This window comes from Lipophrys pholis (assembly GCF_963383615.2).
Source record: "Lipophrys pholis genome assembly, chromosome: 21".
NCBI classification, from domain to species: domain Eukaryota; kingdom Metazoa; phylum Chordata; class Actinopteri; order Blenniiformes; family Blenniidae; genus Lipophrys; species Lipophrys pholis.
The window spans coordinates 1,519,279-1,590,537 of record NC_137649.1 but is presented as its reverse complement, the minus strand read 5'-3'; the positions used below and the strand labels follow the sequence as shown (position 1 = coordinate 1,590,537).

Genomic DNA, 71,259 nt, shown 5'->3' with positions numbered 1-71,259 from the left:
CATCACTACCTGCAGGTGGAGGGGATGGAGCAGAGCGTCTTCCTGGAGGCGGCGGCTTCCCTCGACTCCCTGATAGAAGAGTACCACCAGCTGGACGCCACAAAGATGGCCGACGCTGCCAGACTCCACATCGCCACGTGAAGCTCTGCAGCAGCCTTCCTGACCTCTGTGGGTAATTTATAACCCTGATATCCAATTAATGTGAAAAATAAAGCTGAAGAAGATGAACTTTCTCTTGTTTATTTATTTTAAAGCTCCCTGGCTGCAGCAATGTGTAAAAACCTCTATTCCCTGGAAATAAAGACACAAATAAGACCTGAAAGGTGGATAAGGAGAAAATTGCTCTCCATCAGAGATGGAGGGCCACAAAACATGGACGACATAATACTGAAAACTACAGCTCTCATTTCCTCCTGAAAACATTTACACTTGTTAAAGAGAAATGTAACTGATTTAAGTTTCAATGTTGTTGACGTTTTTCTTTGCATCACAATTTGTGGACAATATCTTGACGGCCACCGAGACGATGGGTCAGGGAGGCATTCCGCCCCCGAACCACCAGTTCCCCATGTCTGCTCTAGATCGAGGTAAAACCTCCAAAACACTTATAGAGGGACAGAAAAAGGGTGGAAACATTGCACTGGTAAGACCTCCTAAAGCTGGAATTAATAATAAAAAAAGTACCGTTAATTGAAGTAAAACACTGAAAAAAGCCTCTAAAACACCTCCAGGAGATCGTTTGGTTCTTGTTTTGAAGAGAGGGAGAAGCCGATGTGTTGAAGCTTCCTGCCCATATTGTCAGTTATTGCACATCTCTGTCCTGTGGATGACTTTTATGAAAGCTGCTTTTAATGATCTGGAGCCTCGGTCCCGGAGCCTCGGTCCCAGAGAGCCTCGGTCCCGGAGCCTCGGTCCCAGAGCCTCGGTCCCGGAGCCTCGGTCCCGGAGCCTCGGTCCCAGAGAGCCTCGGTCCCGGAGCCTCGGTCCCGGAGCCTCGGTCCCAGAGAGCCTCGGTCCCGGAGCCTCGGTCCCAGAGCCTTGGTCCCGGAGCCTCGGTCCCGGAGCCTCGGTCCCGGAGCCTCGGTCCTGGAGCCTCGGTCCCAGAGAGCCTCGGTCCTGGAGCCTCGGTCCCAGAGCCTCGGTCCCAGAGAGCCTCGGTCCCAGAGAGCCTCGGTCCCGGAGCCTCGGTCCCAGAGCCTCGGTCCCGGAGCCCCTCAAAGCAGACGCAGGTCGGAGAACATGTCTCCCGGCTTGCTGCACTTCCTCTGACACACACAGGAAGTGATCCACTGCATCTTCCACTGCGTGCTGGAGCCTCCCCTGCAGGTGAAGCTCACCTTGATGATGTGGGACTTGTTGGGCGTGCAGCAGCGTTTGTCCGTGCACACGCCGCAGTACGTGGGTTTGAACTTCTTGGTGCTGGTGCAGCCCGACAGCGTCAGCTTCTCAGCTTTCTTGGCCTGAAACGTGGGCCGACAGGTCTTCCCCTTCGGCAGCTGCAGGAGGAAACAGTGACGTTCCCTTCAGCTTAGCTATGGGTCATGTGACACGTCAGCACAAACAGAGTTCTAGTCTCATTTTAATCTCATTCAGAAGTTATTTTTAACTTTAAACTTAAAATTTGATCGGACTCTGTCAGTGTTCTTTGTCTGTTGATTTGAATCTACCCAACACACACCAAGCAGCTCTCTTGATTGTGTCTGGTGTTTCGATGTTCAGGTTGGTTTTTCTAAGAAAGTTATGTTGTTCCAAATTAAAATTCAGTGGTCTCCATGGTTACCTTGATGCTCCTCATCACGCTCTTGTCGCAGGGTCTCAGGAGGCACAGGCGGCGGTCCTTCCTCATCTCACACTTGCCATTGTCGTTGTTGACGCGCACGGAGATGCCGAGTCCGCAGGTCCTGGAGCACGGGCTCCACGGAGTCGTCTGCACCAGGCAGTTCTTCTTCCAGGCTAAAGGAGGATCCCTGTAAGCTTTCAGTGTTACAGTTAAAGGGCACTGTGTCAACAACACGCCGCACAAAGCAGCTGCCTGCGTTACCAGCTGCTCGCAGGACACGTCTCAAGAGTCTGCAGGTTTCCTCTCAGCTGGAAAAGGACGTTATAAAAATAGCCTTTGAATTTAGACTCTGTGTGTTGACATTAATTCTGTGGTTTTCAGTAGAAAAACAATGCGATTAATCACAATTAATCACAGAAAAAGGTGCAATTAATTAGTTGGTTTTTTTAATCAATTGACAGCACTAAAGATAACACGTGGGAACGAGATAATAAGTCGTTCCCTGAAGTTAATAATCCGAGATAATTTAATCTGTGATGGTGGAGCGTTGCTCTGGAGCTGCAGAGCTCCAGTGCTGTCCTGTCAGCTGGTCGGATAAAATCTAGAAGAAGTTTTTCATTGTTGTTCTTTTCAGGCTTTTCATGGTGACATCATTGTGACTAAGTTCACCTCCAGGTCTTGTTCCACGTTCTGAGTGCAGGCTGAGGTCTGCATGAGGCTGTGTTCTGCTCCGCTAAGCCCCAATATGATCTTCTACCCACAGAACTTCTTTCTAATGAAGCCAGACTTCTGGTTCCTCAGGAACGACTAAACAAACTACAAACTACTGGAAATGAAAGTTGGAGTTTTTAGAGCTAAAATGAGCCTTTTAATGGCTTCATGTGAAAGAGAACTTTAATCAGAGTGTTTACCTAGGTTACCATGGAAACGGCTGTAGAGCAGCGTTCTATCATTCTACACCTCCGTTCCTCCATGTTGAAGCTTTTGATTCAGACACGTCCAGAAATAAAGTGAAAGGAGCAGAAAGTCACTATGGAATGTTGGAATGGTGGAAAATCAGACCCAAACTCAATCACGCTTATTATTATTATAAGTAGTAGTAGTAGTAGTAGTAGTATTATTGTTATTATTTTTCTCTCCGGGGCTCTGGACTAAAACAAGATGGAGATCAGTGACGTATCAGCTTTTGGAGTGACGCCATGACTCACTGGCTCCGTTAACGGTGGAAAAAGAACCGGTTCTTTGGCGGTGCTCATTTAAGAACTAGAACCTGGTTCTTGTTGGTGGAAAAGCCCTATAAGAGAACTCTGATGACCACTAGGAGAACCATCATAAGAACCATGATGGAAGCCAATGTGAGAACCTCTGTGACGTGAGACAGAGTAATAAGTGAGCAGTTTGCTCTGGACTGATTGTTGACGTTCTAAATACTGAAGGGTTTCTTCTCTCTGAGATTCTGAAGCAGGAAATTGGTTCTGAAGCTTCGACTTGATTCTAATGTGAATGAACGTTCTGATTTAATTTAAACTTTAACAGTTTTTATATTCTGATACTTTCTCTTGCAAAAGTACAGTAAGTCTCTAACAGGTCGTTCAGCAAACTGAATATTGTTATAAAAACATCCATTTCATCCAGATCCTTTACAAATGATGGTTTGATGTCCAGAAGCATCAATGAGGTGTTTTTTTCATGATTAATCTTGACACTGCCACTCTTTGTCAGTCCTTTTCTGACAGTGTCACCTTAACACACCTGACATGTAGCTGGTGTCCTGGTGGTGCTTGCTGGAGGCCAGCAGGCCTGCTGGCTTGTTGCCCCTCAGGGGGGCAGGGCCCAGCAGCCCCGCTGGCTTCTGGATGAAGGCCGGCGTGCAGCCGATGGCTCCGGCGATGCACGTGCACTTATAGAGGGGGGAGGTCTGGAAGGCCTCGCCGTTCTCATAGTGGACCCCGTTCAGGTCGCAGCCCACCGCCATCATGTCTGCAGAGGGGAGACGGGGTCAGGGTCCCCAGGCAAGGAGTCGTTTGACAGTTTTAGGAGTTAAAGAAGTTGTGGTGGTGAAATGTTTTGCTGGCATGAAGGAACAGGAAGCAGCCGTGAGGCAGGCGGACTCACAAGCACACACTCCGACCTCGTACCGCGGCTGGTCGGAGGAGAAGTCACAGTACATGCCCTTGTGCGGGTCGCACACGTCCCTCTCGTTGCACGGCTGTCCGATCTGCCGGGCGCAGCTCTTGCAGCAGCCGCAGCCGTCCAGCACCGAGCTGACTCCCGGGGCGCAGTAGGGTCTCTGGGGGCATTTGCAGGGCCACTGGCAGAACTGCCGCCTCTCAGACACCGCCCTGCCACTCTGAGGGGTCAACTGCCCATTATTCTGAGCCCTGCAGAGACACTGGGGGGGGGGGGGGGGGGGGGGCTGGGCTGTAACTCACTGTAACTAACTCACTGTAACTGCAGCACACAACACTGTCCTCCTGATGTTTTGCAGCTTTTATTTATTTACATTTGTCTTAAAAGCGACACTGACACTGCAGGCATGGTGTCAGCTAGTGGAGGGTCTGTAATTTGACACCAGTCTCATCTTCTGGCTTACTGTGCCTGAAGTAAATAATGTTATTAAAAGACATTTAAAGAGGAGTTATGTTAAATAAACACAGATATCTAACATTTCTATATAATAGAATCTGTTGAAGACGATTCAAAAGGGCAAAGTCCAACAGATTTGGACATTTCTGGTGAACATTCCGTTTTTAAATTGGATGGATTCATCAATGAATTTCTGTAAAATCTCTTACACTGAATAGAGTAACACTGTATTATGGTTTGCTCCAAACTGGACCTGCTAGAATCATGAGCTGTGATTTCTTTAACTCTATAATTCACCACATTGCTCTGAAAGTTCTGATGAAGAAATTTTACTATCCAAACTAAAGGTAATTAAAAAAAATACTAAATTTGTGAGAGTGTAGCTTTCAAACACGTCTTAGCCCCACAGTAACTAAATACTCTGTAAATACAGTAAATACAGTAAATACAGTAATAATGAATGGATTCAGAGCTATAAAGTTTTACTTTGTAGAAGCGCAGAGGTTACTACATGTTGTCAGGAGGTTCAGTCGTACGGCTCAGAGGCCAAGCGGTCCAGTCCGGCTCCGGGGAGGACCTCCATTACTACATCTATTTAATATCAGTCCCTTGTTGGTCCCCAGAGGAGGACTCTCTTCACCGGACTGACCGATCAGCAGCAGCCGGCTCTGGCAGGAAGGACTGAAGATGGTTTGTTTGCTGCTCCCACCCAACATGCACTGCACACAACCTGCCTTTCACATAGACAATGAATAGGAAGCGGGGAACAGACGGAGCCTGTGGCTGCGTACGGTGTCGGCGTGGACTCCAAACAAACATGGCAGCAGCAGATGACTAACAGCCACGTCTGCCCCGGCTGAACGGGTTTGTTCAACCACAGGAGGCTTTGGGAATGTTTAGAGATCTCAGCTTCCATCTGAGGAAGGAGATGTGATGATGATCTCAAGCTGCACTGGTGGTGATGATGATGATGATGATGATGATGATGATGAATGTATTTGAAGAAAATAATTTACTTTATTTATGAAGACATTTTCAGGTCCACTGTGCAGTATTTTTGGTTTGCTATGAAACAACCTCAACATTAAGCAGAACTTTGTTTATAAGGAAAGATCATAGTGAGAAAATGTGTTTTTTTCAACTTTTCTTGAAAAATGTAAGTAAAATAATAATCATCCACTTTTTTTTTAAATTCATTTCATTCAAAATTAATAATTAAAAAAACACTCCTGGTAAGGAAACGTCTAATCCGACAGTCTGAATGAAAAGGAGCAGAAGAGAAGATGAGTCTTATCATATCTGCCCCTTTGTGACCTCACAACCACTGTTCATCCAGTTCTCTTAAAAATCAGTGTTTGTCTGGAGAACCCAAATCAGGATTGGAATCAGATTGTGGTTTGAGTGTCTGAAGTTCCATTTTCATTCTCTGGCCTCTGGAAATGCGTTTAACAGTGAGATCCTCAGCCTAAAAGCTTTATGTGACAGTTTTATGGTGAGAAGTGTCTCTGGGATCCTCCAGTGTCCCGGCCTGTCCTCACGGCCGTGCTTTCCTTTGGTTTTCTATTTGCTCTGGTGAAACCCGCTCACGGCTCCTCTGGAGCTCCAGATCTCTGCTCGGAGCCTCTGGAGGTCACACAGTGTTATTCCAAAAATCTGAAGCCTGTCTGCCAGATTGACTGAATGAGCTCAATTCACGGTGTGAAAACGGCTCGGCGGGTCTTTAAGACAGAGACGCCAGAGTCCAGTCTGCATCTACCAGCTCTAAACTCTGAGGAGGAACCCGACTCCAGAACACTCTGTATGCAAATCAGGAAAACATTAAACGTTACAGCCAGAGAAAGACAGTCATCTCCAGCTGTGTGTGTGTGTGTGTGTGTGTGTGTGTGTGTGTGTGTGTGTGTGTGTGTGTGTGTGTGTGTGTGTGTGTGTGTGTGTGTGTGTGTGTGTGTGTGTGTGTGTGTGTGTGTGTGTGTGTGTGTGTGTGTCTGACCTGTTGAGCGAGGATGAGCAGCAGTGAAGGACAGAGCAGCGAGAGCATCTTCCCAGGCTGGAGGCTTGTCTGAGCTGCAGGAGACGCTCGGGGGGACGAGGCAGCAGGAAGGTGGGGTCGACCAGGCGGGGTGTGTGTGTGTGTGTGTGTGTGTGTGTGTGTGTGTGTGTGTGTGTGTGTGTGTGTGTGTGTGTGTGTGTGTGTGTGTGTGTGTGTGTGTGTGTGTGTGTGTGTTGGGGGGGCAGGACGGGGTGGGAAAGGGGAGAGATTGGGCGAGCTGAGCGTTTGGCGAGCGGGGGACAAAGCTCCCCTCTGTCTCCTGTCCAAACACACCTTTCCACATCGCAGTAATTCAGAGGGGGAATATTTGTCTTCATAACGAGCAGCAGGAGCTCGAGGCCTCCAGGTCCTCCAGGTCCTCCAGGTCCTCCAGGTCCTCCAGGTCCTTCAGGTCCCGCCCACATGTTTATCCTGAGTCTGTGGGCTTCGCTCTCCCTGACCTGGACTCATTTCTGAGCGGTGTGCGCCGGGCGGCTGCACAGCACCCAGTAAAGTGTGTTTCCAGGAACAAGGAGGGCTTCATGCCCAGATTGTTGAGTAGAAACCAGCCTTCAGCAGTGGTGCTGAAGCTGAGCAGGCCTCAGAACGCCGCCTGACACGTCTCTGAGTTCACATTCCATCATTATTTACTCTGAGCAGAGCGAGGAGAGAGGTCCTTCTCATGGCAGAGTCTCCACCCCTCCACACAGCCAACGCCTCCCTGAGACTTCACATGAGGTCTGAGCAAACAGCTTCTATTTATACTCTCAAAGAATACTAAGAACACAGACCTCAACTTCTGATACTGGAAACTCGTGGATTAGACTTCACAGATCAAAAGTAACTTGTCACTGCGTCCATCAGGAGGAAGACATCAGGCCTGCAGAGGATTTCTCAAAGTGAGAAAATAACAGCATGTTAAAGTACATAAAGTACATGTAGATAAGTAGCTCATTTATACACATTCTACTGGTGATAATAGTAATAATAATCTATAATACCCATAATCTTCTGTAACACTGAGGGACTTGCAAAGAGGAATATTCAGATTGAACTACTGATGACATGAAGTCCAGTTTACCTGAGAATGATCTGGAAACTTTAGGATTAATTAAAGTCTTGAACCACAAGAACAAATAAAGTTTGAGGTACAACATGGGAACTATTGTACTCTAAAGAGCAGAGCCTGTATTCACGAAGCGTCAGAGTCTCTCAGGGAGCGCTTATCTTAGCCTAAACGTTCCCAGGAAGGAATTCTAGGCTTAAGATTGACTGAGGAAGTTTCTAAGAGTAACTTTTATCTTAGTGAGGAGGAGCGGTCGACCCCGTCGCTCTGTGTGAGGCAGTCTGCTGAAAGCTGATTGGTTGTTAGAGAAAGGAAGACTGAACAAAGACTCTGTGCTCCTCCTAATGAATGGAGAGTAAAATTAACCCTTCAAATATTCCCGATCCGATACTCACATTGTTATTGCAAATATACTCAATATTCTATTTTTGGATCGACTAAGACGTCTGAAGCTAAAAGCACTATTGGCAGAAGCTTTGTTTACCTAGAAATTATTGTAAATCAGTTTGACTAACATATAAAGTATAAAAAACTACAACATAAACAGTATTCAGTAAAACCAATCAGAAGAACCCAATTCCCAATGGCCTTTAGGGGGCGCTGTGACTCACCAAACAATAAAAACACAGAAGAAGACAGACCACATAGAAATATAGAAGTAGACCTCTTCACATAAAAACATAAAACAATATATATAACTCTAGTTTTATAGGTCTATGGCCCCGCTCCGCCTGCTTCTAGCTTCTGCAGCTCCACCCGAGCTTCTAGTCCCTGATTGTTCTGGTTATTAGGTGACGTAGCCGACCGCGATGGGGGGAGGAGGGGGGCCATTACGTCATCTATGGTCCACGGATGATGGTCTTTGCTGAGCGTACTCCACCGCATGTTTACTTTTTAGATGTCTTATCAGATTAGTTGTGTTAAACGAAGCTCTGGTGCTCCACCTCTCGGGACTGTGGTGAAGCTCTGGTGCTCCACCTCTCAGGACTGTGATGCTCCACCTCTCAGGACTGTGGTGAAGCTCTGGTGCTCCACCTCTCAGGACTGTGATGCTCCACCTCTCGGGACTGTGGTGAAGCTCTGGTGCTCCACCTCTCAGGGCTGTGGTGAAGCTCTGGTGCTCCACCTCTCAGGACTGTGATGCTCCACCTCTCGGGACTGTGGTGAAGCTCTGGTGCTCCACCTCTCAGGACTGTGGTGAAGCTCTGGTGCTCCACCTCTCAGGACTGTGGTGAAGCTCTGGTGCTCCACCTCTCAGGACTGGTTTGGTTATCCACCTTAAACTCCCTCCAGACTGCTGGTTGATCCTCTCAGTGGCTTCAGGCTGCTCACCTCAGTTTACGGCAGGTCGCACACGGGGCTGCTTTACGGCAGGTCGCACACGGGGCTGCTTTACGGCAGCTGATGGGAAAAAGGTCTTTTGTTTGTTGTTTTTTTTAGATTAGCTTAAAATTGATTGAACGTTCCTCCATCACATGCTGATTATTACATTGATTTGATTATTGTTCTCTTTTCTGTCCATCATGGTTATTTTATTACATTATAGACTTTTAACTTTTAAGCCTCTTAAAAGCTTCTTAAAAGTCCTCCTTGCTCCTTGAGGCGGTCTTCCACCTTCGGAGCTCTGTGAGGGCGTAAGATGCTTCGTGAATTACTTTTATCTTAGGAAGGGAAAATTCTAAGAAAAATCTTAAATTTCGAGGAATTCCCAGATTATTCTTAAGAGTGACGTCACTACCAGGAAGCTTCGTGAATACGGACAAGGAGTAAAGTCATGTGGAGCAGTGAGTAAAGAGCAGCTCCTCCTTTCAAACTAAAGCAAGCCAGGTAGGCGGAGGAGCAGGGCTGTAGATCTATAGAACTAGAGTTATAAAGACGTTTATGATCAGGCGTCTACTTCTAAATTTCTATGTGCACCGTGTCTTCTTCTGCATTTTTGGTGTATTTGGTGAATCACAGCGCCCCTAAAGGCCTGGTATATGTACTACATGCCCTGAAGCCTCGTGTTGAGCCGTGTTCATGGTGACATTTGGACAGAACTTTTTATGAGAATCCTGAGGAGAAAAAAGATGGTTTTGGCTCGTGTGGATGTGGCCTGAGGACACATTTAAACATACTCTGGTTTTAACAACAACAAATATTTCCCTCTCTATGTTTAAAAAAAATATCTTCATTTACATGGACCCTTATATACACCAGGTTCAGAGCTGCTATGAGCAGCCAAACCTGTAGGAGGCAGTGTAACGAGAAGCATGAAGCCATGATAGCCAATCAGAATCCTGGAAAAAAAGCATGACATCATTAATTGTGACATAAATCTCCGCCGACCCGCGATTTACATTCAACCGGAGACACTGAGTTTATCCAGATCTCTACTGTGTTAATAGTAGATCATAGGATCAGGTGAATCCAGAGGTAGGTCCGAATTGTCCCTTCTATCTCCTTACCTATGGACTTTACCTTAATCCCTGGATGACATCACGGGGTTAAGGAAAGGTGTTAGGAAGCTTCCTAAAGGAGTTAAGGAAAGGTGTTAGGAGGCTTCCTAAAGGAGTTAGTGAAAGGTATTAGGAGGCTTCCTAAAGGAGTTAGTGAAAGGTGTTAGGAGGCTTCCTAAAGGAGTTAGTAAAGGTGTTAGGAGGCTTCCTAAAGGAGTTAGTAAAGGTGTTAGGAGGCTTCCTAAAGGAGTTAGTGAAAGGTGTTAGGAGACTTCCTAAAGGAGTTAGTGAAAGGTGTTAGGAGGCTTCCTAAAGGAGTTAGTGAAAGGTGTTAGGAGGCTTCCTAAAGGAGTTAGTGAAAGGTGTTAGGAGGCTTCCTAAAGGAGTTAGTAAAGGTGATCACGGTGGTGTGGCAGTCGCACTTTAACTGAGTGACGTCATAATAATGTGACGGTGGCGCAAGTTAGTGACGTCTGCCATGGTGGGGAAAGAACTACAAGATTCTGAAAATGGACGACAAAAAGTTCATTTGGGTTCTAGATGATTTCAAGTTGTTCAAGGCATCAGTGGTTCCTAGGCTAAAGGAGGTTCTAAAGGAAGCATCAGTGGTTCCTAGGCTAAATGAGGCTCTAAAGGAAACAAGCAGGCTCCTTTCCTTTGCTTACTGAGACCACAGTGAGATGGTAATACTAAGACTGAGCACTTCTTACTGACTCATAAGGTTTTACATAAGTACTTTTACATAAGTAGCCGAACTATAAAGAACACAACGGTTTACCCTGTGGAGATGGATCGCAGAGTCTTACGGTGAGCGAGGTGAGGATGGAAGACTCTCAACACATTTCCGTGCCTCCTCCACTGAGCGCAAAGAAAAAGATTCAACTTAAAGTTAATGCTGACTCCAACACAGCACAAACTAGTCCAGGGTTCCCCAATACCGGGCCTGGAGGGCCAATGTTCTGCATGTTTTAGCCCTCCCAGCTCCCGCACACCTCCATCTGATGATGATGTCATCGTCAAGCTTGTAAAAAAGCCAAGTAATGAGGCCTTATTGCATTCAGGTGTCTTTCAACTGGGAGGAACATAAAACACGCCTGCACCTCCATGGAAGGCCGCGGTGCTGTGGAGCGCCGACGTTTCTATAAACCAAATCAACAAAACAGTCAGTGAGCAAAAAGCAGCCTATGTTAATAACAACAGGAGGGTTTATGGCCGATGGAATATTTAAATATTGCGGGCAAGTCGAGAGTGACGATTGTGCTCAGTGCTCGGTACCTCAATGGAGGGGTGATGGAAAATTGTAGCCGGTGGTCACGTTTCTTTCTGTATCATCCAGAACTTTTTCAGTGGGACCACAGGGAAACCCGTCCTGCCCCGCCCCACTCCAGCACAAACTCAAGGCAGGTCTTGATGCTCAATTCCAATATTTTGCTGTTATCCAATTTGTTTGTGTCATCGTTCCCATGACATTTTAAACTCCACCTCTATCAGACTGTGAACGTGATAGAACCCGACGGTTTGGGGCCCCAGAGTGCAGAAGATGCTGTGGACAAACGTGAATATGGACGCCACACAGGTCAGCACCAGGGTTGCCACATGTGACTCACTGTTTTCAGCCCAAACAAGTTAAAACCCAAACACCTCAATAAAAACCCCCAAAAATCTCAGCCTGTGTAGAAATCATGTTCAAACTGTAAAACTACCATATGTGTAATAATGAACATACCATAAACACACAAATGCATGAAATAAACCACGTTAAAAGGTAAGAGAGTTTGACTCCCCTATTGGGGGATGCCGCCATACCTGGCAACACTGGGCAGCCTGAATATTCATTTTTAATTGGACGTTAAATATAAGCCAATGAAATCTAGAGAACATGACGAGGGGAAGAAGGAGAATGAGGACAAAAAAAGAGCACAGCTTTGAACATTTTGGCAGAGCCGCTTCCTCCGGCGCTGGTCCGTGATGTCAGTCACGTCAATGACGAAGCAAAGATGTAGAAAGATTTGCGAATTGGTACCACAGAGCAACGAAGCCTGCTTTCACACGGCCGCATGACAGGTCTGATACGAGTCACTTGTGAGGAAAACATCTGAATTGGGTCACTTTTCCCTGCAGTGTGATGGAGGCCAAACTGTTTGACTCCATCCAGGATGGCTCCGCCCCTCTGATCCAAGTTCTGCCACCTGGCGAGGTCGTCCTTCCTTCCTTAAGTTGGACTGGATGATTCAGCCAATCAGGATGGCACAGCCCTATTTACAATTGATTGGAGAAGGACACAGAAAACACACACAAATACGACCGCAGTCGTAACACCCCATTACCCAAGAATTACAAACCCCTCTAAGGGTTTTTAATTTAAAGGTGTTCACCCACTAACAGGGAACGTGAGCTGGGATTAGAGCGTGGTGAGACAGGTTAGTTCTACCATACTGAAGATGTCTTGTTGCATTAGTAGTCCTGCTTTACATGTGATATAAAGTCGGCGTGTCACAGTTTGGGGCGTAACGTTCTGATTAAAAACCGAACCTGTGATCAACAAACATCTGATGTCTTTTTCCTCATGTTTTAAAACAAAAGGACATTTTTGTGTATCACCATTACTATACCTCGACTATTTTGTAAAGGAAAGAAAAAGAAAAGAGGAAACATAAACTTGACCTACCCAGTCTCTCCTGAGTTTTAAACATTCTGAATCAGATAACATAGTTTCTTGAAGTAATACCATGTCAGATGACTGTACTTTGTGTCTGAATATTTTTCCTTGTTATCGTAGGACCAATCCTGTGAATGTTCCAAGAAATTAGTAGACATGACAATTATGGAATAAATTGTAAATGAATGATCTAACTGACTGAAGGAGAGAGAGAACTAAAGAATGGAAGGAAATGTTACATGAAACAGAGCCGGAGCTCGAAACAGCTGACCCCGAGGACAGAATCCGGTATAATAAAGAAAATGTGTGGCAGCGTGAAACAACAGGAATAAAGAGCCCAAACAACGTCACCGTCTAATCTGAATGTAGATCTTAACTTTACAAAGGACCACAGTGACATTCGGACAGCAGCAGATTAAACACATCCAGTCAATGGGGAATTATTGAAACATGACAGTCCAGTACCTTTTATTTCAGACTCTTTGTAGAGAAGAAAAGCTGAACACAGAAAATGAAAATGAAAAGTGACGGAGGCTCGTGTGGCTTAATTCTCCATTTCTCCATCGAGGCTGTAAGTTATAGGAAGTTATCTTTTGACCAAACCCAAGGACATTATCACGTTCACATCCACAACAGACAAACAACCACTTCCTATCATCAAACCTCCAAACCACTCATGATGTATTTGCATCTTCCTTCCTCTGCTGCTTCACCTTCAGATCCTGAACTCCCTCCACTCACGTCCCAGAGCTTTCCTCTTTCTCTCCTCTGTCTCCGTCTGACACCAGCAAACTCCTCTCCACATTCTGCAGCTCTAAACATGTGTTCTCCCTCTCACCCCTCTCATCCCTCTCATCCCTCTCATCCCCTCATCCCTCTCATCCCCTCATCCCTCTCATCCCTCTCATCCCTCTCATCCCTCTCATCCCTCTCATCCCCTCATCCCTCTCATCCCTCTCATCCCCTCATCCCTCTCATCCCCTCATCCCTCTCATCCCCTCATCCCTCTCATCCCTCTCATCCATCTCATCCCCTCATCCCTCTCATCCCTCTCATCCCTCTCATCCCCTCATCCCTCTCTCATCACTCTCATCCCTCTCATCCCTCTCATCACTCTCACAACTCTCATCCCTCTCATCCCTCTCTCATCCCTCTCATCCCCTCATCCCTCTCATCCCTCTCATCCCCTCATCCCTCTCTCATCACTCTCATCCCTCTCATCCCTCTCATCCCTCTCATCCCTCTCATCCCTCTCACAACTCTCATCCCTCTCATCCCTCTCATCCCTCTCATCCCTCTCATCCCCTCATCCCTCTCATCCCTCTCATCCCCCTCATCATAAACACTTCTCTTACCACTGGCTCTGTCCCTTCTCAGCTCAAACTCGCCACCATCACACCCTCCCGGAAAAAACCCGGCCTCATTCCTGACAACCAGGTCCCTGTTATCGTGGGTTATCGTTTAACCAGCCGGTAAATACATTTAACCAACCATTAACTTTAACAGCACTGCTATCTTGTTGTTCAAAACTGGGTTAACTTTAACCAGGTTGAAGTTAACGCACCTCCGGACCTCCACCATGTTGTAACAGTGGTGAGCTCTCACCATGGCGTTCACTGGCTTTCATTATAGTTACTGATAACATCCAAAGCTATCTTCATGTTCTTTCACAGCAGTTTGTCTGTTGATCAATAACAAGTTGTCAGTTTACCGTGATGAGAATCTGCTCTGATTGGCCACCCTCAGCTTTTTGTGCAGTTCACGCTCCCGCTGCTCGCTGTGTGAAAGGCTCTGGCATTTCCACGTCAGGGTCCAAGTGCACTTGGTTTTTCTGTCTTTGGTGCTGAACTGGGATCTGAAAAGTTCCTTCTCTCAGTCCTGAATCGAGTCTCATGATTGTCCACAGTTCGGCATTCAGGAAAATAAGTTGTCTGGAAGCATTAAAATTCATGTTTCTGTTCAGGTGTTATGGTGTGGATGGTCACCATTATATATGGTGTTATATGATGAGCCCTTGCAGCTGTCGGTGATTCTCCCACAACTGACTGAGTGTTTAGCGCTCTGGCCCCACAGCGAGAAGCTTGTGGTTTCTGTGTGGAGTTTGTATGTGTTTTGCGTGTGTGTTTGTGTTTCCTCTGGGTACTCTGGTTTCCCCCACAGTCCATAAAAACATGCTTGGTGGGTCGCTGAGCAAAACCCTTAGCCCCCGCTGGCTGCAACCGATGGGTCCATTCAGGAAGGAATTTCTCCTCTGGGGATTAATGCAGTTGTATAAAATAAACCAAACTAAAAGAAGATATGTGAACCTCTTTTCTAACTTTATTATCTCAATCTGAGATGGCTGTTTTGGAAACGTATGTCTGTCCAGGCAGCTCAGTGGACATTTAGAGACTGGTGGCTGGCCATCTTGTTTTGTGTTTCACGTTCACTCCCGAGCTTCAGGTGACGACGTCCTAAAACTTTATTAACCGTCACCCACGACACAACAGTGAAGAGAAACATATTAGTTTTAATTGTATTAAATTGAAAACTCAACCATGGAAACCTTCTATGTCATAAACCTTTATCCCTTTATTATAGTAATTATTTGTGAAAATAGCCGACCGACCAGCTCACAATGTCTTGAACTAGTAGTTCTGCTTTTTTCACTACTTGTGATACATTGGTGTATGATGAAGTATCAATTCATGAAAAAATAAAAATATAAGTTGACATATGGAGGTAAAAGTTTTCTGCCCAACGGCACTGAAGTGTAACGTGGAAGCATTTATCTCCATCAATGGGAAAGTCTAGACTAGAGTAACTAACCTGGATAGGAATGTGGTTATTATGCTGAAGCATTCAGGTTAACCCTTTCAATACTTTATACAGCCTGTCAACCTTCATTCTAATTTCTAATCCTTTTTACCTAAATCAATTTGTCAAGCCGAATACCTCATTTATGTTTTTGCTGAAATGGACTAAAACTTGACACCAACTTTTGAGTTTTCATGAACTGAACTGAAGTAAAACTGAAACATATAGAAATGACTGAAAGCCTAAAACTAAAATGGCTGACAAAAGCGAGACTGTTCACTTAGAGACACGTCGACTGAATCCATGCGAGAGTCGACTGTTTCATCCACCGTTCTTGTGCGAGCCTCTTGATTTGACCACGGCGGGAATCAGCTCCATTATTAGCGGAGCTAGCTTGTTCCAAAGCGCGAGCTTCGCCTTCGTTTTGCCGACGATGAGCTGGAAGAGGAGAAAATGGTTCAATATTTGTCGCGCTGCTTGTCAGGCATCTTCAAAGTGTAGACGACCGAGTAGGTTCACATTTATTTGGAGAAAATTAAGAATTCGTCTCGATCCTGGAACGGAACAAAATTCTGGGCAGCCATGGTACTCTGGGTCACATGACCTGCAGACAGCACAACGTGAATCCATCAATTTAATTCAGCCTATTAGATTAATAAGATGACTGAAACAAGAGTTCCCGGGATTACTTGCACACAGGTGCAGAGGCAGCTTTGGTTTTAACGTTCTTTATTTTCACACACGCCACACGGATGTTGCCCTTCCAGGCTCCGCCTCCTCCTGGAGCTTCTCCACCTTTTAACGCCTCCCAGCCGCGACTGTCAGGGAAGAGAGACACAGTGAGACAGTGATGGGCTTCAGGTGTGTCCACTCTCCTCTCAGCGCCTCCCTCAAGCCGCCTCCCACTCTCTCTGCTGCATCACTGCTCAGCCACACCCACACACACACACACACACACACACACACACACACACACACACACACACACACACACACACACACACACACACACACACACACACACACACACACACACACACACACACACACACACACCACCACCACAGAGACATCAGGTCAAACTGAACCAAACTCCTCAAGAGGATGCATCGACATTAGTTTAAAGTTTACAGGAAATAATGAAACAGTTACACATTCTACCAAAGGTTAAAGTCCAGGGGGGGTGTTTATGGCATCAGAACCAGAATGAGTGTGACGCCACTGATCAACGCACATCATAACACAGTTCAGGTTTTGGGCTTTATTACATCACCATTGTTTGTTCCTGAACTTTCCTCTGACGAGGTGAACACAGAAGAGATGAAGCAGGAGAAACTGCTCATGACATGAGAAGGTTCAACAAATAATGACCGGCCATAAATCAGCAGAGACCACAAACCAGCTGAACCAGCTTGAAGTAATAATTATAAAAATGTCCACTGATTAAAATGAGTGACGGAACGGTCAGGGTTGTTTTGGTGAAATGAAGTGGTGAAGCATGAAGGCCTGAGGTCTCACACAGGGTGAGCTCTGCTCCACACAGATATTATTCTGCTCGCACAGTTGGGGTTTTGCAGTACTCTGATTACCTCCGGTGCCACTGTGCACACTCAGCCAGTAACATAGTGACTGTGGCGTGGAGGCCAGAACTCCACCTGACACAACAGACCAGAAGAGACCAGACGTCACCTTGTTTCTGGATTCTGATCTTGACTGTCTGAAAACCCTGTGAGAGTTCTGTCCATTCCAGTAAATGAACCAGATGTTTCCAAAACTCAATCTGGTAGATGATCAAAAGAGATTCAGAAAAGACTATGACCTGAGATGAGGTACGACACAGAGAAGATCTCATCATGAAGTCCACTAATAAAAGTGTTATAACAGCAGCACGTCTGCTGGAGGTCGATCTGATTCACACATGTTCAAGACACGTAATCATTTCTGAAAAGAAATGCAAGTCACACTGAGGTTGTTAAAATAAACTTTAGAATGAACTATTTCAATCTCAAATATTCCATATCCATGAAGGAGAGTTATTCTGTTGTTATGTCTGTCAGACGCAATACTTCCTGTGTCCTGACAGTAGATCAGTTTCCACACGTGCATGTGTGCAACGTGACCTCTGTGACTATTTCAGATTCAGTAGATCAGACCAAAATGTTCTGGTGCTTCCTGGAAGTGGCACTGTGGAGAAGCTCACTGGGAGAAATGATATGTGTGTGAAGAACAGTGTGCAAAGGACTTCCTGCTGAGTTCTGCATTACGACTGTATCGAACTCCAAACCCTGGACTAAAGATATGTTTACACTACGTTCCCGGCAGCCATGGCAGCCCCGTTTCAGGCGACCGTGGACAAAACCGGATGGACATGAGACAACGCAGGGGGACAGGATGGACAAACGTAACAGGTCGTGATTGCCGTGGGCGCCTTGCCAGATTTTTAAACTGTCAAAACATTAGTCACGGTGGCGGCCACGGCGCGGATGAGAAACTCAGTAGTACGTATCAAAATGGGATGAACATCACAAAACGTGGCAGCACGTAATTGGCTGTAATAGACCTTGGAGGCGGACCGTAGTGAAACAGGAGGCTCTCAGGAAGTGACATTTAGTGCGCGTTCTATCACAGTTGTTTCACGGTTGCTTTGCATTTTATCTCATCGCGCCGCGCTTCGTCACGGTTCTCACGGCGTCGTTACGGTGTCTAGTAGCCATTTCATCACGTTCAATCGCGGCTTGTCCCGGCGTGTGACGATTTGTGGACCGATGCGTAGCGTTCTACTCCGACCTGCCACGGCGCAGCACGGTCTGGGAGGAAGCCGGGCCGGAGGGGAGTTTCATTGGAGTCTGAGCGATCCACGACAGAACAGCTTCTACAAGCTCTGCCACCGAAAAAGAAATCCAGAGGTACGTCTGCACCCAGCAAAACTCTCAGGAGACAATGATTGCTTCACTTTTGGTGGCTCTTTGGGGCATAAACGTGCTTCACAATGGACCAACGTCCACATTTCATCTGTAGAAAGTCTTGACAGAACGTGAGAAACGTGCCACGCCTTCCTCAGAATTCCCTAAAATGCCACGGCGCACTGTGGTTCGGGCAAATGGGGCTGCTGTGGCTCCTGGGAACATAGTGTAGACCTACCCTTAGCAGGACTCTACAGACCTGAACCAAGCAGGACTCTACAGACCTGAACCAAGCAGAACTCTACAGACTCCACTTGTTCTTCTGTCGTTGTTGATTCTTTGTTAATTTATGCTCCTAAATGAAAATCATCTTACTGTCTAGATAGAGCTGCTCAGGCTGGTTCATCTAGAAAATCATGTTCCTGTCTAGATAGAGCTGCTCAGGCTGGTTAATCTAGAAAATCATCTTACTGTCTAGATAGAGCTGCTCAGGCTGGTTTAATCTAATAACAGTTGGAAAGTATTTGGATCAGTGTGATAACTGCAAATAATATATGTAGCACAACAAGTTATCCCCCTCCCGTTTCGTTTGGAATGTAGTTCCAGCAATGGATTTTAGTCAAGTCACCATTATTTATATAGCACCTTAAAACAGCTGTGGCTGAAGCCAAAGTGCTTCACATAAAAGACAAAGTAAAACAATAATAAAAAAATTACAATAGAAGAGTAAAAACAGTGAAATACAGTAAAAACAATACGATTAACAACAGTAAAACCAGGCCAGAGTCTCAAACATGGTTAAAAGCCAAGGAATAAAAATGGGTCTTAAGATTAGCTGCTGTGCCAGAATGGTCTTCACCTTTACCTTCCGAGGTGAAAGAAGCTGGACTGAACCACTGTCCTCATCTGAGTCCAGTTTAAAATCACTGTCCTCATCTGAGTCCAGTTTAAAATCACTGTCCATTCTAAAACCTAAGTTTAAAACCACTGGGTTCACATGTGGAGCCGGGGACCCAGGTCAAAAAGAGGGGCTTCACAGGAGCCACTGGGCCCCAACACCATCACCTCCGTCTTGTTTTCATTAAAACTTAGAAAGTTAAAAACCATCCAGGCTTTAATGTCCTCAAGGCAGGACAGAAGAGGAGACAGTGAGGAGGCATCTTTCTTATTAAGCGGGACATAAATCTGGCTGTCGTCCGCATAACAGTGAAAAGAGATGCCGTGTCTCCTGAGCACAGAGCCCAGTGGAACAAAGTACAGGGGGAAAAGCAGGGGCCCAGAAATGGAGCCCTGTGGAACCCCATATGTGAGAGGAGCAGAGGAGGATTCAGAACCAGCAAAGCACACATGGTTCTGTCTGCCAGATAGGACCTAAACCAGGCCAGTGCAGTATCATGCATGTCCACCAGGTGCTGCAGCCAGACATCAAGATGTCATGGTCCACGGTGTGGAATGCAGCAGTCAGGTCCAGCAGAACCAGAACCATATGATCACCACTATCATTAAAAACCCTGAGCAATGCTGACTCTGTGCTGTGCAGGAGTTTAGAACCAGAGTGAGAAACTTCTAGAACGTTGTGCTTCTCTAGGTAGGCCTTAAGCTGTGCCTGGATAACCTTCTCTAGAATCTTTGAGATAAAAGGCAGTTTGGAGAACGGCCGGAAATCAGCCAAGACAGCCTGGTCAAGGCCTGCTTCCTTAAGAAGGTTCTGCACCACTGCATGTTTAAAAAGCACAGGAACACCAGACGAAAGGCTGCAGTTAATAATATTGAGGATGAGCTGCCCTATGCTGTGGAAGGTTCCTTTAAGAAGATGAGGAGGGACAGCATCCTGGGGAACCTGAGGTCTTCATATGTGTAACCACATCCTCTAAAAGTGACAATGTCACTGAAGCCACCGGCTCCAACTCGTCAATGCAGCCAGACAAGGAGCAGAACTGGAGGGATCAGAGCCAGGAGCTGGAACCAGGGCCCGGGTGACAAGAACCTGCTCAATGAAGAATTGCAGGAAGTTCTCACATGTTTCAGGGGAGGATTCCAGGAAGACAGACTGTGGGGATCTAAAACAGAATCAATGGTTCTGAAAAGCAGGCGTGAGTCGTGGCAGTTTTCCAGAATTCGTTTTGAAAAGTGCTCCTTTTAGCATCTTTTACAGTGTTCTGATATTTGATCCAACTCTCCTTTAAGATTTACAAGGAAACATGCAGCTTGTCCTTCTTCCAGCTGCGCTCAGCTCTGTGACACTCCTGTCTGACTGCCGGGTTCTTCCATGGAACCAGGGCTCAGGTTTGGCTTGAGGCGTTCTAGTTTTTAATGGAACCACAGAGTGCAGAAAGGATGTGTAGGGGGAGTGAAACCAAGAACTGAGCTCCTCTGCATCAGTACATTCAGGAGGGACACAGAGCTGGTTGAAGGCAGCAGAGAAAAGCCCAGCAGTGGAAGGGTTAAAAGTAGGACGGAGTGGAGCAGGAGGACGGGTTCTAACTGCAGCGCGGGACAAGCTAATATCAAATAAGACAGGCAGAGGAACAGAAAGCACAATGTCACATATTACCAGGTTCCTCACAGACAGACCATGACAGAGTACCAGATCTAAAGTATGCCCACGTTCCTGTGTGGAGCCAGACTCACACTGAACAGGGTTCCTGTGTGGAGCCAGACTCACATTGAACAAGGTTCCTGTGTGGAGCCAGACTCACACTGAACAAGGTTCAGAGTGTCAGTAAGATTTAAAACAAGAGGTTTATCAGGACAACAAACATGTATGTTAAAATCTCCAACGATAAGAACACGATGGTATCTGGGCATGAGTCCAGCCAGAAAGTCAGAGGATAAAATCCTTATGGTGTTTGGGCCGTTGGTAGAATACGGCGTACAGCACCGGGTCGGAGCGGCCCACTTCAAATAAAGTCAACTTGAAGCTGGAGAAGGACGATACAGCGCACTGCTTACATTATAAACAGTCGCCGTTCCACCTCCATGACCCCATGTCCATGGGGAGCTGAAGTAGGAGCAACCAGCCGGTACCAGGTCGTTAAAGGACCTGCACTCACCGGCACCGATCCGGGTCTCCGCCAGGCAGAGGAAGTCCGGAGCCCTGGAGTTGAAGAAGTCCCTCAGGATAAAAGTTTTGTTTGCCAGCGATCTGGCATTCACCAGGCCAATCCTGGCCTGTAGACCAGCGGATTGTGGAACCCGGCGCAGCGTCCTCAGGTTGCTGGGATTCACCCCGCGCTGGCGGAGCAGCCAAGGAGAGGGGGGGCGACGGGGCGGAGGTCCCTCATCCAGGCCGGCAACAGGTACCAGTGATGTGCCGATGGGATCCAGGAAACGCCGGAGCATGAAGAAGGAGCGGGATAATCCATTACTTTTTGCGGGAGGTGGAAAAGGACTTTGTCAGGCTGCGTTTACCGCGGCGGTGGTGATGCTTTCGCTGGGGGAGTAAAGCCGAGGTCCTGCACATGTGAGCCGGGACTCCCGATAGAGGCGGAGACAGGGTTTGTGCCCACCACGGTTTGATGCAGCAAGATCACCGACATTGTTTTGGAGATCTAGAGGAAATTAGTGGTCATAGACCAGTAGAGACTCGCCCTGGAGAGTGCCAAGTATTAAAAACGCAAAAAATACAAGAAAAACTGAACGCAACAGACGGCGAGCCACATACACCGGCGCCATCTTGCCTTTCACAGTTTACTTGAAAACAACCCTATTTTATAATTTGACATTATTTCTTCATAGCATCGTGACTGTGTAGGTCACAACTTGTCCTCACCAGTGATTTGAAGTTGTTGGATTGTGTATTTGATTAGTTTTGAGGGACGGAGCAGAAAATTCCATTAAGTTCCATATTATTCACTATGCAGCTGGCATCTCGGTACCCACGTATCTCAAAACAGCAAGCACTGAAAGTGATCAGGTATGTACCTTCTCATATCACTATAGGGATTACATCAATAAGCGAATTGACCAAAAAGTTGAACTATCACTTTAAATGATCAAACCTGTGATGATCATGTGTAGTTTCAAAGTCACCATTCTCATTCCCCCAACCATATAGTCAGCAAGTGGGCAAGGATCACTCAACTGCTCAAGTGAAACCAGGACAACCTCTCTACTGGGTGATGTAGTCAGTTCAAGCGCTCTAAAAGGCTGCCCGTACCAGCCACACATTAGCCTGACTATAAAGTTCAGCCTGTCATTTGCTTGATTTCTGCAAATTCAGGGAGTCCTCCAGCTGATCCGTATGCTACCAGCAGTCCATTTCTATAGGTAATACCTTGAAATGTCACATTTTTTACTAGGACTTCAGCTATACCCTGAAAACACTGCCTGAGGGTCGACGCCACCTCCTGATTTAGAATATCCACAGGAACAGTGGACACATGTACTTCTTCCAGTGTGGATTTCTTGAGACTGGGAGAACCGATGTGATACGTTATCATCTGCTGATGTATGGATGCCAAGGTAAGTGCTATGTTTCTGAAACAGTTTGTATGGCGTACAACTTGTTTGAAAAAACTATGCTTGGTATTCCTACTAATGGGCCAAAGAACTCGGGGGTAGTGTTCGAGAAAGTGATGCTTTGGCAAAATCTTTACATCAGAAGACAGCTCTAAAAATCTCTCTATGCTCAGAACATTTGCAGTGTAGATATGCAATGGTCTAAGTCTAAGAGCACCTGCCAAGCTGGCTCGCCTTCTGGTATCACTCCTCCAACCATAAAGGGAAGCAGTCTCAGTAACGACCAGTTCTCATGGACTTTGCCTCCTATGGTGTTTTTAGATGCATCAGTTGGTGGGATAGGATGTGGTCGATTGGTTTAATCACCCCACTTGTAGGGAAAATGTTGTATCGCTGTGTTTAGACCATCAAGACTAAAAGAATTCTGTGCGATCAATAACCTCAAGCAAAGAGCAAGCTCTACTGGCACAATGCCCTCAAATAAGTCATCACGATGTCAGGGGGATAGCCTCTGGTAACTAAGAAAGGTGTTCAGTTAGAACGCAAGTTCTTTTCTACTCCAAAGCAAAGTTCCCCTCTCTTGTGCAAACTTAACATGAGCGTCATGCGTCTCTTTATTTCTAAGTTCAAAGGCACCTGACAAAACGTCTTTAGAGCTTATTTCTAACGCTCACCTGTGTAAAATCTGCAGATGTATTGTCTTGAGAAGCTTTCAATGAATCCTGCTATCCTGTGGGCACCAAGAGTGTCTGCAATGACTCATTGGACTGTTCCTTCAACAAATCTTCAGCTTTGAGATAACTACACCGTGGTGTTCTAAAGTAGCAAGATCTTGCAAAAGGGGCTCTAAAACTTTAGCAGACCCATATACCTGTAAGTAATTAGTCTTACAAAGAGTTGACAAATTGATAGAGGACTTAGAACCTGCTGGCAAATTGCTTGAATTCTAATAAACACCACACAACTTATGTCTCTTCCGTGAAGTGCCAAGGGGATTACACATTTCAAAATCATCCATGTACAAAGATAGAGATATTTTCCAGTTCTCACCAGTAAAGAGTTTCCGTTGAAGAACAGACCGTCCATTGTGGACTTGTAGAGCTTCTTTTCAGACTATATTAGTTCTGTAAAAGTTAGCAATCTCTTTTAGTACTCCACTATTATCAACTACCTGTTGCAGAGACTGCAGTAATGGGATGTATTGAAAAGTTTCATTTTTCTTGGTATCAAGTATAATTTCAACAGGCTCAATGACAAAAAAATTCTCTTTGTAATACTGTTTATGTTTAAATCCAGAAGCAAGTGGACCCTCTTGGCTTATAGCCTCCCCCAGTGGATGAGAATTACTAAGTGCAACTGCAAGTTCTTTGATGGCTGGTGTGTCCATTTGAAGGTTGTGATTTTTAAAGATATCAGAAAGAATGCTAAAAGTGACTTTAGGGACTAAAAGTGAAGTTATTACAAAGTGGATCTCTTTTCATTCATTTGCCTTTATTTATTCAGGAGAAACACATTGAGAGTAATAATCTCTTTTGCAAGTGTGTCCTGGCAGCAATGCATTAAAGAAAGTTTCAGTGTCAATAATACTAAAATGTTCTTAAAAACAAATTAATCGCAAAAAGAAAAGTACATGGAATACAATAAAAGTACAGACACAGAGCGGATATGAAAGATAAAAATTCTAAAAACCATCAAATAGTTTAAAATAAGTTAGTTAAAACAAGAACAAGGTGAATTTTTTAGTTTCCAGGAGCAGTAAAAGGCTCTAAACTCTCCAGTGAGAGCAGCTCAGTGAGTCTAGGGTCGCTCTGTAAAACATTCCATGAGTACAGACAGTCGGAACCGTGAGTAAAAACAGTCTTTAGATCGCAGTTTTTTCTGGGTTTCTGGGTCATATAACTGCGTAGGTATGGAGGCAGCAAACCAAGAACCATCCATCTTCTCCTTCTTATCCGTTCCCGGGTGGTGGTGGTGTCAGTCTGAGCACCGTCACCCAGATCACATAGCACCATTAAGAACCTTCCTGCAGGTGGTAAGAACACAATAACCGCTGACGTTACAAAAACATTACAATCCTGCTTACATGAACACTAAAATTGAACTGTACTTAGAGTTGTCATTTAGTGACAAGAACAGCTAATAATAAATGTAATTAATAAAAGATGCAGAAAATGAAACGCTTACCAAAGTCCAGTAAGATGGCAGAGCCGAGGAAGGGGGTGGTCATAGGTGCTGCCTTTGGTAAAAAAAAGAAGAAATGCTCTTCTTGTTCGGTCTTACCTGCAGACCACCATACATTACAGACGCATACTGCCACCTATTGACCGAACCAAGAGGCGAACAACGAACCACAGCAGCTCACTTTAGCTTGTTGTGAACAGACACTTTTTAGTTTTGCAGGACAATGCAAACGGCACTAACCTCCCCCTTGGACTCATCCTGAGAGCTGAGAGAAGTGGAAGAAGGATGAGTTACAGGTGTCCCTCCAGATGTGGAGGACCAGCTGGGGTTCTTATCAGAGAACGCTGAAAACTGCTAAAACCAAATATTTGTCTGATATCATCTCCAACTGTCACAATCCTCGTGTTTTAATTAAAACCATAAACTCTGTTCTCAGTGCTCCACAACCAGCCGGAGAGCTCCTCAGAGGTGAGAGAGCCTCCAGAGAACTCCTCAGAGGAGTGAAAGAGCCTCCAGAGAACTCCTCAGAGGAGTGAAAGAGCCTCCAGAGAACTCCTCAGAGGTGTGAGCGAGCTTCCAGAGAACTCCTCAGAGGTGAGAGAGCCTCCAGAGAACTCCTCAGAGGTGTGAGCGAGCTTCCAGAGAACTCCTCAGAGGTGAGAGAGCCTCCAGAGAACTCCTTAGAGGAGTGAGAGCTTCTAGAGAACTCCTCAGAGGTGTGTGAGAGCTTCCAGAGAATTCCTTAGAGGAGTGAGAGCTTCTAGAGAACTCCTCAGAGGTGTGAGAGCCTCCAGAGAACTCCTTAGAGGAGTGAGAGCTTCTAGAGAACTCCTCAGAGGAGTGAGAGCTTCCAGAGAATTCCTTAGAGGAGTGAGAGCCTCCAGAGCTGCTTCACTATAAGGTTGTGGACATTAGGACCCTCATTAGCAGTCCTGCTTATGTCCCCTCTACCTCTGTCTCCTGCTCTGCTGAGCTAGAGCAGTGTGAGCCGGTCAGCCAGCCTTATCTAACAGAGACCATTGGCCATATGAAGCCTGCTGGATCCCCAATGATCCAGTTCCACCTCGTCTTTTTAAAGAGCATCTTCCCACCTTGGCACCGTTTGTCCTCCACATGTTAAGCAGCAGTTTGGTGAATGGGAGTGTCCCTGGGACTTTTAAACATGCAGTGGTGACACCTTAGATTAAAGAGCCTGGCTCAGACCCTCTGTGCTCACAGATTCCAGGCCCGTCTCCAGGCTTCCTTTCCTTTCTAAGGTTTTGGAGAAAATAGTTTATCATCAGCTAAAGTCCTTCTTGGATGAGCAGAACATTCCGGAGGTGTTTCAGTCTGGGTTTAGAACCTTCCCAGCACTGAGTCGCCACTGTTGAAGGTTCTTAATGATCTCTTCCTGGCCACAGACTCTGGTTGCTATGTTGCTCTGGTTCTGTTGGACCTTCCTGCTGCCTTGGACACAGTGGACCATCAGACCCTCCTGTCTCGTCTGGAGACCTTGGTGGACACAAGGGGCGGTGCTTTAAAGTGGTTCAGGTGGTATTTAGAGGAGCGAAGTTTCTGTGTCCGTGTTGGAACCGTGGAGTCTCTGCAGCACCTCTTCCATGTGGAGTGCCTCAAGGCTCTATACTTGGCCCTCTTCTATTCTCCCTCTACCTACTTACCCTTGGATCGGTTCTCCAGAAACATGGCATCACTTTTCATTCTTATGCTGACGACAGCCACATTTATTTTCCTCTGAATCAAGAAAATGCTTTTTCCATGAATCCACTCCTTGACTGCACGTTGAAGTCAGGTCCTGGTCGTCTGAACTTTTTACATTTAAACAGTGAGAAGACCGAGGTCATGTTGTTTGGGCCCAGTGGTTCCACCAAGGTTCATGTTGATCTGGGTTCTAAGGAAACACTTAACGCACTCGGCTAAAACCCTCGGTGTCAGACTCACCACTAGTTTAGACTATTGCAGTGTACTTTACGTTGGGCTCAGCCAGTCTTCACTCTCACGTCTTCAGCTGATCCAAAACGTCGCTGCTCGACTTCTAACAGGATCCAGAACACACCAGCACATCACACAGTTTTAGCCTCGGTTCACTGGCTTCCTGGTCGTGTTAGGATTGATTTTAAAATCCTTTATTTGTTTTTAAATGTCTCCAGGGCCTCGCCCCACAGTATTTGTCCGACCTGCTCCGGCCGTACACTCCCTCGCTGTCTCAGGTCGGCAGATCAGTCCTTGTTGTTTGTCCCTCAGACCAAGAGGAAGCAGAGCGGTGATCCTGCCTTTTCAGACGCAATGACTTTCCTCTGCACATCAAACAGGCCGACTCACTTCCTCTTTTTAAAACCTCTCTGAAAACTCACTTCTTCTCTTTAGCTTTTAACTCAGTATGAGACTTTTATTGTTTTTTTTTTTGAATTTTTACTTATTTTTATTGTTTTTTATTGCTTTATTTTGTTTTTATTCTTCTGTCTAGGTACAGCACTTTGGCACACTGTGTTGTTTTTAAAGTGCTCTATAAATAAAGTTAGTAGTAGTAGTAGTAGAAGTAGTAATGCAACACTCAACAGGAGTTTTTCCTTTCCACAGATGTTTATGCTTGCACATGTGGAATTGTTGGGTTTTCTCTGTAAAAGTCCCCTGAGATGTATGTGCTGTATTTGGTGCTAGATAAATAAAGTTCAATTGAAGAATTTGGTTTTAATCGATGGATATGAAGTGGTTTGCTCATAATTAACCTACCTATTTTGTGACAATTTTACTTTTTATTGCATAACTCCACATTTTTCTACTGCTTGAGCAGTCCCAAGGTTCTTTACATGGTTAGTTCCATTCATCCATTCACACACACAGTCACATTCCAATGGATGCAGTAGATATGCAAGGTGCCGAATCCCTCCATTTGGAGCAATTTGGGGTTCAGTGTCTTGCTCAAGGACACCTCGACATGTGAACAGGCCGAGATGGGAATTAAACCATCAGTCATTTCCTTTTTTTCTTAACTATGATTTTAATTGATGAATTGTACTAATTGTCCAATCCTGACTTTATTTTGGACTGAGAGTTGGAGACAATCACAAAATGCTTCATGAAGACTCAGAAAACAAACAGTATGAAGTCGCACTGGACTGTAAGTTGCATTTATCTAGAATTTTATTTCACAAAATCCAAGATTAAAAAGGACCACAACTGCCATGTAAATTGGTCAGCTGGTGGTCTTGAGTCCTGGAGCTCCGCCTGTAAGGTTAAATGTTGTCAAGCATTATCTGCTCAATCACCACTCACTCCTGTACGGCTCCAAATCCACCCTCACTAAAACACAACACACCCCAGCTCCGTCCATCATTGTCAGTGGATTCCCTGAACCCTTCTCCCCCCTAGCCAAGAGCCAGGGTGTCATTCTGGACAGCACCCTCTGATTTGCCCCTCATATCCAAAACATCACCCGGACTGCATCCTTCCACCTTTGCAACATCTCCAGACTCCACCCATCACTGTCCCAGCCCAGAATTCACTCTTTTATCACGTCTTGCATTGATTATTGCAACGCCCTCCTCACTGGACTACCCACCAAACTCATAAACAAACTGCAGATCATTCAGAACTCTGACGCCCGGTTCATCGCCCACACCATATCACCCTGTTCTCATCCAGCTCTACTGGCTCCCTGTTCATTAACGAATGCAGTATAAAAACCTTCTCACCGACAAAGCTCTCCACTTCTCTCCACCTGGAGGAGGTCACGGAAGTGACCTCCTCCAGGAATACATCCCCACCCTCCGCTCAACGTCTGCTGGACTTCTCACCATCCCCACATCATGCCTCAGCACCCAGACTCTGGAACTCCTTCCCCCCGACATGAGACAGTCAGACTCCATCACATCATTTAAGACCAAACTCAAAACTCATCTGTTCAAACTTACTTATACACTGTGTACTTCACTTCACTTGTTTTTTTAATGATTTTTTGATGTCTTGATGTTTTTATGCTCTTCTTCTTTGTAAGGTGACCTTGGGTGACCTGAAAGGCGCCTCCAAATATAATGTATTATTATTATTTTATTATTCCTGTATCTGTTTGCCCCGATGTGTCCTCTGTGCCCCGGGTCTACCGAGTCTTCAGCAAGACCTGGGCTACCTCCCTTTACCCTCATTGTGTTTATGACTGATCCATAGACTTGCTTCCTGGTACCTCAGCCCCTCGTGGAAGACTGTACTGGACGACCTGTGTCCATCTGAGAACCCGGCTATTAGGGCATCAAGGCTTCTCTGGCTACCAGCGACATCCGGCCGTCTTCGTCTCTCACAGGGGTGGAGTCCTTCTTCGTTGAAAATAAGCACATGATGGTCCATCGCTGCATTGACTAAATCAAGGACAGGTTCCACTCATCTCCTCCATTTTGAAGCTTCTGCAGGGACCCAATATCTTTACCAAACTGGATCTCTGCAATGTCTTCCACCTGGTGCGGCTCAAGGAAGACAGTGGATGTAAAATAGGTTTCAATTCCCCCACTGGACACTAGAAGACTTGGTCATGCCATTCAGTCTGACCAATGCTCCTGCAGTTCTTCAAGCTTTGGTGAATAATGCACTGTGGGATATGCTTGATATCTGTGCTTTAGTTTACCTAAATTACTTCTTGTTCTTTTCCCCAGCCCTTGCCTGGCACATCCAGCATGTTTGAGAGGTGCTGAACAGACTTGTGGCACATCAGCTGTTTGTTAAGGCCGGAAAGAGCAATTTCCACGTGGCTCGGGTCTCCTTCCTCGGCTATGTGGTGGGCCAGGAGCCGGTAGAGATAGACTAGAGAAGGGCAGCGCTGTCAGGGATTGGCCTGCTCCAGTCAGCACAAGGGATCTACGTTTTCTGTGTTTAGTAAATTTCTACAGATTCTGTTGTGTAAATTGTGCTCATCACCTGTTCAACTTGGAGAAATTACAGAGTCCTGGAAGGAGCTGGTCTTTGTGTTTTTAGTTAAGCTTCAAGGCGCAGGTCATACAGAGAACAACGTTTCTGCAAGAGTGCTCACAGATGAAATTCTCGTGCTGCAATTATCAACTTTCCAAAGTAAGGGAGTAGAGGAGGGAGGGGTTGAAGACACTCACAAGTTACTCTTTGAGATTTCTAACAAACAACAGCCGATGGTTCATCTCGACGTTCCTCTAACGAGCATTCTGTCTCAACCAGATAAGGTTCTCTGAAACAGGCCATTGTTAAACCAGGGTGAGAAAGAATCTTTGTGCACGCTTTACTCTTTGTACAGAAGAAGCCTCATTTTTCATTGCATATATAAACAATACATTTCATATTTGCCATTGTAATTCATCAATGGTTTCAGTTCTGCTGCCGCTCCTCTGCCTTCTCTGACCTCTTCTCACTTCATTTTCCTGGTCCCCTCAAGTTGATAGCACATTTGATTGAATGAAGGCCTTCTTCACATCAACCCTGGTACTAGTGGCTCCCAACCCAGATCAGCGGGTTATTGTGGAGGTGGAATCCTGCAAGTGGGGGCAATTCTGTCACAGCACTGTGCCAAGGACAGTCGACTTCATCACTGTGCTTTTCTATTCAGAAAACTGTCCCCAGCAGAGCATAACTCTGATCCTGGGAACCAGGAGAAATCGGTGGTGAAAGTAGCCTTGGAGGAGTGGTGCCACTGGCTACAGGAGGCCAAGCTCTTGTTCGTCATCTGGACAGACCACAAGAAGTTGGAGTAGCTTCAAACTGGATTCTCTGTAGGTTCGGTTTGACCCATCTCCCAGCCTCAAAAACCCTGATACCATTCTGCCATCAATGTGTGTCATGGACATACGGTTCCAGAGAAGTATCCACACAAATGCCCGTTGGTACCTGAGCTTCTTAGATCCTCTGTCATCCAGTAGTCCTATCCTCACATGTTTCCTGCCACCCGGGAGCCAGAAGCACCCTCTTTGTGGCCGGCAGAGGTGTTGATGGTTGGGCATTGAAAAGAACATATGGCTGCCTGGAGTAGTCTGTTGTTAGCCCTTAGCTTGGTTAGCATGCCGGCTGTCTTCTTCTTTTCTACCATTGGGCACACTGCTGTCTTCTTCCATTCCAAACCTCCCTAACGTGGGCTTGACATGTGATTCCAGTCCAAAGCTATAGTTCCTCAAGAAGTAGGTCAAGAATGCTGAATTTTAGCCTCTTTGGTTTGAGCAAACGATGTATTTAAAGGAGACATATCATGCTTTTAAATCCTTCCTTTTTACATATAAATCATACAGTTGTGGTCTATACAACGCGAAACTGCAATGCTTGGGTCTGAATTCCTCATTATTAGAGCTCCACAGGCCCCTTTTCAACCCCTTTTCTGATGTGCTTCTGAGAGCAACTCGTTTTGGGGCGGTCTCTTCATACCCCGCCTCCTCTCCAGGTTGCAGAGGTGACACTCGGTTCAACGCCACCCTGTTCGGCCATCTTTGTAGTTTGACAGAACAGATACAATTATCTAGCGGCGCAGAAACTTTATAGTCACACATTATTTACAAAATGTCAACAACGGAAGATTTGTCCATCCAGCCATACATGTTGGAGCCAGAGTCGGACCCGGCGGAGCCAGATGAAAATGACCATGATGCACCTGCAGAACAACGTCTTCATATGGATGTAACGCAATGGTGTGTTACTATATTTACACTAACTTCTCCATCCATGCCCACTACTACAATACTGCCTGTATTACAACGACTATTTAACACAGAAGTTACATTATAATCTAAAACGAGCACACAGCGCTAACATATGAAGACGGTGCAACTGCTAATGCTAACAAAACAATGACAGGGACGTCTTATCATCACACTTTTTAGCGTTATATACAGCTTACCGAAGTGCTCTGTTCGTCGTCTCCATAGATAGAAGGAACTGACCGCTCAATCAGACCAAGTCTTTCGGCAAATCCTTCTTTATACTGGCGGAGGTTGCTGAAGCAGTCGTCCTTAAAGTGCTTCGCGCACACAAAAATGACCTTACCCACAGATGTGGGTACATTTCTGTGAAAAATAAAACTCAACCAGGCACTTCGAAAAGGTTCTGATGCTGGGAGACGGTGTAACGAAGCATGTGGGTTACTACATCCAACAACCGAACATTTCGACTTATCCTCTCGTAACTTCGGTTGGACTACAAAATCGCAGCGAGAAACAAAAATGGCGGATTGCTCGAAATGTCGATGTCCTAATTTGGCAGTTCCGCTGAGAATACTGTGACGTCATTGTTCAAAAAACGTAATAGAGAATAGAAAAATCGAAACCGATCGCAAAATATGACCAAAACAGAATATAAAGATATCAACGGAGCACCTGAAGAGACTACTTTGAACTTTTCTGTACTTCTAAACACTCTAAATATACAACAAAATGCATTTAAGGGCTAAAAAAGTGGATTTAGCATGATATGTCCCCTTTAAAGTACAAAACGGTAGTGGGAAGGCTGTGTCTTTGTTGGTAAACTGGCGGTTTCCCAATGGATTCCTCATCTTCCTCTGTCCAATTGTCCAGGTGTCCTTTCAGCAAGACACTGAACTCCAAACTACTCCCAAAGGATGGACGAGGCACCTTGCATAGCAGCCGTCTCCAGTACTGTGTGAATGTGTGTGTGAATCTGGGAATGTGACTAATGATGTAAAGTGCTATAAAGTGACACTGGTGCCACTGCACCACTGCTCACCAGTGTCTTAGAAAAACTAAATAACAAAGGGATCCATTACATGCAGAGGAGTTGAGAGATAGAAGTTGTAAGACTCACAGGCTTCATCCAGATCTCAGTCATTTCAATTTTACTGTTGAATACAATGTTGAAGGAGTAAAAACAGCTCACAGTGAACACCTGACGTAACACTTTCTGACAGTCGAGGACTTGAGAAGGAGACACAAGTGAATAAACTACAAACGCAAACCCAAACCGTGGCCCACAAAACGAGTTTCCTGCCGAACATGTCCTATTTTCCAGATATTGAAACTAATCACCATAGTTGTGAGTCTGCACTTACACAAAGAGAAGTTTCTTCAACGATTGATGCAGACTTTATCACTTTCTGCAGGAGCTTTGCTCATTATGGGCTCACTGGGAAACCAAGTAATTCTTTCATGCCTGTTTGGGACTGACTTCCAGAAGTGAGTGGATGTGACACCAGGGCCTCAGTGGGGCTTATGAAATGTGACTTCCTCCAAGTCTGGAATACAGCCACATAATTACCCATGCAGAAGGGCGCGGCAGTCAGGACGTACTGGTTTTCAGACGGTGATATTTTGGCCTTAATGTCAGTTAAAGCAGTCCCCACCAAAATAGCCGAGGAGCAGGAGTATGTGTGGTTTTACTGCATTTCTGATGGTACACATCAGAGCTGTCAAAATCATTTTGTCCAGGAGCCACTTGGAGCCACTTGGAGCCACTTGGAGCCACTTGGAGCCACTTGGAGTCCCGTCGGACCTCAGCGGGGCTGAACCACTAAAGAGTTAGAATTGAAAACCTTTAAATAACATCAAGTCCAAATGTTCCCCTTTGTTTTCCTGCACAAGTACACCCTGAACCTTCTTTTTACAAAACAATAAGCGCCTCAAATTGATCTTTTAAAAAGTAATCTGATATGCCCTCAACGTAGATTTTAATGTTCAGACTGATGATTATCATAAACTTTTATGTATAAAAGAAATCTCACTGAGACATAAGGTCTCATTTTCAGGAGAGACTTGTTTCCAACATACAGTATAACAAAAAGTTAAAAAAGCCGATGGTAATACTTCTGGCTGTGTGACGTCTGCTGTCTTTATATTTCCACAGAATAAAACTGAAAGTATGATTTCCATGGTAATGTCATGTATCCTTCAGTTGTTCAGCTGGAGCTCTCTGTGCTGTTTTCATCTCATTTCAGTTTCCTTCAGGATAGAAACAGAAGTGAACAAACCAGTCAGACCACCAACAGTGCAGCTCGTAGGAAACCTGTTAGAAATATGAAGCAGGATCGTCTCCCAGACTGACTCAGACCCTGATGCAGGACAGTTCTGGCCCACAGACTGTTTGATTCCCCTGTGATGACGCTGCTATCATAAGAATACCCATGTGCCAACAAATGATGTAATAATAGCTCATAAAATTTTGATTGATTAAAATAAAAAATAAAAAAGTTCTATGGAATAAAGCCAATATGATAATAACCTGTTAATAATAGGAGAGAAAAAAAACATTCCCAAGAAATGGAGTCTTATTTATGTTTTATTACATGATTGTCTACGGTTATTACAATTCCAATGATTTTGTAATACTACTTAGCAATGTAATATTGGCTCAAATATTGTATTACATAATAAGAAAAGGTAATTCCATTAAAATGAGCATTATAAGTTTGTTATGGGCAGGAATTACATTGCTGGTCACTATTACATTGTTGGACATGATGGCGGGTCCAGGGGAGTCAGGTGCTTCCCTGTGAATGAGCCGATTGTAGGAATAGTCTTCATGTCTGAGTGGACAGATGACATTTCACAGTGATTTAAATGGAGCTCCTGTCATAACAGTTAGTGCAGCATGTTATTCTGCTGTGGCAATGACCGTATGTAACCCCGGATCCCTACACCTCTTCAGATCATCCAGGAAGTCTGTGTTTTGTGAATGGTGACGGCCACGCTGAGCCTCTGAGGATTAACCCGACAAGAATCACTCTGTGTATCAACAGATGATCGGACACACGGGAATGTGAGATAAGAACAATGCAAAGAATTATGCAAAGACATGAATGGAATCCAAAACAATGAAATGTGTCCTGTGGGCTCACTACCTGCAAGAAAGGTTCTTGATTGGTGCAATGTCATCTTTTTGAGAGTGCTCCGACTGACACCCCCGCCACCCGGAAACGGATAACAGGGAGAAAATGGATGGATGGATGGATGGATGGATGGATGGATGGATGGATGGATGGATGGATGGATGGATGGATGGATGGATGGATGGAATGTTTTGGAGCTACTTTTTCACAACTGATTTCACCAAATCTTCACAAATCGATAAAAACTACTATCCCTCCTAATCAGAGGATTTAATAAAGGTCACAGACCTTTTGATGAATCTACTTTTATCGACGGGTTTTACGTAGTGCCGTCAATCGATGAAAAAAATAACTAATTAAGTGCACAATTTTCTGTAATTAATTGTGATTAATCACATTGTTTGTTCTACTGAAGACTGAAGCTTGTAATGAATATTTATTCAGGGAAAACCACAGAATTAATGTCGACTCAACACACAGACTATATTTAAATTCAAAGACTATTTTTATAACCTCCTTTTAGCTTTTGTGAAACTGTTTCTCTCCAAGATCAGCAAAATAATAAAAACATAAATTAATTAATTAATAATCATCTAACATCAGTCTGGGTTATGTTAGAGTGCAGCTCCACCACTTTGGGAATATTAATATTTCTAGAAACAAAGTTGTAAACTTATTACATGAACTAAGTGGCAATAATATATTGTAATACACACTCACACACACACACACACACACACACACACACACACACACACACACACACACACACACACACACACACACACACACACACACACACACACACACACACACACACTGTACAAGAGAGCCAGGGAAAGAGAGAAAGAGGATAAATTAATATTTTACCAGTATTTCCTCCAGCTTTAGCAGTTTGGTGGCTCCTGGTCAGCCAACATGGCAACCTGCTGTTTTACTGCAGAATTACTTCTGTGGTCGTTAAATTCAGCTTTACAAAGTAAAACTAATAACTTTTACTTTCTCAATCAGCCGTCTGGAAACTTTTTAAAGTGAAACTTTCTGCCTTAATATTATTCCACTCGATACTTTGCTGCTCTGGAGTCACAGTGCTGCAGCCAGAGACGCTGCTCATGCTGCTGCTCTGGTAAGGGAGTTAAAAACAAAAGAACAAAACGGAAGTAAACAAAACTGCGTTAATTATGCTGATTTAAAATTTACATTTAATTAAATTAACAAGTTAATTTTGACAGCACTAGTTTCAACTGATCCTGCCTCATTCCTCGAGGTTTACAAATCTGAATGGTTTTGACTGCATGATAGATGCAATTTACACACAACAAAACAGTCTGACTGTATTCTGCTCCATCATTAACAAACTGATTCAAGAAGAGACAGAGAACTGTTTTTTAGATGCACAAACACACAAAAGTCATATACGAAAGTATTTATTGTCCACAAGTCTTATGATTTCAATGTTGAATGTTATGAAGTCATTCATTCAACTTTGCATCAATCCACCTGCTGTACAAACGTCTCCAGTACCAGAGGCTGAAACCCAGCTCCACAACAGGATGGTACCTTCCAACACGTTAATCCTTCTGGATTATATGAGACCTTCACTTCAGTTTAATGAGCGTCTCTGACACATGCCAACCGTTTGTGTCTTTCTGTTTGGTTTAGGTCCGTAAAGCCCAGGCTGGGTTAGATCAGTGGTCTGAAACCTTCAACCTTCAAAACAGATGTTTTTACCGCAATCGAAGAAATAAAAATCTTCCTCAGCTGCAAAGCATGTTCACAACACGATGCCACTGATGTCTCATGTTTTGAGGGAGTGTGCAGTCGTCATGCTGACTGTAGGAATGTCCACAGAGCTGTCGTCCCTGAATTGAATGTTCATTCCTCGGCTATAAGCCTTTTCCAAAGGCGTTTCAGAGAGTTTGGCAGTACATCCAACCGGCCTCACTCTGCTGAGACACATTTCTTTATTTGGATTTAATCCTGGTTGTCTCACTTTAGAAACTGAACATTTCTCAGTTCCACTGAAAAGCAGCGTGCAGGAGACTCAGATGTTACTGGATTTCTTTCATCCTCAGATTTGTCCTGTTGATGAGAGACTTTGTTGGGTTGGAGGCGCCGACTCTTCCAGCTCAGCCTGAAGCTCGTTCTCCTTCGATTCAGGTCCATGATGCTTCTGCTTTGTTGACTGCAACACTTGTTAAGAGTAAACTGGAATTTCAGGATCTTTGCCGATTACTTCACAGTCTGCAGGGTTTTTCTGCTTGTCAGTACGAAACAGGAAGTGGAAACAACCAGAGATGTATTATGAAATAAGACCACAGTCTGATTTGAGGAAGTCATTGTATAATCGATCATTTTAAATGTCTCACTGGATTCTCATTCATGTGTTTTTGTTTCTCATGGTTTTATACATTCTTACCAACCTTCAGGTTTCATAAATGTGCTTCATATTTGAGCAGGTTGGCTTGTTAACGTACTGAGAGCTGAAGGCTATCTGTGGCTGTGGCCTGCATTGTATTAAGAATGGTTGGAAGAGAAGGCTGGGAGCTGCTCTAATCCCTCAGGGGTTTGCCTTTGTGCCAGCAGTTCCTCCAATGGGAGAGGAATCAGTGAACACACAGGAATGTGCCTCTTTGAGTTCCTCTGACAACAGCTGAATGAGTTTAATGACTGAAATATGAGAAAAATCAAAGTGCTGCATGACACTTGAGAAGTTCCTGGTTCACAGTCTCCATTCTCCTCAGTGTGAGAACTTTCTGCCTGTGTGGCAACGACAGCAAGCTCTCGTGTTAATAAACTGCCAGCACTTGATGAAAAGTGGAAATGGGTTACCTAAATTCACTCGTCTGTTGAGAAAGGAGAGGCTACATCAGTACACTCCTCCCCCAGCAGTCAGACACCTCCCTCTGGCTCAGGTCCACTCCCTCACTCAGACGTTAAATCAGCTTCAGACGGCTGCAGCTCGCACAGTTCAGAGGCCGACTGGCAGGTGGGACTGCATCTGCACCAGGTCCAGCTGAGTCTCTGATCCACGCCGGCTCTCTGCCTCCTCTGCTTCTCCACCAGTTCCTCATCTTCTGCTTCTACCCTGTTTCAGCAGCCAGAGATGCATTTCGATGAGATTCTTCACGTTATCGGAGGGTTCGGGAAGTTCCAGAAGCTCTTGTACGTGTGGATCTGTCTGCCTCAGATCTTCCTGGCTTTCCACATGCTGGTGTCCATCTTCTCCGGGGCCATCCCCCCACATCGCTGCCGCTCAGAGTCTTCAGGCTCTCTGAACTTCAGCCTCCTCACCTCTCCAGAGCTGTCCTGCCCGGCCCGGTCCAACCAGAGCGATGCTGGGGCTTTCAGTGCAGGAGGCTCTAATGTGAGCTGCCGGGGGGGCTGGGAGTACAGCACAGAGACCTACCAAAGCACCATTGTGACTGAGGTAAGTGGAAAAAGCAGCAGCTTCTCTGGAGTTTGGATTTAGAGAACATGACAGAGTTCAAAGTGCAGGTGGGATCAGGAAGTTTACTACGCTGACCTGTGAGGCCCGGCTGCAGTGACGAGGCTTCAGAGAGGGACTCCTGTGGTGCAGGCATCTTCTCAGCCTCCTCACATACGCTGCCAGGTTTTGTAACACAGGAGCGTGAGGGCGGGCCGGGGGGAGCGTTATATGAGTGGGACGCTGTGATTGGACCAGGCGGTGTCCCATGTGGCAGTGATTGAGGGTCTGTGGTTGATTTAAGAGGCTGGAAGTGAACATATGGATGTTTGGGACTCTGAAACATTCCACGTGGAAGTCGTGGTTATATCACTTTAACTGTCACGTGCAGAGGATTCCTCGCTTTGTTAGTGTTTTGTAATTCCTCATCCAGGAAATAATGACAGTTTGTTGATGTCACCATGGGGGAAGCTCCAGGGTCACACCTGCTAATTCATGGCAACTCTCAAAATTAAGCCCAATTCATTTGAGAACTCGATAACATTTGATAAAATGTTACAGTTTCGCCGTTTCAACATAAAAGCGTCCACTTCAGGATAGGGATGGGAATCGAACACCGGTTCAGACTGAGAACCGGTTCCAATTGATCAATTCCATAGGAATCGTACACCTTAAATGTGTTTGATTCTTCTTAACGATTCATTTCCAGCACGACATCAAGTCGGGTTGTGGTACGTTGCATGACGTCACACACTGCGACGCAGAACCTCCTCCAACCAGGAGGAAACATGGAGGAAGAAGGTCTAAAGTGGGAGACCATAAACTACTAAATAATACGATACGGTAATACATGTTCCACTCACCACGTCCTGAATCCACAGAGTCCACAGCCTCTCGCCTCACAGCCACAAGGTCCAGTTAAAAAAAAAAAAGGTCTCGGTGCAAATCCCATCAGGAGCCTTTCTGTGTGGAGTTCTCATGTTCTCTCTTAGGGCGTTTCCACTAAAAAGAAACCAGGTTCTAGTTCAGGGCCGGTGCCAGAGCCAGTTCTTAAATGAGCACCGCCAAAGAACCGGTTCTTTTTCCACCGTTAACGGAGCCAGTAGAGCTACGTCACTGTGTCACTCCAAAACGTGATACGTCACTGATTTCACCAATGTAGCACTGACAGCCTCGTCCAGGAACCAGGAGACGGACTGTACCAGTGGTTTAGTCCGGGTCGGTCCATCTAGTCTGACCAGAACCTCTGATGCAGACATTACGTCTCTTCTTGTCTCTATTGGTGTTTTTTCACGCCCGTCTTGTTTTAGTCTGGAGCCCCAGAGTGGACATAGAGGGGCAATAATAACGTGTGAATGAGTTTGGGTCTTATTTTTCATCATTTCATCATTACATTGTGAATTTCTGCTCCTTTCACTTTATTTCTGGACGTGTCTGAATCAAAAGCTTCAAAATGGAGGAATGGAGGTTTACAGTGATAGAACGAAGCTCTAAAACTGTTTCCATGGCAACCTCCGTAAACACTCTGATTAAAGCTCTTTCACATGAAGCCGTTAAATAGCTCATTTTATGCCTATAAACTCCACACCATACAGTAGTAAACGATCTACTAGAGTATGTCTACTGTGTAGACATATACAATCTAATAGAGGATAACTCCTGTATGTCTACGTATTAGATAATTCTGTGCTGAAAATCCCCTCAAAAAAAGCACCAACACAATATGAAAACACAGGATTCCCTGCAGACCGACAGAACGGGTTCCTCCTGCTACGTCACTCCTCATTCCTCTCCAGGCTCCGCCTCCCAGAGAGGGTTCACTTACAACAGCACAAAATTTGAAAAATTGTAAATTCCAGGGGGCATCTAATGAAGGCAAATACACATTTGACTTTTCATTTTTAAGGGAAAAATTATAATTCAAGTTTCATGTTTGGAAAAAATCTAATTGTTCCTTTTGGTGCAGAAGATTGTAAAACTACTTTTTCCCCTCAAAACAATACTCAGGAATCGTTAGGAGAATTGATAAAATCTTGTCAATTCTCACTCCGAGTAATCTACCTGTTAATTCTCCTTTTTAAAAAAAAAATATAAAGAAATATTGATAAGAGAATCGGAAAAGAATTGAATCGTTAAACAGAATCGAAAATGGAATCGGAATCGGAAAAATCGTATCAATTCCCATCCCTACTTCAGGAAGACATCAGGAGTCTTGAAGGTCCATATTTCTACCCTAACCCTCGTCTCAGGTAACACTGAGAAACATTGAACTGTTTTTCATCCCTGATCGATTTCTGTCACCTCTAAGAAACCAAGCACAGAAAAGAACTTCACAGCAGCAGATGAACTGAGTTGTGGAACACATGAAGGTTACAGAGAACTAGTTGGCAGTTCCAGTGTGTGGAAAAGGCCCAACAGAATCCTGAGTGATGGTTTCCATCAGCTCGCTGCTGATCTGACCAACATATCATCTCTGGTACATGGAGCCCGTTTGAGCCTCCGGCCAGAAAAACTGCACAAAAACTGGTCATACGTTTTGTTAAAACCAGCACGTTGTTATTGGGCCAATGTGAGAACGTCTTGCTCAAAAGGTTAAAGTTAATTTTCCAATCATTGCGACTCGACACATGAAGTTCAAACACACTGGAATTTAGTGATGATTTATTGTTTGAACAACGTCAAACATAAGAAAATAAGACTCAACGTCCGCGTCACTGAAGCAGAGTGAAGCAGATTCATTTATTCAAACTGAAGTCTTCTGAAACTAAAAGATTTTGTCTCAAACTCCTGAAATGTTTCTCAAGTTCTATTTTACTTCTCAGATCCAAACTTCATTTTCTTACGCCATACTTTTTCATGATTCAATTCTTTGAGCTCTCAATGAAATATCTCAACATCTCGTTATAGTGATGCTGATCAGTGAACAGCACAGCTGTTTGTTTGACTTATAGCTGCCGATAGCTCAAGTTTAAATACCTCATTCAAATCTTTGTTCGGGACAATAATTTCATATTAATCAGCATCGTCATATAATCGAGGCTTTGAAGTAAAATAGACTTTATCTACCTTTGTATTAGTCACACAATTACCAAGACTAAACTCAATTTTAAACCCTGAATCAGACAGCAACACTGAAAAAGCAATTCAATTAAAAATAACAGTCAGTTTTCAAAAAAAACACGGCCTCAAAAATCACAATAACTGAGGATAGGAAAAGGTGCTTCCCACATGAGCTGCTTCTTGGAAAACATTTTGAATATTGCATCTTAGGAGCAGCATTTTCTAAAATGTCTCTGAAAAGAGAAAATACATCACTACAATAGCACAGGAGAATTTGGAGTGTTTGTTAGAATGTAACAGCTCTTTTGACAAAGTGAATATTTCCTATTGATTACTCCACCATCATCTGCATACAGGGAGACTTTTCTCCCAACCAGACCATGAGTGGACTTATACCACAAAGAAAAATCCTTGTTTCCATCGTGCAGTCCGGTACGGTAAGGCAAAGCAAACCCAGACCCAAATCTGTTGTGCAGTTCCACTACTGCAAGTACGGTTAAAATGTAGGCGGTGTAGTGAACAGACACGGATCAATGCAGGTATGTGATGTCATCCTGCCACAGTAAACGCAGCACCAACACAGAACACATATGTTGTCCGAGCAACGCCGTGAGCCTCCGTCCTCTGTGACACAGTTTGGAAAACTTTTCTCATTGTGAGCAGCAGCGTCCAGCTCCTGCTGAATCTTTTTAAGTAAAGAATAAAATAGGTAATAATTTAAAATGGCACAGAAACGTAATATAGATAGACACAATAAAAAACAAGATATACAGTGTTTACAACAGTAAACAGACAAAAACAGAGAAATAGGCGTGATATCAGAGTTCAACAGCTGCTGGTTCCTCGCTCAGGTGTTCCTGCTCTTGATGCTCCACAGCCTCCTGCATCAGCGTAGGGGGATAAAGAGTGAGGGGCGGGGCCCAAACAGTGAGTGTGGGGGTGATAGGGAGTGTCTCCCTGCATCTGCTGGTGTAAATATCTGTGTTGGAGGGTAGACCGTCTCCTCCAGCCTCGGCAGAGCTTTCCTCTCTCCAGCAGAACAGCTGCCGTTTCACACCGTGACGCAGGAACAGAGACGCCTTCTTTTACTTTGTTGATTTAGTTCATTTGTGTATTTATGGCGTGTTCTTTATTACACATTTAATAGTTTTAGGGTTTTAACTTGATAACAGAGGTTGAGATTTGGGCTGGTTTTTATTGAAGTGGGTGGCTTTACGTTGTGTGGGCTGGAAACAGTGAGCCAGATCTGGCAACCCTGACAAGAGGGTCTGGCTTCAGGACCCTCACTGTCCCTCCTGTCTCCTTATCTATGGACTTTACCTTAACCCCTGGATGACATCACGGGGTTCAGGAAAGGTGTTAGGAGGCTTCCTAAAGGAGTTAAGGAAAGGTGTTAGGAGGCTTCCTAAAGGAGTTAGTGAAAGGTGTTAGGAGGCTTCCTAAAGGAGTTAAGGAAAGGTGTTAGGAGGCTTCCTAAAGGAGTTAGTGAAAGGTGTTAGGATGCTTCCTAAAGGAGTTAGGAAAGGTGTTAGGAGGCTTCCTAAAGGAGTTAGTGAAAGGTGTTAGGAGGCTTCCTAAAGGAGATAAGGAAAGGTGTTAGGAGACTTCCTAAAGGAGTTAGTGAAAGGTGTTAGGAGGCTTCCTAAAGGAGATAAGGAAAGGTGTTAGGAGACTTCCTAAAGGAGTTAGTGAAAGGTGTTAGGAGGCTTCCTAAAGGAGTTAGTGAAAGGTGTTAGGAGGCTTCCTAAAGGAGTTGGAACACATAGATTTACACCTGGGGAATGTCAATAGATCTACTACCTCAGCTCTGAGAGGTCCACCGTACAACTGAATTGAAATATAAAGTACTCCAAAAAGGGAATATACAAAGGAGAAAACACAAAAAATCTAAACAATTTTATTCTTCTTTATTCAGTCATCTGTGTGGCATCAGCAATGTCCCTGATAATGTCTTATGTCTTCCTAAAATGTCCACATCTCCAATATTATAGAAAACAAATTTAAATGGCTCAAAAAGTGATTCATTTTCTGACTCGTCCAGGAATACTTCTTTACATGAGACTTTGTACTGCAGACCAGCCTCGGCCTGGTCCTGCTCCATGTCCAGTACTGAAGGGCCTGGTCCTGCTCCATGTCCAGTACTGAAGGGCCTGGTCCTGCTTCTTCATGTCCAGTACTGAAGGGCCTGGTCCTGCTTCTTCATGTCCAGTACTGAAGGGCCTGGTCCTGCACCATGTCCAGTACTGAAGGGCCTGGTCCTGCTTCCCCATAGGTACTTCACGTTATGTACTTAAAAAAGTTCAACTTACGGTGCTATAATGCTATCCACCGTTAGCATTACTTAGCTTTAAAATGACACGTAACCTAAACCGCTGCTGTGACACGCTGGAGGGAGTCTCACAGTGGAGGGACTCTCACAGTGGAGGGAGCCTCACAGTGGAGGGAGTCTCACAGTGGAGGGAGTCTCACAGTGGAGGGACTCTCACAGTGGAGGGACTCTCACAGTGGAGGGAACCTCACAGTGGAGGGAGCCTCTCACAGTGGAGGGAGTCTCACAGTGGAGGGAGTCTGACAGTGGAGGGAACCCCACAGTGGAGGGAGTCTGACAGTGGAGGGAGCCTCAAGGTGGATTGAGCCTCACAGTGGAGGGAACTTCACACAGTGGAGGGAGTCTGACAGTGGAGGGAACCTCACAGTGGAGGGAGCCTCTCACAGTGGAGGGAGCCTCACAGTGGAGGGAGCTTCACAGTGGAGGGAGTCTCACAGTGGAGGGAGCCTCACAGTGGAGGGAGCTTCACAGTGGAGGGAGTCTCACAGTGGAGGGAGCCTCATAGTGGAGGGAGCCCCAAGGTGGATTGAGCCTCACAGTGGAGGGAGCCTCACAGTGGAGGGAGCCTCTCACAGTGGAGGGAGCCTCACAGTGGAGGGAGCCTCACAGTGGAGGGAGCTTCACAGTGGAGGGAGTCTCACAGTGGAGGGAGCCTCATAGTGGAGGGAGCCTCAAGGTGGATTGAGCCTCACAGTGGAGGGAGCTTCACAGTGGAAGGAGTCTCACAGTGGATGGAGCCTCACAGTGGAGGGAGCCTCACAGTGGAGGGAGCCTCACAGTGGAGGCTGCAGTTGGTGGAGGTCCTGCAGCCAGACGCCTCTCAACCCTGACGCTGACTGGGGTGGCATCCAGATTTACTTCCATAACCAGTGTGCTCAGCGTGACGTCACACCTTCTTCTGTGCATGCGTACGCTGTGGGTTCGGATAGCGTTCACACTGCAGACTGATGCAGGTCTCATTTAGTGTGAACGATCTCAGCAAGAAATCAGAATTGATCATTAAGCCCTGCAGTGTGACCGGGGCCAGTACACTCATGTCGTGACATCATGTGTTTCTCCTCGGGTCTCCTCGGGTCTCCTCGTGGTTTTGGACTTCTCTTTGGATTCCTCTGTTTGATACCTTTGCTTGGTTTGTGTTGAAGTTGTTTGTAAAAATAAACTTGTTGAACTTTGCACTGCGTTCCAGTCTGCATTTCGGTTGTACTAGTGACCCGAGACAGAGTTTGCTATGAAACAGAATAAAACAAGATAAAAATATTTATTGACACATAATTCATGGAAAGCTTCCTGGATCCACGACAGAGGAGCTGATGACCTCCGGTATTTATATCCTGCAGAGTTTTACCTTTTGATTGGTTAGTGTACATAAAGACAGTGTGGTGTCAGTACACCACATGAACCTTCTCTGGAGCACTAAATAGAGGCTGACCTCAGGTAACACATGTCTACTTTCACTTTCAGCTATGGATCAGTGGGTAGAGCAGGTTGGCTCCCAATGAGAGGACTGCAGGTTCCACCCACCATCCGTCTAAGTGTTGAAGTGTCCTTGAGCAGGACACTGAACTCCAAACTGCTCCTGATGGATGGGTTGTGTGTTTGCATGGCAGCTGCCTCCATTGATGTGTGAATGTACAAATGAATGGGTGAATGTGACTAACTGTTAAATCAATGGGACTGTGCTATATAAGTGAACTCCATTTGCCAAAACAAGTCAGGAAGGAATCTTAAAGATAATCTGATTACACTTGGTTTCCTGACTTATTACTTTGCAGTCCAAGTGACCACAGGATATTGACTTAGTAGTATTAAATACAATCTAGATCTCAGTGAGCCTTCCTGATGGAATAAAGGTCAGGGGTCAGAAGCAGAAGCTGCAGACTGAATAGAAAGACTTGAGCTGAAGCTTCCTCTGTGCTGACTTGCTTTGGATTTTTTGTTTCTCCAGTGGGACCTGGTCTGTGACAAGGCCAGCTTGAACTACGTGGGCTCGTCCATCTACATGTTTGGCCTCCTGGTTGGAGCTTTGCTGTTTGGAACTTTGGCCGACAAGTGAGTTCATCATCCTCTAGAGCAGGGGTTGGTAATCCTGGTCCTGGAGGGCCGCAGCCCTGCATGTTTTCCAGGTCTCCCTGCTCAAACACAGAGTTCTCAGGAGGCTCTGCAGAAAGCTGGATACTGAGCCAGTCATTGCTGTCAGCTGTGTTGGTGTGAGGACACATTGAAACCCTGCAGGACCAGGAACGCCACCCCTGATCTAAAGTCACCTTGACAGAAGTTAATGTTCTGGCTCTCTGATTCTGTGGTGCATCACTTCCTGGTTGTTGTTTCTTTGAAGGTTGTGAGATCAGTTGTCTGGTTGTAGGTACGGTCGCAGGAACATCATCCTCGTCAGTCTGGCCATCCAGGCCGTGTTCGGGGTCGGCGCTGCTTTCGCCCCGAATTTCTACGTCTACACTGCTCTGCGCTTCATGGTGGGAACGTCCATCTCTGGTGTCATCATGAATGCTTTTGTTCTGGGTCAGTGCTCTTCAGACCTTCTGCTCAGTGCACCAGGAGTGTAAAGTCAGACCACACAGAGGTTCACAGGGGCTCAGCTCTCCCAGATATCATGGAGCCTGGTTTTGATATACTTCTTTCTACATTACTATCATTACATCTGCTACCATGAGATTGTTTTATGCATCAAAATTCTCATCTGGAGCCACAAAATATGTTTAACCATTAAAAGAGAACAGTTTCTATTAATACAAAAACTTAATCTTATGTTTCGATTGTGAAGTTGAACTGCATTTACCTTTGTGGACTTTGCTGAAAACAGATAAAACATTTGTGTTTAATCTCTTTTAGGGTCAATGTAGTTTTTGAATTTTCACCTTTTTAGATACGTTTAACAGGTTTAGACATCTGAGCTGATTTTCTGTGGGGAATTGAGCTGTTTTACATTTTCTCCAGTGTTTATCTGTTTTAGATCTTTATGGTGACTTATAGTTTCTCTGCACGTCACAAAACTGCAGCTCGTCAGCGAAATTAAATGAGTGTGACACTCGATTGTACTGTGAGCATTACAGCCAAAGCCAGTGAAAGATGGCCTGACATCAAATATTCCAAAAGTTAAAAAAAGAACAAAAGAAAAAAAAACCTCAAACCTCATATATTTGATTCTGGCACACAGAAGGTTTCAGTTTTTACTTCAGTTTGAAATATGAGACAAAGCAGAAGTTTTATTTTGTGCTGAAACTCCTTTTGATCAGCGGAGAACTCCTGATCTCTTATCAAAACAGATCAGTCCTTCACTTGATGTTTGGAAGATTTGAACCTTTTTATATAATTTGACATCCCCAGAACGTTCCTGAAAATCATAGTGAGAAAAACAAACTCTCTAATTAAAATCTAATGCATCCCTTTTCTTGCTTTAATTTCTACACATATTTTTTTCAAAGGTCTTTAACTGTATGTCAGGATGAGCACGCCACTTTAAACCAGTGGTTCTAAAAATGTTGTGCGAGCCTCTTCCGGGGGGCGCCACAGAGCTGCAGAGGATGTGGGGGTCGGGGGAATGTCTTTTCCTACTTCAGGTTTTGACACTAGATAGTAGAAACCATTAAACACGGAGTTACAGTTATAATTACTATGAAAAAACCCACATTTTGACATTTGAATTTGTTGAGAATGTGATGGAGGTGAATTCAAAAGATAAAAATGGCCTTCAGTTCATTTCTTGACAATATAAAACAGACAGACGTTAAATGTTTTTAAGTAGTGTTAAAGAGTTATGCTTTTAATATACTGACACTAATTTATCTTATTTTCAAGAAATCCCCGCTGTGAATAAAAAAAATATTTCTATTGTATTTGTTGATAGTTGGGTGAGCCACGGGGCACATTGTGGTTTGATCTGTATTCCCTTTAGACACCATATATCCAAGTTGTCTGAAGGGAAACATTTACATAAAGAGAAAGCTCTGCCCGGAGCTCAGTTCACCCTGAAGCCATGTGGCTCTGCCCGGAGCTCAGTTCACCCTGAAGCCATGTGGCTCTGCCCGGAGCTCAGTTCACCCTGAAGCCATGTGGCTCTGCCCGGAGCTCAGTTCACCCTGAAGCCATGTGGCTCTGCCCGGAGCTCAGTTCACCCTGAAGCCATGTGGCTCTGCCAGGAGCTCAGTTCACCCTGAAGCCATGTGGCTCTGCCAGGAGCTCAGTTCACCCTGAAGCCATGTGGCTCTGCCAGGAGCTCAGTTCACCCTGAAGCCATGTGGCGGATCTCTGCCTGAACAGACGTGTGTTTTTGTTCACAGGCACTGAATGGACCGGCTCCAAGCAGCGGATGTTGGCGGGGCTGATCACAGACTACTGGTTCGGAGTGGGCTACATCCTGCTGGCCGGGGTGGCCTACCTCATCAGAGACTGGAGGAAGCTTCAGCTGGCCATCTCTGCTCCAGGCTTCTTCTTCATCTTCTACATCCTGTGAGTGTGAGCTCATCTTCTCCTCAGGAACTCAACAGGAACGTTCCTCCGCTGGTTCCTCTCACCCACTCTGTAAGATCCTCAAATACATTTAAATTGACATTGGCTGATTTGAAAGGTCATTTCAAAAGTAACTTATCTGTGGTTCAGGTTGGTAACTTTTTCAAGAACAAAAGCTATAATTGCCATTTATTTAAAATACACATTCTGGACAGTGAAGAACTGACTAAAAAAAAGTATTCCACAAAGTTTTGTTAAAAAAAATCTTTCAATTTCAATTTCCCCAAAAAGCTTCAACAATTTGGTTGTTTTGTTGTCTCCAGTACAAGATACGGTTTTATTGGTAGATTTATTATCAGAGTATTGATGTGCTGTCAATCACTTATATTGGTTACTTTGAAACAAACAATCATTGGAATAATAAACTGGAAAGAAAAATAAGAATTATGAAGAATGTATAATAATAATGATAATGATAATAATAATAATAATAATAATAATAATAATAATAATGACAATGATAATGATAATGATAATGATAATGATAATGATAATGACAATGATAATGACAATGACAATGATAATGATAATGATAATGATAATGATAATGATAATAATAATAATAATAATAATGATAATGATAATGATAATAATAATAATAATAATAATAATAATAATAATAATAATAATGACAATGATAATGATAATGATAATGATAATGATAATAATAATGATAATGATAATGATAATGATAATAATAATAATAATAATAATAATAATAATAATAATAATGACATGCTGGTAAAATGTCTGTCAGCTTTACATGATTAAAGTCTCCCGCCACCACGTAGCCACAAAGATAACTGATGGTATCGCGTAGCGACTTTAGCGCTTCCTTAGCATCTGCTCCTAGTGTAAACGATGATGTCGCACGTCACCACAAACTCACGTGGCAAACAGTGTGGACGACATCTCCCAGTCCTAAACTCTCTGGCCAGGATCAGTTGAGACAAGCTCTCGCCTCACAGCAAGAAGGTCGTGGGTTCAAATCCAGCCCGGGGCCTTTCTGTGTGGAGTTAGCATGTTCTCCCTGTGTGTGCCTGGGTTTCCTCCCACATTCCCAAAACCTGCACTGGGGCTCTGCGTGGCTGCTACCGATGGGTCAGTCGGTATGAATTTCCCCTCAGGGATTAATGCAGTGCTATAAAATAAATAGATAAATTCAATAAATCTCAGACGTAACAGGAGCAGACCTGCACCAGGACGAGTTTCGATATCGGGGGTCTCGTGGCGTTTTGCTGGACCAGCAGGCCGGCTCACTTTCCCCTCTTCTGCTTCCATCGTTTCCTTTCACCGATGAGCCTCTGCACTCTTTCATGATGTTTCAGCTTTATTCAGGCTCATTCACGGTTTTGATGATCATCACTAAGGGAACATTTTGTTCACACAATTTATTTGAAATAGAAAAATTGTCCAAAGAACCAAAGCTGCAGCAGGAGTGAGGCGTAGAGGGGGAGTGAAGGCTGAAGGTGGGATGAAGGCTGGTGTGGTTAGAGCCAACAGAGGAGCTCCTGCAGCTCAGACGTCTCCAGGAGGTCCTGTATTAACATGTAAACTGGGTGAGAAGGGAGGATGGCTGGCAGGTTGTCATAATAACATGATGGATGATTGTAGGCGTGGTCTTTTCATCATACTAGGATTTTCTTTTTCAGGGTTTTACCGAAGTCGGCTCGCTGGTTGATGATCAACAACAGGAATGAAGAGGCGTGGGAACTGATCCGGAAAGCAGCTCAGATGAACAGCAAGCCCTTCACCCTGGACCTGGAGATGTGTCAGGTACCAACATCCCCACTCCTCCGTCACAGCTCCACCGCATGAATTACAAGTGATCCAATGATAGACCTACATCCCAGGTCCTGGTATTGTAATGAAAACAACACACTCACATCCAGTCATGAAACTGAGAGGACATGTTGTATTTGTAGGAAGTATTTCAGCAAGTAGTGAAGTCAAGCCCCTTCAAGGTCCTGGTCCAGGAGGTCAGGACTCCAACCTTTGACTGTGTGTCGTTATGTGGTGTGCTCCAGCCTGCTGTGAGGTTTCTGTCCCCTGCACAGTCAGCTGCACACCACAGGAAACTAACCTCACATCTTCCTCAGTGGGTCTGAAACAGCCAGACCACAACTCAGTCACTCCTTTAACAGCCAACGAAGAAACAAACCCAGATAAATGAGTCGCGATTCAACTTGACACCCAGTCACCAAACAAGATGTGAACAGCTCAAACCTGCTGCTCAAGGAGAGCGATGCACCGACACTATCACAGCACTCTTTATGATCAAATAATCCATGCAAGCAGGAAATGTTCAGAAACATTGAGATGAGTATTCTTGTGTTATTCCAGTTAATGATAAACAAAAGAAAAGTATCTCAAAAATAATGGAAAAAAAATACAGAAGGGAGTACTGTCAACTGCCCTCGTGACTGTCAGGTCGCCTCATGTAAAGTCTCCTCACTTCCTGCTTTATTTTGGACTGACCTGTCTGGTCCAAGTCTCTGCACCCGTCTTTCCTGCATGTGATTAGTGTTGAACCAGTGTCCTCCTCTTCCCACTTTGTTTCAACCTCCTCTCATGTTTCTCAGCTCCACCATCGTGTTCCTCTGTGCCTCTCCTGAGCTTTCTTCCCTTGTGTTGTGGATTTTGTGCTTTTGCTCTGGTTGCTGGACGGCCGTTTGGACACCTCAGCTCTGACCCTTAATGGCAGTAAACGCTGCCCACTGAGCACAAAGTGGTCCAGAAGACGTCTAAAAGACATCATCTGTATACATCCAGAAGACGTCCTTAGTGGGTCAGAATGAACTTTTTTTTAAGTCTTTCTTGGACGTTGTCTGGACGTCTTTTCTGGACGTCAATATTTAAGATCCAGCAGACGTCCTCAGAAGAGCCAGAATGAAAGTTTGTTAGACGTCTCTCTTGGACGTTGTATTAACGCCTTGTGTGGACACGTTTAAAATACGTCTCAAAGGAACGAGGACAGGTCATCAGTCTATCACAGGAGTAATTTAGCGTTTCCATTTACAATCACATGAATGTTGGAGGAACCCAGAGGAAACCCTCACCAACACAAGCAAACACGTCCAGCTGGATTTGAACCCAAGACCTTCTTTCTGAGAGGCGAGAGCACTAACCATTGCACCAATGAGACACCTGACAGTGCTGATAAAACCTTGACTCAGGTACATAGTAGTATTAACAAGATGAATGTCTTAGATCTAAATAAATTATATAATGTCCACAATTTTGTGTCATTTGTCAACTCGCTCTGGCTGTTGAATAGACGTCCAGATTACTGCCTGGACGGACAGACGTGTCTTGGACGTCGATGGACGTTGCTTGCTCAGTGGGTTAAACTCTGATTTGTCAGTCTGCTTTTAGGGTCAACGTGTTCGTGGCAGTGACTCATGGAAAGACAAGACTTTTGTATGAAATGATCAAACTGTGTTGGAAGGTTTCTTTATGCTGCAGTTACAGTACATCTCGACTTGGAAAAAGAAATGTTATTCACCTGTACCCCAACTTCTCAGTTAAATGATTATCTTAAATATTTTATCTTTATGAATACATCCTGATCAGTGTCAGAATTAAAGTGAAGGTGTTTGCCTGTGTGTGCTAATTTAAAGCTTGTACAGTTTAATTTTTCATCATAACGGTCTAAAAACTGTGTGCGCCCAGTAGAAGGAAGTAAAACAGCTGGTTTCATGATTTCAGTGTTACTGTGGCAAGAGAACTTTCTCTTCCTCTTGTAGGCACAGATCAAGACGACGAAGAATATCAACTTCCTGCTTCACAAACGGTGAACTTCATTGATCACATGAGGCTCCTCGCCAACATCCTCAACAAGCTGGTTGTACCTCCAGATTTTACATTTAATGACACAAACACGTGAATGATTTACCTATGTATCTATTTAGAGACAATACATATCATCAAGGTAATTAACAAAGAGCTATGAGGTCAGGGGTAATGAAATGAAAAGACCCAAACACAAGATTTTAAAGAAAAATAAATTCAATTGCACAATTAGATTTTTTTTAAAGGTGCAAGTTCAGTCCAGTTCAGTCAGCAACATAATTTTTTTTAATTAAAAGTTATATTATAAAAGTGTTTTTTGGATCGATCAGCAGACGTGTGAAATTGTCTCTGCTTCAGTGTTTCTGCCTCAGTCAGCAGGATTTCTGCAGCCTTCAAGATGCATGTTTTCATAAGTTCACCCTCCTTTACATTTCACGCCAACGCTGATGCTACTTCATCAGCAATAAGAACGTACGTGTGACCTCCTGGTGGGCCTGCTGGCCTTACGTGTGACCTCCTGGTGGGCCTGCTGGCCGTACGTTTGACCTCCTGGTGGGCCTGCAGGCCGTACGTGTGACCTCCTGGCCGTACGTTTGACCTCCTGGTGGGCCTGCAGGCCGTACGTGTGACCTCCTGGCCGTATGTTTGACCTCCTGGTGGGCCTGCAGGCCGTACGCTTGACCTCCTGGTGGGCCTGCTGGCCGTACGTGTGACCTCCTGGTGGGCCTGCTGGCCGTACGTTTGACCTCCTGGTGGGCCTGCAGGCCGTACGTGTGACCTCCTGGCCGTACGTTTGACCTCCTGGTGGGCCTGCAGGCCGTACGTGTGACCTCCTGGCCGTATGTTTGACCTCCTGGTGGGCCTGCAGGCCATACGCTTGACCTCCTGGTGGGCCTGCTGGCCGTACGTGTGACCTCCTGGTGGGCCTGCTGGCCGTACGCTTGACCTCCTGGCCGTACGTGTGACCTCCTGGTGGGCCTGCTGGCCGTACGCTTGACCTCCTGGCCGTACGTGTGACCTCCTGGTGGGCCTGCAGGCCGTACATGTGACCTCCTGGTGGGCCTGCAGGCCGTACGTGTGTCCTCCTGGTCCCAGCCACATGCAGATCATACAAACTACACGTCTTGCTCTGAGGAAACGATGCTAACCAATACACCAAAGTGTGGCCCAGTCAATCAGCAGTTATTGGAAATAAAAAAGAAACGAACAAAGTGAGCATTGCTTGTACCTAATGCCTTCAGATGGGTCTGTTTTCATCTGGATCATCACTGATTCACTCTTTATGTTCAGCTGGTGAAAAGAAGAAGCTCTGACACACACAGTTTCTCTGGAGCTCTTGTACAGTATCTTCAGTTTACTCCAACAAACCTGCAGTTTCTCTGAGCCCCCCGGCTTAAAGCACCTGAAACAGGCTTCATTAAAGACAAATGGAGAATGAAACCTGAAAACTAAACAAAGTTAACCAAATACTAAAAACAGAATAAACCTTCAGGTGATGGCAAACAGAAAAACAAGTCAGAAGTCCATGAAATGAATCAGAATCAACCAAAAAGGGGTGATGAGACACTTATTGGAATCATTCCTTCTAATACACGAGCACAAAAAAATAATTCAATTAAAAAAAACAAAAAAAACTGAAAATGATTGGAATTGAACCAGGTCATGCTCTTTCAAAGACAAAAGCAGAACTGCTCGACCACAAGCATGTGAGATCCTTAGAGAGAGTTGGTCAATCAGTTTACCAGTTTCAAACTCGTAGTAGTAAATAATCGACCTAATTCATTTAGATTCTTAAGTGTTTGTTAGCTTTAGCTGCTAACAAGCTGGTATTTGTGACGCTTCTCTCCGGTTCTGTGAAGCAGTGTCAACATCAGCAGCAGCCAATCAGCTCTGAGCTTCTAAATGACGTTGTTAGTGGGCGGGGCTTCAGGCTTCAAACCCCACGAGGCATCAAAATCACATGATCTGAATGAACAATGCCACAGCCTGAGCATCAACACTTTACTGCATGCAATACACACTGCATGGTGAGAGAGGGGCGAGCTACACTACTGCAATACACACTGCATGGTGAGAGAGGGGTGAGCTACACTACTGCAATACACACTGCGTGGTGAGAGAGGGGCGAGCTACACTACTGCAATACACACTGCGTGGTGAGAGAGGGGCGAGCTACACTACTGCAATACACACTGCGTGGTGAGAGAGGGGCGAGCTACACTAATGCAATACACACTGCATGGTTAGAGATGGGTGAGCTACACTACTGCAATACACACTGCATGGTGAGAGAGGGGCGAGCTACACTAATGTAATACACACTGCATGGTTAGAGATGGGTGAGCTACACTAATGTAATACACACTGCGTGGTGAGAGAGGGGTGAGCTACACTAATGTAATACACACTGCGTGGTGAGAGAGGGGCGAGCTACACTAATGTAATACACACTGCATGGTGAGAGAGGGGCGAGCTACACTAATGCAATACACACTGCATGGTGAGAGAGGGGCGAGCTACACTAATGCAATACACACTGCATGGTGAGAGAGGGGCGAGCTACACTACTGCAATACACACTGCATGGTGAGAGAGGGGTGACCTACACTAATGCATGGTGAGAGAGGGGCGAGCTACACTAATGTAATACACACTGCATGGTGAGAGAGTGGCGAGCTACACTAATGTAATACACACTGCATGGTGAGAGAGGGGCGAGCTACACTACTGCAATACACACTGCATGGTGAGAGACGGGCGAGTTACACTAATGTAATACACACTGCATGGTGAGAGAGGGGCGAGCTACACTAATGCAATACACACTGCATGGTGAGAGAGGGGCGAGCTACACTAATGTAATACACACTGCATGGTGAGAGAGGGGCGAGCTACACTAATGTAATACACACTGCATGGTGAGAGAGGGGCGAGCTACACTAATGCAATACACACTGCATGGTGAGAGAGGGGCGAGCTACACTAATGTAATAGACACTGCATGGTGAGAGAGGGGCGAGCTGCACTAATGCACCATCGGGAGAAGACAACCTGAAACAGCAAGGAGACCAATAACTAATCTTTAAACATTTATTTATATAACCCTTTACAACACACAGTCACCAAGTTTTGAGTCTGGATTTGAAAAGGCCAAAGTCAGTTAAGGTTTGTATTTCAGGGGCAGTTTATTCCAGAGTCTGGGGGCAGCCACTGAGAAAGCCCGACCTCCCCAGGGTTTCTACCTGGCTCTAGGGACTTCCAATAGCAGCTGATTTGTGGACCTTAGCACCCTTTCAGTACGCCAGACAGTCAAGAGCTCCACTAAATAAGGAGGGGCAAGGCGGTAGAGTGCTTTAAAAACAGAGTAAAATCTTACAATCAATTCTAAAAGAAACTGGGGGCCAGTGAAGGGAGCAGAGAGGACTGGGCTGATGTGCTGACGTCTGGACGTGTTTGTTAGAAAACGGCCTGCAGCATTTTGGAGCAACTGGAGGCGACTGAGAGCAGACTGGGAGACACCGACATAAAGTGCTTTACAACAGTCAATTCATGAGCTGATAAAAGCGTGAATTGTCCTTTCAAGGCTGTGACCACGCTGTCCATCTGCTTTCTCAAATTTAAAACTGCTTTCTAAAATCACTCTGAGGTTCTTCACAGATAAATTTTAGTTTTGAGGACAAAGGAACATTTTCACCAAAATAGGATGTCCTCTGGTTTGTCCTCATATAAATGGAGGACATTCTTCCCCAACCACAGCTTAATGTCTGTGATGCAGTCAGTGAAGGGTTGAAGGGCGCCTGTTCTGTTTAGGGACACTGGTAAATACAGCTGCGCAGGATTGAATTATCCACCGTATCAAACGCTGCTGTTTAGTCTAGCAGCACGAAGACAACAGGACATTTGGCATCAACAGACAGGGCGACATCGTTATGCACGGTCAGCAGTGAGGACTCAGTGTCTAGATCTGAACCCAGAATGAAATGTTTCCAGTACAGAGTTTTTTTCCAAGAACAATTGCAATTACATTAAATCCTTTTCTCCAGGACCTTTGAGATAAAATACAAGTTAGAAACAGGTCTAAAATTGGATAACACACTCACATCAAGATGTTCTTTAAGTCGAGGTCCCACAATAGCATGTTTAAAAGAGCTGGGGACACATCTGAGCTAAAGCAAGAGAGAAGGTCCAACAGTAGAAAACACGTCTTTCAGCAATTCAGTGAGAAAAAAGTCCAGAGAGCAACTCCTTGTTCTCATCTGCTGAACCACATCAGGGAGGATTGAAAGATGCAGGTTCCCAGTGGTGGAACACTGGAGAATGTGGGGCAGCAGCAGACCGGTCCAGGTTAAAACTACAGCTGCTCAATGATCTCCCAGATACCTCTTTGTTAACAAACAATCTAGAAAAGTCCTCACAAGTGGAAACAGGCATCAGACAGAGGATTGGTGAGAGGGCCCACAACAGAGTTAATAGTGCTGAATAACACACAAGGGCTATGACCATTGGTGGAAATAATGTCTGACAGCTATTGGGAGTCCGTCTCTTTCACAGTCGTCTGATACTGAGACTGTCCATTAGTATTTCCAGGGATACATGTAGCCGGTTCTTCTTCCAGCGGCGCTCTGCCTGTCTGCAGCTGTCTGAGGACCCGGGTAGAGCCATTGAACCAGGGATCAGACCTGGACTTGTTGGACCTGCACCTAAAACAAGCAATACCATCCAGGATCTCAGAGCATGTGGAACAAAAAAAGATGACAGAACATTGTCTGTGCATTCAGTGGGAACAATTCCAGCACAAGGAGAAAAATCCAAATCCATAAAAGAAGCAGCAAACTCTGCAGCTGCTGATGAAGTAATGATCCAACAATGAGATGTGGGAACAGGAGGCCGGGTAACAGGCGGAAGAGCAAGAACAAGAACCTCAAAAATAATATGGCGATGATCTGAGACTCCCATCTCAGATCTTTTCCCTAAGTGACACAGCAAGACCATGAGAAATAATGAGGTCTAGCATATGCCCAGCATTGTGGGTTGATCCGGCCACAGTCTGAGTTGAATCAAAAGATGACAGAAGACATTTAAAGTCAGTGACCAGTTGATCAGACGGACAACAGACGTTGAACATACAATATCCTTGTTGTGCTACATATATTATTTGCAGTTATCACACTGATCCAAATACTTTCCAACTGTTTTTGGATTAAACCAGCCTGAGCAGCTCTATCTAGACAGTAAGATGATTTTCTAGATTAACCAGCCTGAGCAGCTCTATCTAGACAGTAAGATGATTTTCTAGATTAACCAGCTCTATCTAGACAGTAAGATGATTTTCTAGATTAACCAGCCTGAGCAGCTCTATCTAGACAGTAAGATGATTTCTTAGATTAACCAGCCTGAGCAGCTCTATCTAGACAGTAACGTGAAGCAGGAACATGAATTAACAAAGAAGCAACAACAAAAGAGGAACATGATTTTTAAAGTTTCAACAAATGATGACAGAGAACAAGCAACTTCAGAAGCACCTTTAGTGAGGAGTGGAAGTGTGTGTGTGTGTGTGTGTGTGTGTGTGTGTGGCTTGTCCACTGGGTGTGACCGGAACTGTTGTGGGGGGACCCGTAGCAGCCCCCCAGGCCCGGGGAGACCCCAGCGAACCACCCCAGAGAGCCACGGCCCCACCCAGAAAGCATCGGAGAATGCAGAGAGGAATCCCCCCCAGGCAAGAGGGGCCCACAAGAGAAGGATAAAGGTCACAGGGCCCCAGGCCCCGACCCAAGCCGCCAAGCCGAGAAAAGGCCGGAGCAGGGCCCCCGGGCCGAGCGGGCCGAGAGCCCCCCCCAACCCCGGCGGCGAGTCCCGCCACACCCCCGGGAGCCGGCCCACCCACCGCCCCCCCCCCAACCCGGCAAGGCAGAGACGGCCCCAGCCGCCGCGCCCCGGACCAGCCCCGCCCCCAGACCCAGGAAAGCGAAGGCCCGTACAGGCCCCGGCCGGAGGACAGTCAACTCTACACCCCCAGGAGCCTCATATCCCACCCGCCCCATGATCCTCCCCCCCGATCTTGATTGATAAATCCCCCCCACCTTCCCACAGATACAGACATAGACGCGGGGGGGGATTGATGACTCTCGCCCCCCAGGCCGCCGGCCGGGCCCCCACCCGGCCACCGCGATATCCCAACCTCCACCAATCCAACAACAAATGGGAAAGGAGCACCGCACCCCAGCCCCCCCACGAGCACCACGCTCGAGGGAGCGCGCCCCCCGCATCCCAGCCGCACTCCCCCCGGGCCGGGGCGGGACCCCGGCGGGAGGTGCTGGGGGGAGCCACGTCTCCCGCCCTTCCCCTGCCCTATATGTGTGTTGGATGTATGTAAGGCTGTGTCTTTGTGTTTTGAAGAGGTGGATGCAATGTGTGTGTCTATGGTGCGGTTTAAAATTGGGGGGTAGCGGGGCCCGGGCGTTCTACCGCTGACAAGCGGCAGAACCCCGAAAGCGGCTTACCCCCTCAAGACCCTGCGTGACTAAGTGTGGTTAAAATTGTGGGTGGTGCAAAGTCGGGGGAGGACCCAGACCGCAGTTAAGTAGCCCGGACCCCCCACCTAGGCACCGCCCCACTGTTCCCTATTGTGGCGTAATATAAGGTGAGGTAAGGCAAGGAGGGTTCTGAGGGAGGGGGTCCCCCCGTCGCTAGGACCTTGGCCCAGCTGGACCCCCTGCGCTGCCCCACCCCACCCCCGAGCGGCCGGCCTAGGACCCGGGGAACCAACATCCCCCCCCCGACAAGGCGCCGTAAGGGGACCTGGGCAGGGAGCCCCCACCCCACCCTACGGCCAGACAGCAGAGTCCAAGACCCGCAGGGCCCAGTGCGAGCCCGGCCGGAGGCCAGTGGCCAGGGCACCCCCCCTCATTCGCGCACCCCCACACACACACCCCCACCCCCACAACCCACACACACACACACACACACACCCATATATCAGGCCCTGGAGGTCACTCTCAGTCAACCATCCATCCAGAACCCGGAGCCCCCCCGTCCCCCGCTCCCCCCAATCTGGGAGCGAGGCAGACCCGGAGCGCGGCAGCAGGGGCCAACCCTCCCCACCGGGGGAGGGGGCCAAAGGGAGGACCCACCCCCGCAGCGGGCACCCCCACCGGAAAGGGGGAGGCCCCGCACCCCCAGGGCCCGGACGCCCCGCCCCCAACCCCCCCCAGCCGACAGCCCAGCCGGGGCCCGATGCCCAGTACCCCCACCCCACCCCAGCGGGCGCACCCCCCAGCCCAGAGCAGAGCCCCCCCCCCACACACCCGCCAGGACTCCCCAGGCCAGGCCGCAGCCCCACAGCATAGACGCTAGGACCCCCCCGAGCCCGCAGAGCCCTCCTGCCCCTAATAACCAGTCGCCCCAGTGTGTGCAGTTCAGAAAGATAAAAACGATGCACTCACAGCCAGCTCGAAGCAGAAGGTTGGAAGAAGTGGCTGGAGAAGACCAGGCCGCCGCACAGCAGAAACACACAGTCAGTCAATCTTGCTGCAGACACAGTATTTTAAAGAGAAGAAAAGCAGCGGCGTTTATGAATGTAGGTTGGCGCTGCAACAGGTTGACTCTGCAGCAGATTGACGCTGCAGCCGGTTGACTCTGCAGCAGGTTGACTCTGCAGCAGGTTGACACTGCAACAGGTTGACGCTGCAACAGGTTGACGCTGCAGCAGGTTGACTCTGGAGCAGGTTGACGCTGCAGCAGGTTGACGCTGCAGCAGGTTGACTCTGGAGCAGGTTGACACTGCAGCAGGTTGACGCTGGAGCAGGTTGACGCTGGAGCAGGTTGACGGCAGGTTGACGCTGCAGCAGGTTGACGGCAGGTTGACACTGCAGCAGGTTGACGGCAGGTTGATGCTGCAGCAGGTTGACACTGCAGCAGGTTGACTCTGCAGCAGGTTGACGGTAGGTTGATGCTGCAGCAGGTTGACTCTGCAGCAGGTTGACGGCAGGTTGACGCTGCAGCAGGTTGACGGCAGGTTGACTCTGCAGCAGGTTGACGGCAGGTTGATGCTGCAGCAGGTTGACTCTGCAGCAGGTTGACGGCAGGTTGACACTGCAGCAGGTTGACGGCAGGTTGATGCTGCAGCAGGTTGACACTGCAGCAGGTTGACTCTGCAGCAGGTTGACGGTAGGTTGATGCTGCAGCAGGTTGACTCTGCAGCAGGTTGACGGCAGGTTGACGGCAGGTTGACTCTGCAGCAGGTTGACGGCAGGTTGACTCTGCAGCAGGTTGACGGCAGGTTGACACTGCAGCAGGTTGACGGCAGGTTGACACTGCAGCAGGTTGACGGCAGGTTGATGCTGCAGCAGGTTGACACTGCAGCAGGTTGACTCTGCAGCAGGTTGACGGTAGGTTGATGCTGCAGCAGGTTGACTCTGCAGCAGGTTGACGGCAGGTTGACGGCAGGTTGACTCTGCAGCAGGTTGACGGCAGGTTGACGCTGCAGCAGGTTGACTCTGCAGCAGGTTGACGGCAGGTTGATGCTGCAGCAGGTTGACTCTGCAGCAGGTTGACGGCAGGTTGACTCTGCAGCAGGTTGACGGCAGGTTGACGCTGCAGCAGGTTGACGGCAGGTTGACTCTGCAGCAGGTTGACGGCAGGTTGACACTGCAGCAGGTTGACGGCAGGTTGACACTGCAGCAGGTTGACGGCAGGTTGATGCTGCAGCAGGTTGACACTGCAGCAGGTTGACTCTGCAGCAGGTTGACGGTAGGTTGATGCTGCAGCAGGTTGACTCTGCAGCAGGTTGACGGCAGGTTGACGGCAGGTTGACTCTGCAGCAGGTTGACGGCAGGTTGACGCTGCAGCAGGTTGACTCTGCAGCAGGTTGACGGCAGGTTGATGCTGCAGCAGGTTGACTCTGCAGCAGGTTGACGGCAGGTTGACTCTGCAGCAGGTTGACGGCAGGTTGACGCTGCAGCAGGTTGACGGCAGGTTGACGCTGCAGCAGGTTGACGGCAGGTTGACGCTGCAGCAGGTTGACGGCAGGTTGATGCTGCAGCAGGTTGACGGCAGGTTGACGCTGCAGAAGGTTGACGCTGCAGCAGCAACAGACACTGACATGCAAAAAGGAAACGCATAATAAAGAAAAATACTTTGAGAAGACAAGGGCAGCACCATATTATCTCCAAACCAATCATACGGGGAAGGAAGGGGAGGGAAGCACAGTGATGCAACAGCCGGAATCAAGCCGTTGTTCTGGGACTGGCTCGGTGCAAAGTGGAGTAGCAGCCACCAAGGGAGGTTGTAGTGATGACACCTGCTGAAGAAGTGAGGCGCCGACCTCCGACCTCTGAGCAGAACAGAGGTCTGTTGAGGTGTGTCTGTTTTTAAGCTGGCGCCCTCTAAAGGAAGTGGTTAATTACAGCAGCGCCGGCCAACTCACACCCAGCATGAGGGAAAATCTCCCATCAGGGATGACGACATCTGCAAACAGCAGAAACAGTTTCACCACCCAGCAGGAGACAGCAGACAAATAATAACCTTTCATTGAAAAAAAAATAAAACATTCATCTGAAATTAGAACTATTTCTAATTCTGAGTATAACAAAAGAGTCAATCTGCACATAGTGCACCAGGGTTAGGGTTAGGGGCAGCTTGTTGCTGAGGAATGTTGTGGCTGGTTGATCAGGAGCTGCAGCAGCACAGCATGTTTTAATATAAAGAACATGACGACCTGACGGTGCCAGAAAGCTCAGCTGCTCATGTCTTTCCTCTGGTTATGATCACACCACTGTTCTTCACGCTTTGATTTCATCTGCAGAAGTGTTGAATTAAAATGCTTTTTTTCTATTTTCCTCCACAGAAGTTTCTTAAACAAATTCAATAAACAAATTCATTTATTAAACTAAACTGTTGAATGATAAATGTTTGGAATTCATTCAGACATGAAAACTTTAAAACCAGTCAGTCATTGATAACCTGCACTGTGATGTCTCTTATTGTCCCATTTTGTCCCCGCAGGTCTATAAAGCTGAAGAGAAAAGTGAGGTGAAGACAAAATACTCCATCGTGGACCTTGTTCGGACTCCGAAGATGAGGCGGCAGTCCCTGATTGTCTTTTATCTGTGGTGAGTGTCGGCAGACGTCTCAATTCCAGTCCTTCTAATATAAGATCATATCAGGCTGAACAAGTTAACGCGTCTCGAAAAAGTTCTGTGGCTCAAAACTAAAGACAAACACCTCCAAAATATCAACATCTGAATGTTTACAGCTGAATCAAGCCAGAACGTCAACAAAGCCTCCAACCATCAGGATTTACATGCTGAATCATTTTATCAATAAAGATTTGAAATTAACATTAAAGAGGAAGTCTGCTGATTTGGTCCAGTCTGACAATACACACACACACACACACACACACACACACACACACACACACACACACACACACACACACACACACACACACACACACACACACACACACACACACACACACACACACTGTTCCGGTCCACTGAAACAGGAAGTGTTCAGTTCTTTAACCAGGATGTTCGGCAGCTTTGGTTCAGCTTGTAGAATGAATGAACTTCAGACCACGAGGTTATTTAATTCCCGTCTCTGCGTGTCCATAGGTAGAATCATGATGTGTGAATGTGACAGAACACCAGAACAGGACCGTGTCCATTAATCTGATTCAGGAGTCCTGAGAGACAAAGAGATGCTTGTTGCTTTCCCACAGTCTGAGAACTGCTGCTTTAATGTTGGAAAGTAACACAAACTATATTCATTCACACACGTTAGGTCAGGGAAGCCAACGGGTCACATGACCTCTACTACAAGGGTGGACTGGGGCAAAAAATCTGCCCTGGCATTTTTGGCCCAGACCGGTCCACAGCGTCGGCAATGATTTATTTTGTCACGAACTTTTTGACCCTTCTGAATAAATGAAAGGCAAAAAAAACCCAATCTTTCATTTGGTTCAAATGATACACTCTGGTGCCTTTCTTTAAAAGAATAAATCACTCATATTTCCAAACGGTCTGAACTGACCTTGAGAACACGCCATGACGCCTGACACACCTGGACCGGTCCAACAGGGCCGATGCTCCACGTTTAACAGCACCATCCCTCACAACCTGCTGGGTGTGTGTGTGTGTGTGTGTGTGTGTGTGTGTGTGTGTGTGTGTGTGTGTGTGTGTGTGTGCGTGTGTGCGTGTGTGCGTGTGTGCGTGCGTGTGTGTGTGTGTGTGTGTGTGTGTGTGTGTGTGTGTGTGTGTGTGTGTGTGTGTGTGTGTGTCAGGTTTGTGAACATCCTGGTGTACTACGGCCTCTCCCTCAACATCTCGGACGTGGGGATGAACATCTACCTGACCCAGATGATCTTCGGTCTGGTGGAGATGCCGGCTCGCACCATCACTCTCTTCACACTCAACCGCTCCCGCAAGTTCTCCCAGCTCGCCTTCCTGCTGGTGGGCGGCTCCGCCTGCCTGCTCACCATCTTCGTCCCCAGTGGTGAGGACACATGGTGAATTAAATGTTTAGAGAACAAAGACACTTATTAAAACTCTTTGATTAACATACTTTTAAACAAACACAAGCAGGTGACTGTTTAGTCTCTTTATGAATAGGAAAGAGCTTTTGGGCTGATTTACTTGAAATAACAGTTAGTCTGAGTTTAGGAAAAACTAAATCAAACTGAATTAGAAGAGAAGTGACAGAGTTAATAATCAAACTGAATTAGAAGAGAAGTGACAGAGTTAATAATCAGAGACTCACTGCTTGTTGTCTTCACCTCAACACCTGGTAAAAACACCAGAACAAACCACAACTGACTTTAAGCCAATCACCACTATTGGCCAGCCACCATCAGCTTTCCGTATTTATTTATTTATTTATTTGTTTGTTTGTTTTTAATTCTATTTCATTTTTAGACCTGTCGATGATCAGAACCACCCTGGCCATGGTTGGGAAGTTTGGGATCACAGCTTCTCTGTCCATTATCTATGTCTACTCAGCTGAGCTGTTTCCGACTGTAATCAGGTGAGAATCCCTGATTCATGACGTCTCTGAAGCTGTTCTTAGAGCTTGTCACTGTTTTCATTGTGCCTGGAGGTTCTGAACTTTGTTTTTGAAATATGATTCCTAAACACTCGTCACTCGAGATTCCTTTCCCCGTCACACCTGAAGCTGACTGATAGTCCATGTGTTCATGAAGAGAAACAGGCTCACAGAACCGGATGTTCATTTTAACAGTGTCTGATGTACAGTCTGATCTTCTGGTCTGTCAGCAGTTTGATCTGGACTGAGGTGAAGTCTGGCTGACCTGAATAGCTCTGCTCCTCATCTTGAGGCTGATTGTGAGCTTTGTGCTCCTTCTGTATGTTGTGATGTGGTGAAAATGCTCTTCATGTCCAATCAACAGCTTGTTTCATGTAACCACACGGCGCGGCGCTTTAGGAGCCTGAAAACTGCTTATTAAAAAAAACCAGAAGCATTGACTTGTGACTGGACAAGACGAACTTTAGCTGTAAACAGTGATGTCATGGCCCCGCCTCTCCACCCTCTCCACAACGTCACTCCACAACAACACCGTGGCGGAGCTGCTCCAGGCGGCGCTGCAGAAGCTCCTCATGCTATTGGTTAAATAAGGCCAGATGTTGGCTTTGTCCATTTCTTCGTTTTTGCATGCTCTGTCTTTTTCTCTGGTTTTGGTGAATTTCTGTGGCAGAGTTACAGCACCACCTACAGGCCTGTCACATGTACTACATCATTTTGAGTAGTTTTCATGGCGTTGAGTGGACACGTTTCTCGTGTGGACAGGAAACTATTTAAGTATGATGGGGACGGAGTCGTAGAGCCTCTTCCAGCTCGGACTCTGGTCAGACATGTTTTATTCTCTCACACTAACATGGTGGTTACCATGGAGACGGCGATGCTGCCCTCCATTAGAGTTGAGGTAAAGAGCCTGTTACGATGCTGCTAACATTTAGCAGTTCATCAGGAAACCAGCACTGCAGTGCATGCTGGGGAAGATGACATCACTTTTACAAAGTGAAACTGGGTTGTGTGTTTCCTTCTCTGATGTTCAGGCAGAATGGGATTGGTCTGGGCTCCATGTTTGCACGTATGGGCGGCGTCTTGGCTCCCATGATGCACTTCCTGAGGTTCCTCAGTCCTCATGCTCCCATGATCCTGTGCGGCCTCCTGCCCCTGCTGGGAGCTGCCCTCACGCTGCTGCTGCCGGAGACGGCCAACAAGCCGCTGCCCGACACCATCCAGGACATCGAGGGACACAGTTTCAGGTTCAAATCTCAACTCCTTCACTCGTACTGCTCTCTGTGTCAAGACAGGCACACTTCAGGATATCTTGTGTTTCTAGCATCCTGTCTGCGGCATGATTTATTTTGAAAGTGCTTTGAATTTTAAGATTTTCATAATCCTTTAATTTTATTGAACTGAAAACAAAGGAAAACTTAAAAGATGAGGAGGTCTGCAGATTAAAGACATTTTATTCTTCTGTACAGAGAGTTATAGTAATTTAGCGAGAACATAACAGAGGTACAGAAGAGCTTCTCAAAGAATTAGTTTCATTGGTGTAGATGGTTTTAGATGAAAATAGCCAGTCTTCTTTTTGTCAATTTTGAAAACACAGTTAAAGATTAGCGAGTTGTTTGCAGCCGCGGGTTGTTGAATTAAGTAAAATTACACAAGTTCCACTGGCAGTATGAACCAATCCCACTGTTCCCACTATGAGACCAGTTTGATTGGCCCAAAAGAATTTCTGCTTTTTAAATGATCTTTTTTTAGTCCGTTCATCTTCTGTTCAGTCCATCAGGGCCTGGACAGAAGAAGAAGATTACTTTATTGTATAAGGGGAAATATCTGAAGATCATCTGCAAAACATCTCCAGAGGAATCATCAACACTGCGAAAAGAACTGGGCCAAGGACAGAGCCCTGGGGGACGCCACACCTTAGAGCCAATGTATTAGCCAACAAAAGTTCTCCCAAACTTACTTTCAAGGCCAGACTTCAACTTCAATGTAGATTTGGAAACATACAATTAGATATTTATACCTTCATCAAAACACTGGATGCATTATAAATGCAGTCCATGAATTATAGGTAAAAAAAGAAAGATAGCACGACTAACGGAGTCAGCATACACAGATCAGCTCCCCTCCAGTGGTGGCTGCCTTCCACACAGCTGGTGATACACAGGTGAGATAAGCAAGTCAGACGTTTACAGGAAGCTCAAGCACACATGTTGTTGATACGCCAGAATGTCCGTCCCGCACATGTGGGTCGAACCGAAGCCCGGTTCTGACACGGAGCAGCTGAGCACAAAGCGCTTTGCATCCATTTTGAGAGTGGACTGGCGGCACTGACAAGAGCTGCAACGGATTCGTTTTCATTTGATTCTATTTCAGTTATTTACTAAATGTAACACAGTCCTTCTAAGGCACCTTTACAGAGAAAAACCCAACAGTTCCACATGAGCACGAATAAGTGACAGTGGAAAGGAAAACCGTCCCTTTAACAGGAAGAGCGAGACTTTCTGTTGTTCAGACAGAAAATGTTAGTGACAAGTTAAAGTCATGGTGAAGTGTGTCTGCAAACAGTAGCTTGGATTAAAAGATGGGACTTTTCTGTTGCTGTGGTTCAATGAGGCTAGAAGAGGCTTTTAATGTGGAACAGGCTTTAAAGATACAAATATCATAGCCTGTGTTATATTTAAACTCCTGCTGCACATTGTTTGTCTCATGAATGATATAGAATACAGCTTTTCATCTGTACATTTAAATCAGATGCAGAAAAGACATGACTGTTCTGAAGGTGTTTCCAGTGATGCTCAGAGGTTTCAGGGTTGATTTTAGGATTTAAATCCTTACTTGCAAAGCTTCTGCAGAATATTTGATCCAACATAAGCTGAGCTCCAGCAACAGACCCAGCCCCCCCCCCCCCCCCCCCCCCCCCCTCATTGTGGATCAGCCTGCCTGAGGATTGTGTTGTGATTGTGGCTGTGTTTGAGTCCAGCTCACTTTTCACTTTCTTTTTCTTCTTTCATTGTTGTTGACATCCTTTGTTTCTCTTTGTGTTTCATTTCTTTAATGGACAGAACATTTTATTCTGGTTTTAACAGGTTATTTCTAAAGTATTCTCACTATATGAACTCAGTGTTTGATGCAGGCCTGTTGCTGAGCTGACGGTGAATGTCGTTTATTGATGTTCACGTTGTGTTTCGTCTCTTTGTGACCCATCAGTGATGAAGACGGAGTGAATCCCGTCTTCTTCAAAGCTTGTCTGAGGAACTCAAACTGCAGCTCCAGCACGAGCCAAGACACAACCAAGCCTTCAGCGTGAGCTTCTCGAGGACGGAGGTCTATGGTTCCAGTGGAAGTCCCTGTTAGACTGACTTTGATTGGACCTTAATGTCACTACAGCCACATTGTGACCACGAACACCAGGTTGGCCTTGATCTGGACTTTGAGGAAACATCTGATCTCCTGGAATATTCCAGTAATTCATGACTTAAAGAATAAAGCTCATACATTTGTAATATTTTAGTTGATGGATGAGGAAGTTCTACTGTTGAATTTGTTTACTGTGAAATACTACATGATGACAACAGTAGAATCTTAATGGGAAATATGTACTTACACCAACAGAAAGGAATGCAGGAGGAAAAAACTAAGTATTTCAAACAAGAACAGTGCCTTAAAAATACTAAAACCCGAACTAAGTATCTGTGTTTCCATTGTATTTGTCCAGCTGTTCGTTATGTAAGCTTCAGGGACACAAATGTTCAAAAATGTGTTTCAGAATGAAAAAAGAAGACCCTGATGCTGAAAGGAAGCAACACAATTCACAAAGTAAAAGATTTTTCACCCTATCCCATTTCACTCCATCATGTTGAAATTGCACTTCTATTCTTTTTGAAGGTTCAGTGTGTGTAAATGTTAACTGTTTGACATTGTGTCTGAATCTGTTCACTGAAAACCAAAATGGTTTTTTTCTTTTTTTCTTCTTTAAACCTTTATTTAACCACCTTGGTCCCATTGAGAATAAAAAGCTCTTTTCCAAGGGAGACCTGGCCAAGACAGGCAGCAGCCAAAACACAAAGAGACACAAAAGTACAAAAGCACAACACCGTGGATTAAAATAGAGCCATCGGCGAGTCATTAAAGGTGTCAGGTGTTCAGACCGCTGAGCTCAAACATCGACATCTTATAGAGTTCCAAGTCTTTTATTTTAGATTTTTTCTTTAATTTTTTTTTCTTTATTTTTTTCTTCCCCTTGTCCTGTTGGGCAGCTTGACCAAACAATATGATGTGATCTAGAACCTTCTGGACTCAGAGCAGTTTTTGTTCTTGAACAGGAAGAGACCTGGAGGCTCCTCCTGCTGCTGCTTTATTAGGAGTTGGTATGGCTGCTGGACGGGGGGGGATAACATACAATACCCTTGTTAGTACTACATATATTATTTGCAGTTATCACACTGATCCAAATACTTTCCAACTGTTATTAGATTAAACCAGCCTGAGCAGCTCTATCTAGACAGTAAGATGATTTTCTAGATTAACCAGCCTGAGCAGCTCTATCTAGACAGTAACATGATTTTCTAGATTAACCAGCCTGAGCAGCTCTATCTAGACAGTAAAATGATTTTCTAGATTAACCAGCCTGAGCAGCTCTATCTAGACAGTAAGATGATTTTCTAGATTAACCAGCCTGAGCAGCTCTATCTAGACAGTAACATGATTTTCTAGATTAACCAGCCTGAGCAGCTCTATCTAGACAGTAAAATGATTTTCTAGATTAACCAGCCTGAGCAGCTCTATCTAGACAGCAACATGATTTTCTAGATCAACCAGCCTGAGCAGCTCTATCTAGACAGCAACATGATTTTCTAGATTAACCAGCCTGAGCAGCTCTATCTAGACAGTAACATGATTTTCTGGATTAACCAGCCTGAGCAGCTCTATCTAGACAGTAACATGATTTTCTAGATCAACCAGCCTGAGCAGCTCTATCTACACAGCAACATGATTTTCTAGATTAACCAGCCTGAGCAGCTCTATCTAGACAGTAACATGATTTTCTAGATTAACCAGCCTGAGCAGCTCTATCTAGACAGTAAAATGATTTTCTAGATTAACCAGCCTGAGCAGCTCTATCTAGACAGCAACATGATTTTCTAGATCAACCAGCCTGAGCAGCTCTATCTAGACAGCAACATGATTTTCTAGATTAACCAGCCTGAGCAGCTCTATCTAGACAGTAACATGATTTTCTGGATTAACCAGCCTGAGCAGCTCTATCTAGACAGTAACATGATTTTCTAGATCAACCAGCCTGAGCAGCTCTATCTACACAGCAACATGATTTTCTAGATTAACCAGCCTGAGCAGCTCTATCTAGACAGTAACATGATTTTCTAGATTAACCAGCCTGAGCAGCTCTATCTAGACAGTAAAATGATTTTCTAGATTAACCAGCCTGAGCAGCTCTATCTAGACAGCAACATGATTTTCTAGATCAACCAGCCTGAGCAGCTCTATCTAGACAGCAACATGATTTTCTAAATCAACCAGCCTGAGCAGCTCTATCTAGACAGCAACATGATTTTCTAAATCAACCAGCCTGAGCAGCTCTATCTACACAGCAACATGATTTTCTAGATTAACCAGCCTGAGCAGCTCTATCTAGACAGTAAAATGATTTCTTAGATTAACCAGCCTGAGCAGCTCTATCTAGACAGGAACATGAAGCAGGAACATGAATGAACAAAGAAGCAACAACAAAAGAGGAACATGATTTTTAAAGTTTGAACAAATGATGACAGAGAACAAGCAACTTCAGAAGCACCTTTAGTGAGGAGTGGAAGTGTGTGTGTGTGTGTGTGTGTGTGTGTGTGTGTGTGTGTGTGTGTGTGTGTGTGTGTGTGTGTGTGTGTGTGTGTGTGTGTGTGTGTGTGTGTGTGTGTCCACTGGGTGTGGCCGGAACTGTTGTGGGAGAACCGTAGCGACACCCCGGGGTCCGAGGCCATCGGGCCCGGACATCGTCACCCCGGCAGACGGCAGCCCCCCAGGCCCGGGGAGACCCCAGAGAACCACCCCAGAGAGCCACGCCCCCGCCCAGAAAGCACCAGATGGAGAATGCAGAGAGGAATCCCCCCCAGGCAAGAGGAGCCCACAAGAGAAGGATAAAGGTCACAGGGCCCCAGGCTCTTAGATTTAGATTTAAAAACATTTAAGGACTCCAGCTCCTTGAGCTTTAAGTCGTTCCGCAACAGATTCCAGGCCGAAGGGGCAGAACACCCAAAAGCCCTTTTCCCAGATTCAGTGGCAGCATTTGGGACAGAGAGTATAGAAAGGTCCTGGGAACACAAAGAATACTGTCCGGTACTTCTCTGCAGGATAAAAACACATAGATAACAGGAAGCAGACCAAGAATCGCCTTATAAATAAAGGAGTAGCAGTGCAGGAGCCTACGGCTCGCCAGAGCGGGCCAAGCAACCCAGGAGTACCACTGACAGTGGTGAGTCCCAGCTCTACCAGCAGTGGTGAGTCCCAGCTCTACCAGCAGTGGTGAGTCCCAGCTCTACCTGCAGTGGTGAACTTCCAGGCTGCATGGTGAGCACTATCCACCATATGGAGGCACTGAGCAGAGGCCTTCATATACAAAGATCCCCATCATCTAAAACAGGTAAAGAAGTTGCAGCAACAAGACGCTTTTGTACATTAAAAGAAAAACACAATTTGTTTGTGAAATAGAAACCCAGCTTCAGCCTCAGCTTCTTCACCAGCGAGAGAACATGAGCTTTAACATTGAGGGCGTCATCGATCAATATGCCCAGGTATTGGTAAGTGTGAACAACCTCAACCTCCTGTCCATCAACAGGAGACAATCCAGGGACATTGTGAAGCTCTTTGACCTGCTGAAGAACATCAGCTTCCACTTATCTGCTTTTAAAGGGGACATATCATGCTAAATCCACTTTTTTAGCCCTTAAATGCATGTTGTTGTATATTTAGAGTGTTTAGAAGTACAGAAAAGTTCAAAGTAGTCTCTTCAGGTGCTCCGTTGATATCTTTATATTCTGTTTTGGTCATATTTTGCAATCTGTTTCGATTTTTCTATTCTCTATTACGGGATAAGAGGTCCAACCGAAGTTACGAGAGGATAAGTGGAAATGTTCGGTTGTTGGATGTAGTAACCCACAAGCTTCGTTACACCGTCTCCCAGCATCAGAACCTTTTCCAAGTGCCTGGTTGAGTTTTATTTTTCACAGAAATGTACCCACATCTGTGGGTAAGGTCATTTTTGTGTGCGAATCACTTTAAGGACGACTGCTTCAACAACCTCCGCCAGTATAAAGAAGGATTTGCCGAAAGACTTGGTCTGATTGAGCGGTCAGTTCCTTCTATCTATGGAGACGACGAACAGAGCACTTCGGTAAGCTGTATATAA

The 71,259-nt window shown here is 45.7% G+C and overlaps 3 protein-coding genes across 11 annotated transcripts in view; 2 read left to right on the top strand and 1 right to left on the bottom strand.

Annotated features, from left to right (window-relative positions):
- tube1 (tubulin, epsilon 1) overlaps window positions 1–232 on the top strand; it is a 27,119-nt gene extending 26,887 nt beyond the window's left edge. The window contains exon 12 of the mRNA XM_080491165.1: window positions 1–232. This exon is cut by the window's left edge and continues 9 nt beyond it. Coding sequence (XP_080347291.1) covers window positions 1–141 — 141 coding nt within the window. The 3' untranslated portion in view covers window positions 142–232.
- ccn6 (cellular communication network factor 6) overlaps window positions 1–6,435 on the bottom strand; it is a 6,863-nt gene extending 428 nt beyond the window's left edge. The window contains exons 1-5 of one of the 2 annotated variants that reach the window (XM_080491166.1): window positions 6,357–6,435; window positions 3,896–4,172; window positions 3,533–3,760; window positions 1,781–1,974; window positions 1–1,496 (exon numbers count right to left, since the gene is read on the bottom strand). The exon at window positions 1–1,496 is cut by the window's left edge and continues 427 nt beyond it. In XM_080491166.1, the coding sequence (XP_080347292.1) occupies window positions 1,215–1,496; window positions 1,781–1,974; window positions 3,533–3,760; window positions 3,896–4,172; window positions 6,357–6,404 (1,029 nt within the window). In that variant the 5' untranslated portion in view covers window positions 6,405–6,435 and the 3' untranslated portion in view covers window positions 1–1,214. The remainder of the gene's footprint in view (window positions 1,497–1,780; window positions 1,975–3,532; window positions 3,761–3,895; window positions 4,173–6,356) is intronic. The other variant, XM_080491167.1, reaches the window with a different exon arrangement.
- A 31,169-nt stretch (window positions 6,436–37,604) lies between these two features.
- Window positions 37,605–68,126, top strand: LOC308126091 (organic cation transporter protein). Of its 8 annotated transcripts, none has more exons than XM_080490204.1 (11): window positions 37,605–37,681; window positions 37,772–38,101; window positions 45,433–45,536; window positions 45,850–46,004; window positions 47,783–47,951; window positions 49,664–49,787; window positions 61,806–61,912; window positions 63,088–63,299; window positions 63,719–63,827; window positions 64,877–65,089; window positions 67,050–68,126. In XM_080490204.1, the coding sequence occupies exons 2-11, from the start codon at window positions 37,778–37,780 to the stop codon at window positions 67,147–67,149; spliced, it is 1,617 nt and encodes a 538-aa protein (XP_080346330.1). In that variant the 5' UTR covers window positions 37,605–37,681; window positions 37,772–37,777; the 3' UTR covers window positions 67,150–68,126. The 8 variants fall into 8 exon arrangements, with proteins under 8 accessions (XP_080346330.1, XP_080346333.1, XP_080346331.1 ...); XM_080490207.1 differs by having other exon boundaries at window positions 37,605–37,660; window positions 67,050–68,120; XM_080490205.1 differs by having other exon boundaries at window positions 37,769–38,101; window positions 67,050–68,120.
- The last annotated feature ends 3,133 nt before the right edge of the window (window positions 68,127–71,259 follow it).

What these genes read in the sequence shown, in the direction of transcription:
- LOC308126091 (XM_080490204.1), top strand. Translation starts at nt 37,778, where the DNA reads ATGCATTTCGATGAGATTCTTCACGTTATCGGAGGGTTCGGGAAGTTC. An exon ending in AAAGCACCATTGTGACTGAG is followed by an intron (nt 38,102 to 45,432) that starts GTAAGTGGAAAA and finishes TTGTTTCTCCAG; the next exon opens with TGGGACCTGGTCTGTGACAA. An exon ending in CTGTTTCCGACTGTAATCAG is followed by an intron (nt 63,828 to 64,876) that starts GTGAGAATCCCT and finishes TCTGATGTTCAG; the next exon opens with GCAGAATGGGATTGGTCTGG.